The sequence below is a fragment of the Dipodomys merriami genome, unplaced genomic scaffold (genome assembly GCF_024711535.1).
Source record: "Dipodomys merriami isolate MVZ:Mamm:240054 unplaced genomic scaffold, mDipMer1.0.p SCAF_213, whole genome shotgun sequence".
NCBI lineage: Eukaryota > Metazoa > Chordata > Mammalia > Rodentia > Heteromyidae > Dipodomys > Dipodomys merriami.
In genome coordinates, this window is record NW_027203527.1 from 482,257 (window position 1) to 543,204 (window position 60,948).

The following is a 60,948-nucleotide window of genomic DNA, read 5'->3' on the forward strand; positions in this document are numbered from 1 at the left end:
AAAAATTAGAATTAACATATTTCAGTCAATTTTCTAGTAATGGTGATAGATTGATACTTCTTTTCTTCTATTTTCCTGGCTACTGAAATTAATGTCAAACTTACAGAATAATTCGGTGGGTTTGGGAAACAACTGCTTTTTCCCCCTAGAGAAATTCCCGATCTTCAAATTTTGCAAACTTTACTCTTACCCATCTTAAAACTGTCCTAAAAAACCCACAAAACTAAGGCAGTATTATTAGGAGAAAATGCAATATGTAACAATTTGTCCAAAAGTAAATTAACATGATTTCCAGATTTGCAGTAAAAGGGGCATTGGTGCCTAATTAGAAGCTCTGAAATTAAACAAGCTAGAGTTATGGTCTTATTCCATCACTGCCTAGTGTACCTGTTCTAAGAGCATTCAACAAATTCGAAGTTGTGAGTCTTTTCTTTCCTCCTCCCTCACTTTCTGCTCTAACTCTTCCCATTCTTCAAAGCCTTCAGAGTTTAGTGAATGAAATTAGCAACATGTATCAGTGCTTAGTTGGCTAGAACTCAACCAAAACCAGTTTTCTAACCACTTTTAAGTCATCTATACAATACAAGAGAATGCATTAATCTACTTTCTGACACCTGCTGGAAATGTTCATCTAGGAATTATAAACAAGTATGTATGGAATTTGACTTTTCCTGATATAGTTCTTAAAGTTCAAACTAATACCAAATTACCAGACAATTGTCCAGAAATCACAATGCATTAACCCTTTAAGATGTATAGCCGAAGTATTACTATGGTGTGGAAAGAACATATACTTTTTAATTTGATTTCAATTTGATTTAGTTTGATTCAAAATTACTGAACTTCTCAGGGTCTGTTTTCTCATTCATAAAAATCATGATGACAACAACTAATAAAAATTTATTGAGAAGGTACATTATATTACACCTGATACAGTGGCTATATACTTCACTTTAATGGTTAAATAAATGTTAGCCCTCCTCATTTTATTGTACATCATTTTTTAAAGGTCTCCCTTCAAAAGTCGTTTTATGTTTCTCTTTTCCTAAAAAATGTAGAACAGTTGGCTATGATAAGTGACTCAGTCAATTAGGCTGTATTGTCTTTTAAAGTAAATTGCAGGAAGTGGCGCTGTAGCTCAAGTGGTAGAGCGCTCGCCTTGAGCTGAAGAGCTGAGGGACAATGCCCAGGCCCAGAGTTCAAGCCCCACGACCGACAAAAAAAAAAAAAAAAACTAAAGTAAATTGCAAAGAACTCAGGTTGTGATTACTTACAGCTATTTCAATTTTTAAAAATATATTTTTTCCATTTTATTTTAATTATACATATGATCTTTTTCATAATACAAAATTATAAAGTTAGGGAATCATTTACCTGCTTTCATAGATCAAAGTTATACTACCTGAATCAAAAATACAGTCAGACAATTTTCAGTACAGCAATTCCTTTGGTAGTTTTCCCTGGCTGAAGTTTACTGCTTGACTTGTTCCTGTCATCGGTACTTCCCACTCAAGTGATCTGGAAGTAGCTAAGTAATAATTTTCTCCATGAACTATTATTATGGAGCTAGAGAAGATATTTAGCAACCTTCTCCATTTCTTTCATCAATCTTTACTTATTTTAAAGCTAATTTTGTCTCCATGGAAGTGGCAATAATATCGTGTACCTTTCACATATTTAATTAAGTTCTCCTTTCACTGTCTATTCTCTCAAGTATTCTCTACCTACTATATGCTAACAAAAACACTGGGTTCAAAGTATAAATGTTTGTGGATCATTTATACACTTTGTGAGATTAGTCTCCAAGAAAAGGTGTGGTTAAACACTTAAATTGCTCAAAATTTACCTATTTTGAAAAGAAATTGAGCCCAAAGCAAAAATAACAAAATTTACCAAAATAAGGCTCTAAAGTACATAATATCTCAAATTTCTTTCCTCAGATAACAAGGTAAATATCTCGTTTTCCTGAAAACAGAAACATTTTCTTTCTTAAGTTTAGTGTAAAAGTTGATCACCAACTTTAACCTTTGGCACAATAAAATATCTAGCAATAACTCTCCCTTCCTTCCCCCAAATATTCTAAATCTGTCATTCAGCCTTCCTAATGTAATAACACTTTTCATTCTGTCACTAACATCACAACCAGGGCAAGCTTTGGCATAAACGTCAACTATAGACCACTAGTAGCTACTAGTGGTTGCTAGGGAATGAAGAGGAAGTGGAAAGAATGGACAAGGGTAGGAATATTCATCTCCCAGATATTAAGGTAGACATGAGAAGTATCTACAACAGTTCAGGTCTTGGGAATCACAAAATTTTAAACCACCACACAGATTCTGCCATTTGTAACAAATAAATGAATTTGAAATCTACTTATTTGCCTCTGTATGCCATTCTTAAGAAAAAACAGTGATCACATTTAAGCAATAAATAAACCAGACTACAGTTACCACTGTGGTAAAAACACAGAAAGCAATTATCACCAAAATTAATTTTCTTATTGTTCTTCAACTAAACCATTTTATGTTACATTTCTTTCAGTCATGCTGTTTCACTTCAAAAAGTTTCAGCTGATCAACATGTTTACCAAAAAAATTCATCAAAAAAATGCCCATAAAAGAACATGTTGAAAATTACACTCAGTGTATTTTTTAATGTTTCAAGCATTGGTTCTGTTTCCCTTTTCCTCCCCCTGCTCTGCACACGCTCATCACCCCCCTACCACCACCACCACACACACACACACACACCCCCATTCCACTTCATCCAGACAGCGGGTAACAGTCTGAGCTGCCCTGGTTGAGTTGATCCTAAAGTTAACATTCAGCAGCCCATTTCCAGACAGCAGCGCTAAATCTATTTGGATAAAACGCGTGTGACCCAGACAGTTGGCATTTGGCCCAAAAGCGTTGCACCGGCAGCTCAAATGAAAACAAGAGTAAGAAACTCACTCTCTTGTTCCCTCTCAGCGCGCTTTCTCACCCTCTCTTGCTCTCTTTGCCTCTAGTACAAGGGAGGAAATTATCAAAGACAGATATTGTGGTACAAATGATCAGAAAGAGGTTTACCAATACTCCCTCCAGCACTCTTCTTCCCCCCTCCCCCCGCCTCCCCCCCCCCCCCCCCCGCCCAACCAATCCCTGCACTTTGGTCCTATACACTATATATACAGACAAACATACCCTGATAAACAAGGCTCCAGAGAGCTATGAGTCTAGTACGTCCCAAGTGGCCAAAAGCAAATCAAAAACACGCGCCTCCATTTCTTTGATTAGCCTATTAAGAGCTTAGCATATCCTAGGGCATCAGGCTATAGCTAGAACATTATTACTATTCTCTGAGCCCAAGCACTAAAATATGCACTTGTCTGAAGACTGAAGACACTGACATGAAACTATAAAATGCAGAAGGCTTTTCTTAAGAAAACTGGAAACTATATAAAACACGATTATTATTAAGACTTTCTCCATCACTATTTGGTGATTAGTTAAAAGACCGAAATAACCATAATAACGACCACTTCACAAAACATGGATATTCATATAATCAAAAGATTTTGCATCATAAAATACTTGCAAGTCTTAGAATTGTACACAACTTCCGAGTAGTCTAGAGTTAAAATGATTTCTATCTGTAAAATGAGTTCAGTCAAACTCACTCCTTGCCATAAAACAGAGAGAGAGAGAGAGAGAGAGAGAGAGAGAGAGAGAGAGAGAGAGAGAGAGAGAGAGAGAGGAGTGAAGAGGGTGTTAGTTTTCTAAGCATTATTAGGAAGGAAAGCAAAGTACAACTTTTGTTTTTTTTTCCTTAAAAAAAGTTTCATTGAATATTGTGAAGTCTTCCTTACCGTTTTCATCTTCAAATTCTGATTTAAAAAAAAAAGTAAGTTTCAAACAATAGAGATTGCAATGGACGACTCACGTACTCCCTCTCCTTTTTTTTTTTTTTTTTCCTTTTTGCCCCCCTTTGCAAAACCACACCAGCCAGTTATTCTGCAGCCAGAATAAAACCCTATAGTCTGGCTAGCCCGGGCTTTAGAGAACCGACTTTCCGATTTGGCAGAAAAAGAGATGCCTCCAATACATCCAGGCTATCAACCTGAGATGTGCCTTTGCAACACCCCCCCCTTTCTCTCCCTCCTCCCTCAAAAAAAAAAAAAGAAAGAAAAAGAAAAAAGAAAGGAAATAAAGAAAAGAAAGGAGAAAAGGCTAATTGGGGATGGAAGTGGTGCCCTCTCTTCCTGGACAGCTTAGTGCCTTTGCTATGCAAATAACATGTGCAGAGCATCAAAAGGTATCAGCAGAAAAGAAGACAAGAGGAGCAGGAAGGGCAGCAAAGTTTTGTTGAAGTAGCCCTAGATCTCACTACCGGCCCCCAGCCAACTTGAATTGATTGCAGCGAAGAAATTTGGCAGCTTTTCCTCGGAGGCAGAGCACACTGACGTCAGTCTGCAGATGTGCCTGGGCTGCGTCGGGTGCGCATGTGTCCTGGGTCGTCACGTGGAGGGGGAAGGGAGGTAGAGGTACAATCAGGGTAACCAACTACCAGCCATTCAGAAGGGTAGAGACAATGTCAACTTTTCCACACCGTGAATGAGAGAAATTCTGGCCCCGGTAACCTCTCTCCCCTAACCCACTCCGCCTCTCTTTTCTCCCCCAACCCTCCCCTCCTCCTCTAAACCTCTTTTTAGAAACTCTAGCTTGGTTCGTGATTTAGTGTTTCTTGGGGAAAGGAAAGAGGGAAGGAGAGATGAGTGACTGAGGATGGACTGATGTCACTGTTAAAAATCCGGAGTGGCATGCTCTGGGTATTTTCGTAAGCCAAACCAAACAATGAAGTTGCACATAGGCACTGCCTTTGAGGAATCTTAACGCCAAATTTTAAATCAGTGGAGCAGGCAGACGGAAAGACTCCGTAGCAACATGTGTGCAAAACGCCTGCATCTTCAACAAGTAAGGTGGCCACCGAAAGGAAAGTAAACCAAACGAAGACCTGCACGTTTCCCATCATTACGGACTTTAGGTTATGTGGGGCTTTAAAAGGAAAAAAGTGTGGGGGGGGGGGGGGAGGAGAAAGAAAGAAGATTCCATTATTTCCAGATGAGGGTGAGGCCGGACGGGTGTTTTAAACTGCCACCGGGAAGGCTACAAGTGTGTACTTATTTTTTTTTTTTTAATGAAAAAAAAAATCTAAAATCAGCTTTTCCCTCCCCTCCCTACCAAAAGGGGGGAAAAAACAGGAACCCTGCTGTGATCTCAAGATAAACAAACAAAACCTCTAAACTGGTTCTTCAAGCTTCCAATCCCCTTCCCCCTCTCCCCTCCCCCCTTCCCCCTTGCACACCAGCTGCCAGTCCAGCCTTGAAGGGTAAAATGCCACTACATTGTAGTACTTTCACTTTCATCTGCTGGGAGAAAGCCACTGGCATTAAGCTGTAGCGAAAATATCCAAAATGTTTTCCATGTCCTAAGCAAGCAAACAAAGTCTTGGCACACAAATGGGAAACAAGAAGAAAAAAAGTGAAAATAGTTCAGAACGCACGTTGCCTTTCAGCGGTGTAATCTGCTGCACCATTTACCTGTCTCGACCATTGGGTGTGGGGTCGGAAGCTCTTTTAAGAACTCCTGAAGTTGGGGAGGGGTGGGGGCGGGGATGGACGCTTCAAAATTCCAGTCCTTGGTTAGCACCAAATCCCTTTCCCATGGCCGGAACAGAAAGGAGAATTGAACCACTGCTCCTCTTTAAAAAAAAAAAAAAAAAAAAATACCAGAGCTTGAATTTCTAGCTTCTGCTAACATTATTGTCCATTTGATTTTTTGTTTCCTCTACCTACGCCGGAAGTTGTAGGTGTAAGTATTCTGGTGGATCCATGAATAGTTGGCAAAAAGAAGGCATAAATCAGATTAAGAACGTCCAACAATGCAGTCCTTCCAAGGGGAGAAAGCATTTGTCCATGGTTAATAGTCCTCATCTTGACCTTTAACAGTATGATGAGCTAAATGCCATTTAAACTGTAGGAATATGTTCTATGGTGGACATCTGACAGTTTTAAATAAAGACTCATCTGTGTGTGTGTATAAATTATTTGAAAAGTGGCTAAGACTCAGCAATAATTGTTAACACCAAAAAATAAAAAAGGAGAGAGCACAGAATTCTTTTTACATAAAATCACCTGTTAAGTAGACATGAAAGTTAACTAGACTTCCTTGATTTTTTTTCAAAACATAGGTGCAACTAGCTCATAAAAGTCAAGGATTGAGAACTAATCATTAATATAAGAAGCCTGAAAATGTTTTACTCTCTAGATAAACTGCCCTAAGAAGTAGCAGCATTGTAAAGCTTATTCTTTGAGAAGCGGACTTTGGCTAATTACTTATTCAAAGAGTGCCATCCTGTGTCTAAACAGAGTAATGAAAAATTTCCAACAGATTTCTCATTTCCAAACCACTGAGTTAAGAATATTACAGTGAAAAATCATTAGTGTAAAACTAGTGAGGTGTCAGTTTAAATGTATCTCTGCATATATGTGAACATTTTAAATGTTTTACAGAACACTGCAACATACATAAAAGTAGAAAAAATGTATCAAATACCCCAATATAGCCAACATCCAGTTTTAACAAGTGTCAAAGCATGACCTATCTCATTTATCTCATATATTTATCTCTATCATATTATTACATTCCACCTCACTAGAATATTTTGAAACAATAAATTTCAAATAATAGCACAATCATCATCATCATCATCATCATCATCAAGCTACTCAGGTAAAAACTAAGCATATGACATAGAGGTAGAACATTTGCCCAGAATTCATAAAGCCTTGGGTTTGATTCCCAGACTGGCAGAATTAAGGAAATAAATAGTAAATAAATCCAATAAAAAAAACCAAGATACTTAACATATTCATTATCTACACACTTAATTATTTTGGCATGGTAAGAATGCTAAAAATCTATTTACTAAACAATTATATTAACTATAAACATGTACAATGGATCTCTTAAACTTAATTCTCTCAAACAGGTTTGTGCTCTTTGACCAACATCTCCCTAAACCTATCACATGCCCTCAAATTTTAAATCTCTTTGTTCTCTCTCATTTCTTGTTTTCTCTATCAATTATTTTGTTACCTTAATACTACATATCCAGCATTTATGTTAGCATGGAATTTTTTTAATGTGACAATGTGTGATGTAATCACATTATCAAAAATTTTACTGCGGTAAAAGATAGCTGGGGATGTAGCTCAGTAGTTAAATGTTTGACTAGCTTAAAGGCCCAAGGTTTGATCACCAGCACAGGAAAATATTTGGGAAATAAAATAATAAAGTTTTAAACTCTCAATTTTAGTTTCAGCCAAAATGCCTTAAAACTTTTATGATAACGAATCTATTTTCTCTTACAAAAATTTCCCTCCCAAATTCCTTTCTTTTTCCATTTAATTACAAGATTGGTAGAAAGAAGTTGATGTGAGTGGAAAAAGATACTTTAGAAAACCAGCTTTGCAAAAAGTATTTAGAAACTTAATAGACTTAGATGAACAGAGCCTATTCAGAAAATTGTGTGCTTCCTAGTATGTGAGTATAGGAGGCCCTAGGTTAAATCCTCAGCATTGAAAGAAAAAGGAAAAGAAATTGAGGAGGGGAATAAACTTGTGTATATGTATATATACATATGTATATGAATATATATATATATAATATGTATCCATATAGTTTAGACTAAAAAAATGAAGTAAAAGCAGAAGAGTCTGACAGTCAAGAACTTCTGAAGGTAAGAGACACTCTGTGTACTGTTAATATATCAAAATGAAAATTAAATTTTAAATAAAAAAGCAATGCAATCCTAAATTAGACTGCATGTATATTCAAAAGACAAGATGCATCCAGACTTTATACTTGCTTGGATTACACTGAATTCACTATAATAAAATCCAATTCTCTGCATTTTTGATAAAATACATTCTATTCTTTCAATGAGATGGGATTTAAATTTGATATAGTGAAAGTATTTTCTATTTTTTTTAAAGACTAAGGTTTCTTAAGGGTAGTCTCAAAGCAAAGGGAAAAGTGAATGTTTTTAACTTCACTAAATAATTTTTAAGTAAACAGTAAAAACTATAAATATAATGCAGAGATTGGGAGACAATTTTGTAATACATATAATTAAAACCAAATAAATAAAGCATCTAACAAATCCTCACTAGATTATAAGAGGACAAAAATAAAATGGCATGAAATAGGCAAGTCATAAGAGAAAACAAATTGATATATAAATGATACAGTGTTCAATGTCACTAGTAATCATGAAAATGTTTCCTTTCCGTTAGAGAGGTTAAGATGTTAAAATTTCTTAATGTCCATAATGAAGATTTAAAGAACTACACATCTATACCTTTAGCCAGAAGATGAGAGGGCTAAAGATTAAACCTAGAGTCTCAAGTATTTTAAGCAGATGCTTTACCACTGAACAACATTCTGAGCCTTCACATGCTTTTCTTTTCTTTTTTAATTTCTTTTCTTCTTTTCATTTGTTTCTGTTTTGATTGGTTTGGTTTGGTTTGAGATAGGGTCTTGCTGTATAGCAGTCTGACTTAATTTGATATCCTCCTGCATCAGCCTCCCAAGTGCTGAGACTATAGATGAGTAACTCAATAACCAGCTGATTGTATACTTTTAATAGAACATGTATAAATGATGTGCAAACACCAAAAACAGGAACTTGGCAAGTTACTAAAGAGAAAGATTTGCACAATCTTTGCCACAACAAATCCACTTTCAAGTAGTATATAATCATAAGAAATTCTCACATCAGAAATTCCCATTGATAATTATGTCAATGTTATTTGTTGCAATTAATAATTTGAAAACAATTTAAATCATTATTATAGGGAAATATGTTGTAACATACTCTTCTATGGAAAATTATTTAACAGATTTATAACTACATGTGTCAACAAGAATCAACAACAAAGATTTAAATATATTTCAGTTGAGAGATCATGACAGAAATTGGAGTTAGTTACATATCACTTATAAATTTTAATAGCACACCAAATATATCTCAAACTTATGAAATAAAGATAAAAATGATATATACTATCTTGAAAATAATAGCTGTCTGGAGGATAAAAGTTCTCAAGAAGCCAGATGCCCATGGATCACACCTGTAATCCTAGCTACTCAGAAGGCTGAGATCTTAGGATCATGGTTCCAAGCCATCCAGGGAAGAAAAATTCATGAGACTCTTATCTCCAATTAACCACCCAAAGTGGAGTTGTGGCTCAAGTGGTAGAGCACTGGCTTTCAGCAAGAAAGCTCAGGCCCCCAGGACCAGAAAAAAAGGAGGGAGAGAGCCAGGCAAGGATGAAAGAAAAAGGAAGGAAGGAAAGAAGAAAGGGAGGGAGGGAGGGAGGAAGAAAGGAAGGAAGGAAGGAAGGAAGGAAGGAAGGAAGGAAGGAAGGAAGGAAGGAAGGAGAGAGAGAAAAAAGAGAGAAAGGAAGGAAGGCAAGAAAGAGAAAGAAAGAAGGAAGGGAGAGAGGAGGACAGGAAGGGTGAAAGGAAGGAAGGGAAAGAAAGAAAAGGAAGAAGGAAGGAAGGAAGGAAGGAAGGAAGGAAGGAAGGAAGGAAGGAAGGAAGGAAGAGAAAGAAAGAAAGAAAGAAAGAAAGAAAGAAAGAAAGAAAGAAAGAAAGAAAGAAAGAAAGAAAGAAAGAAAGAAAGAGGAAGAAAGAAGGAAGGAAGGAAAAGGAAGGAAGGAAGGGAGGAAGGGAGAGGAAGAAAGAAAGAAAAGAAGAAAGGAAGGAAAAGGAAGGAAGGTAGGGAGGGAGGACAGAAAGGAAGGGAAAGAAAGAGAAAGAAAGAAAGAAAGAAAGAAAGAAAGAAAGAAAGAAAGAAAGAAAGAAAGAAAGAAAGAAAGAAAGAAAGAAAGAAAGAAAGAAAGAAAGAAAGAAAGAAAGAAAGAAAGAAAGAAAGAAAGAAAGAAGGAAGAAAGAGAAAGAAAGGCAGGAAAGAGAGAGAAGGAAGGGAGGGGGACAGGAAGGAAAGGAAAGAAAAGAAAGGAAGGAAAAGAAAGAAAGAAAGAAAGAAAGGAAGGAAGGAAGGAAGGAAGGAAGGAAGGAAAAGAAAGGAAGGGAGGAGGACAGAAAGGATGAAAGGAAAGAAAGGAAGGAAGGAAGGAAGGAAGGAAGGAAGGAAGGAAAAGGAAGAAAGAAAATAAAGAAGGAAGGAAGGAAAAGGAAGGAAGGGAGGGAAGGAGGGAGGGAGGGAGGACAGAAAGTATGAAAGGAAGGAAGGAAGCAAGGAAGGAAGGGAGAGGAAGAAAGAAAAGAAAGAAGGAAGGAAAAGGAAGGAAGGTAGGAAGGGAGAGAGGACAGAAAGGAAGGGAAAGAAAGAAAAAGAAAGAAAGAAAGAAAGAAAGAAAGAAAGAAAGAAAGAAAGAAAGAAAGAAAGAGAAAGAAAGAAAGAAAGAGAGAGAGAAAGAAGGAAGGAAGGAAGGAAAGGAAGAAAGAGAAAGGAGGGAAGGAAGGAAGGAAGGAAGGAAGGAAGGAAGGAAGGAAGGAAGGAAGGAAGGAAGGAGAAAGAAAAAGAACAAAAAGGAAGAGGGAGAGAGGAAGAAAAATAGAAATGTCCTGTAAAAATAATCAACAATTACACCAATATGGTATCTTGAAGATCATAGTTATCTGGAGAATAAGAATTCTCAAGAAGCTGGGCACATGGCTCATACTGGTAATCCTACCTATTCAAGAGGCTGAGATCTGAGGATCATGGTTCAATGCCAGCCTGGGCAGGAAAGTTGTGAGAAAAAAAAAAATCTGTGAAACTCTTATTCCAATTAACCACCAAATAACGAGAAGTAGAGCTGTGGTTAAAGTGGAAGAGCACTAGTCTTGAGCAAAAAAATTCAGGAATAGCAGCCAGGTCCTGAGTTCAAGCCACAGAACACACACACACACACACACACACACACACACACACACACACACACACACACACACACACACACACACACACACACACACACACACACACACACACACACACACACACTTCACATCTCTAGATAGTGGGATTAAGCGGGATTAGTATTGGATTTCAGATACTGTGAATTGGATTTTAACAAATGGCTATTCTACATATATTGGCGCAATCATATGAATTTTCTATGTTAATCTGATTATATAGATCATCTGTTACTTTTTCTTGTCCCTCCTACTTTTGAACAGGTTTAATTACATGGACATGAAATACTTCAATTATATTCACTCACACACATAACCCTTTGCCTTTTCACTTTCTCTTGAGTCCTATTCCAAATAGTCCCTTATTTACACTTATGCCATTTTTTAAGGTCTAGATTCAACATGATGAAAAACGTGAACTTCTGTACATGTTCATTCAAATTTATTTCATTTCTTTTTATAGCTGAATAATTGTATATATATAAACACATTTTCAATATGTTCATCAGTTAATAGACACCTAAGTTTCTGTAAATAGTGCTGCTATAAAAATAGGTTCACACATACATATATTGTATGCTGGTCAACATTCAAGTAAATGATGTAATAGGATCCTGTGATAACTATTTTTGTTTTACTTTCTTGAGGAACCTCTTATACTGATTTCCATAATGGTTGGATTTACATCTTAATATTTTTTTCTTTTTCTGGCTGGGAGTCTGAACTCTGGGCCTGGGTGTTGTCCCTCAGCTCTTCAGCTCAGGGACAGCACTTTTACCACTTGAGCCACAGCACCATTTCTGGCTTTTTCTGCTTACGTAGTACTGAGGAATCAACCCAGGGCCACATGAGTACAAGGCAAGCACTCTACCACTTAACCACCTTCCCAGTCCTCAACAGGCACTTTTATAAGAATACCATCTTCCCTACACCTTTGGCTAACAGTTTTATTGATGACTGTCATTATGGTAAGTGAAATGGATACTATCATTTTATTTGCAATTCTAGTATGACTAAAGATGTTGAACAATTAAGTCTTCTTATATATTGGATTGTGAGTGCTGTCCCTCAGCTCTTCAGCTCAAGGCGAGCACTCTACCACTTGAGCTACAGCGCCACTTCCGGTTTTCTGGTGGTTTATTGGAGATAGGAGTCTCACGGTCTCCTGCCCGGGCTGGCTTTGAACCGCGATCCTCAGATCTCAGCCTCCTGAGTAGCTAGGATTACAGGCGTGAGCCACCAGCACCCGGCTCTGGATATTAATCTTTTATGAATAGCTAATTTAATTGCCCACTTATTAGTTGTCTTTTTGACTTTTTTTTTTTTTTTTTTTTGCCGGTCCTGGGGCTTGAACTCAAGGCCTGGGCCTTGTCCCTGAAGCTCTTTTGCTCAAAGCTCTCTAGCAACAGCTCCACTTCTGGCTTCTGGTTAATTGCAGATAAGTCTCATGGATTTTTCCTGCCCATAATGGCTTTGAACCATGCTCCTCAGATCTCAGCCTCCTGAGCAGCTAGGCTAACAAGCATGAGCCACCAGTGCCCAACAGTTTCCCTTGTTTTATATAAGCCAATTTGTCAATTCTTGCTCTTCTAAACAATTGTAGCCTTATTCTAATATCTAATATATCTAATATTCTAATATCCCTAAACTTCCAAGATCTTCCCCTGTTTACCTTTACTAGTTTTAAAGCAGAACCTTACATTTAAGAACTTTGTCCCATTTTGAATTTTTATACTGGGTAAGAGAGGGATCTAGGTTCAATGTTCCACATGTGGCTAGCCAGTTTTCTCCAACACGATTGTTCACAGGACTATTCATTTCCCCATTGTGTGTTTTTGATGTCTTTTGTCAAATATCAGATGGCTGTAGGTATATGAGCTTATTTCTGGATGTTCTATACTAGTCCATAGGTTTATTTGTTTTTGTGCCAGTATCATGCTGTTTTTGTTAGCAGGACTGTGTAGTATTAACTTGAAGACAGGTACTGTGATACCCCTAGCATTTTTTCAAGTGATTATTTGCTTAGGATTGCTTTGACTGTTTGGGGTCTTCTGTGCTTCCATATGGATCTTAAGATTTTTCTATGCTTGTGCAAAATATATTAGAATTTTATCACACTGAATCTGCATATTGCGTCTAGTAGTATATCATTTTAAAAGCACTAACACACAGCTGATCTATGAGGTCTTTCCATCTTGTTTTTCTTTCCTCAAGATTTCAGGTTTTTTTCAGTCTTTTTTCCTTCGTTAAATTTCAAGGCATTTACTTTTTTAACCTCAATTTCTTCCTCACTTTGTTCACTACTTGTGTAAGAAAAGCTACTGTTTTTTTGTCTTTTGTATCCTTTTATTTGCTAAAAGACATTTTGATAGAATCCCTATGGTTTTTTAAATATGAAATCATACTATTTACAAATAGGGATAATTTTACTTTTCATTTTCAGTATGCTTTTTTTTTCTCTTGCTGTACTATACTAGCTAAGATATTAAGAACAATATTAAAGAGGTCGAGAGGCCAGATACCAGTGGCTCATATCTATAAACCTAGCTACTCAGAGGGTGACATCCGAGATCACAGTTGAAAGCCAGTCCAGTATCCAAAGACTCACAATCTTTTTTTTTTTTTTTCAGTCAGTCATCGGGCTTGAACTCTGGGTCTGGAAGGCAAGCACTCTCCCACTTGAGCCACAGTGCCACTTCTGGTTTTTGGAGTGGTTTATTGAAGTCTGTTGAGTTTCCTGCCCAGGCTGGCTTTTAACTGCGATCCTCAGATCTCAGCCTCCTGAGTAACTAGGATTACAGGCGTGAGCTACCAGAGCCCAACAAGTCTCACAATCTTATGTCCAATTATCCACCAGACAACCAGATCTATGGCTCAAAGTGGTAGAGCAGAAAAGCTCAGGGACAACATCCAGGTCCTGAGTTCAAGCCTCATGGCTGACAAAACAAAAAATAATGGGTACTCATTTCGTCCTTTACAGGAATCAATTTATCTGGTTTGGGCTTTTCTTTGTTAGAAGATTCTATTACTCCTTCTAGATTTTCTAATCTATTAAAATAATTTTTCAGGGGCTGGGAAGGTGGCTCAGTGGTAAAGTACTTCTCACATGCATGAGGCCCTGGGTTCGATCACTTACACCACATAAACAGAAAAGGCCACAAGTGGCTCTGTGGCTCAAGTGGTAGAGCACTAGCCTTGAGCTAAAGAGCTGAGGGACAGTGCCCAATCCTAGAGCTCAAGCCCCATGACCAACAAAATAATTTTTCAAAATTTTCCCTAAGATTCCTCTGAATTTCACAGATATTGATATTCTTTTTCACCTCTAATTGTATTGGAGGGTCCTCACTTTCTTTAGGTTTGGCTAAGGTTTGTCAATTTTATTATATCCTTACATAGTTATATTTTTAGGTCTCACAGACTTTTTTTTTGGGGGGGGGGGGGTCCGGCTGTGGGGCCTGAACTCTGGGTCTGGGCGCTGTCCCTCAGCTCTTCAGCTCAAGGCTAGCACTCTACCACTTGAGCCATAGCATCCACTTCCAGCTTTTTCTGTGTATGTGGTGCTGAGGAATCGAACCCAGGGCCTCAGGCATGCAAGGCAAGCGCTCTACCACTGAGCCACCTTCCCAGCCCCCTCACAGATTTTTTAATATTTGGCTTCCTCTCAGACCCAAAGTGGTGAAGCCAAGCAAAAATAGATTGAAACTTTTGAAACTGTGTCAAAATAAAATTTCCTGCTTTTTAGCTGTACTAGAAATATTCATATAGTGATAAAATCAAATACAGTAAATACGTAATAGCATCTTACTCCACAGGAAGTGTATTTTCAACCAAATAGAGAATTTCTCCCATCCCCAACCTATGCCAACATATTAACCATTAACAAAGTTAAAGGTATTTTTTTGTGGCTGATTAAAGACAGTTGTTTTTAAGTTACACTAACATAACCAAAGAATGTGGGACTACTTTCATCTATTTTACATTATAGGATAAGCATCCCTAATCAAAACCCCAGAATGGAAAAGGTCTAGCACTCAAAAAGTTAGAGATTGGCTGGGCATGGTGGCTCAAGTCTGTAATCCTAGCTACTCAGGAGACTGGAGATCTGAGGATCGCGGTTAAAGGCCAGCCCGGGCAGGAAACTCCATGAGACTCTTATCTCCAATAAATCACTCTAAAAACTGGAAGTGGCACTGTGACTCAACTGGTAGAGCACTGCTAGCCTTGAGCTGAAGAACTGAGGTACAGCGCCCAGGCTCAGAGTTCAAGCTCTACAACCAACCAAAAAAATGTTTGAGATAGTAAAGCATTTTGCTTTGCTGATTAATGGAAGTAGAGACAGAAGTGGAGGTGTGGCTGTGAACAAAAAAGCCAAATGAGAATGTGAGGCCTTGAATGTAAGCTTAAGCACCAGCAAAAATGAAAGACTTTTTCAAAAAAGATATTCAACCAGAAAAGTTTATGCAAATGTTTCAAAATCAAAACTATTGCAAAATCCCACCACTACAAAAAAAAAAGCTTCAAAATCTGAAACCCATCTGATTCAAACATTTTCATCTGTGTCATATGTCTATGAAATAACAAATATTGTTTTCAATGATTTTTCTTAAATCATTGAATATTAAAAATATGCAAGTGTCAGCCTTTGTAGTATTTTCTACAACACTCTAAGCTACAAAAAGCTCAAAAGGCTACAATTTTAGATGAATTTTAGATTGAATCTAGTTTAATATAATTAAATATTTAAAATTTTACTTTATGACTGAGACCAAATGTAGACAATAATCTTGCTACATAAGCTCTGGGTTAAAATTAAATAAGGATGTGATATAAAGATGTCCCAAATCAATGACCAAGCTGTTCACTGATGATATCTCTTCTGTTAATTTGCAACACAAGAACATTCACAGACAATAGTACTACTTCCTCTAAAGAATTATGAGTAGGCCTAAACCACAAGAACCATTGAACCATCATCTCTTCTCCATAGTAATTATAAGGAACAAAGTATACAAAGTGCCAGGCATGGTGATACATTTCTGGAATCCCAGCATTTGGTGAAGTAAAGAAGATTGGGAATTTAAGGCCAGTCTGGGCTACGCACTTGCTTACTTTTAAAAAAATAATGTAATTAATGGAAAAGAAGAGATGGTTAAAACACAGTAGAAAGCATTTTCAAGTACAAAAACCCACACAAGTTTTCTCTTAGAAAACAAACAATACTATTTAGAATTCTCTAATTCCACTCTTATGTAATACTAAATGAATGCAATACTTACTTTACCTACCTGTAAAATGGTCTTCTCTATAAAAATATGAGAGAGCATCAACACTCAAAGATTTTTAGAAACAAATTTATTTATAGAAACTTGCAAAATGTTTTGATCACAATTTTCTTGGTAATAATTAGCAGAAACAAGAGGGGTATTAACATATACTGTCAGTGGTACTTAATACAGAATATAAGATTGTTTATCCACTAAGTTTTCCATATTCTAATTTTTAACAAACATAGAAAAGAAACAATATATATGAAACATTTGCTCAATATTTTTAAATTATCTTTCTAATTGGATGGATATTTCAATTTTAAGACTATCTCCTGATATGGTTGAGTGCTTGCCTACCTTTAACAAGGTCCTAGGTTTGCTCCCTAGCACCATAAGAAAAAAAAATCTCCAAATTAAATGACCTTTCATTTTTTGGGGGGAGGGAGGGCAATAATATTCTGGAGCTTGACTCAGGGCCTTAAGCTTTTTCAATTAAGTTGGTGCGCCACTACTTGAGCCATGCCTTTAGTTCTGACTTTTTGCTAATTAATTGGAGATAAAGATTTCAATAATTTGTCTACTCAAGCTGGCTTCAATCTGGAATCCTCAGATCTCAGCCTGTAGGAATGAGCCAATAGTCTCCAATACAACAATTCTGGAAAAATATTAGCAACTTCACAAATTTACAATTTTTCAAAGAACATTAAGTACATACTTGATAAACAATCTACAGTATTTTTCACTTGCAGTTGAAAACATAAAAGTACTGAATGAGTAAAAAAAATATCACTTTATAAATGAATAGTTGGCAGTTTGTGTTATTTAAGTTTTAAAGTAGATCAACCACCTTGCTCGGTGGTAGCACACACCACAACCAGCACTGGAGAAATGGATGCTGAAGGATATGGAGATGGACACTAGCCTGGGCTACACAGTAAGAACTTGTTTATAAAACAGCAAGAGGAATATGAACTACTAAGTATAAGCTATTATTGACTTATTCAAACAGTACTATGTTTCCTTTATCTTTGGATAACAAGATTCCTTACAGTATGAAAAGAGACCATCCTTTTACTGATGAAAGGCTTCTAATCTTATTCGGTTTGGATCTTCAGGATGTCTCAAGGCAATTCCATTGCGCAGCAGCAGCTCAATATAAGGTGGCCAAAAGGAAGCATTAATTTGAACATAGGGATCATGTGGAACATCAAACATTCTATTTATAAGGATCTAGGAAAAAAAATATTCAAAATATACTTCAATTGGGAATGAAGTTTTCCACCAAAGAATACTGACTTCTTACTTTGAATAATTGTTTAATTTTAAATATTACAGTGGTTTGATTTTTTTAAGACTACAAATACGATTGGATATGAAAAGTTTTTAAACAAATGTCTGCATCTTAACTTTTGAAAACATTTCCTAAGCCCTGGTTATAAAGCATTTACAATTCTTCTATTTCTTTTAGGATTAACAATTTTTAGGATGAAAATAAGAATATTAAATATAAAATTAATAACATAGTTGGAAATGACATGCCTATGAAGCACATAGGGGGGAGGGTTGATTCCCAGCAAAACATACATACACTCACACACACACAGAGTTAAAAATTAAAATTGGGCACTGGTGGCTCATGCCTGAAATTTTAGCTACTCAGGAGGATAAGATCTGAGGCTAGCAGTTCAAAGCCAGGCAGGAAAAATCTGTGAGAAACTATAATTAAGGTGTGGTTCTTGTTAGATTACCAGCCTTAACTGAAAAAGCCAAGTGAAAGCTTGAGGCCCTGAGTTTAAGCCCTCATGCCAAACACACACACACACACACACACACACACACACACACACACACACACACACACACACACACACACACACACACACACACACACACACACACACACACACACACACACACACACACACTCAAATAAATTAAACAAAAAAATTGACAAAATAACTTGAAGAAGTTCAAAGTTGGCAAGTGTGTCTTAATATTTCAGAAAAATGAAATCCTGAAGTAAAATTAGAAAGGCTGTAAAAAGAAACAGACACAAAGAGAAAAATAAAATCCCAGTTCCAGTCCTCAAAACCCCTAATCTATAGATAAATCTTCAAAGTAGTCAAGTGTATCCTTATCTTGTCCTGCAGTTCCTCTCCTAATTATCTTTTTTATTTATTTTGTGTGGGTACGCCAGTCTTAGGGATTGAACTCAGGGCCTGGGTGCTATCCCTGAGCTTTTGTGCCCAAGGCTAGTGCTCTACCACTGACCCACAGCACCATTTTTGGCTTTCTGGTGATTAATTGGCAATAAAGAGTTCCATGGATTACCTTGCTTGAGCTGTCTTTGAAACATGATCTTCAGATCTCAGCCTCTAGCTAGAAATACAGGCTTGAGCCACCAGTGCCCCAGATTAAGCTTCATAATTTTTTTAAAAATTGTATCCAATAGCCATATGCTACTGAAAAATTATCCACATGTACATGAGTTAATATTTTTCAGTATTTGTCATGTGAAGTGACAATTTTCATTTAATATGGTTATGACATCCTTCTTGGCACAAGTGGCTCATACCTATAATCCTAGCTACTTGAGAGGCTGAGAATTAGAGTATTATGATTAGAGGCCGGCCCTGGCGTAAAAATTCACAGAACCCTTTTTCTCAACTCAAAGGTGGCACAGTGGAATATGCCTATTATAGTATACTACCTGGGTGACTGAGGTTGGCTAGATTGCTTTTCCATGCTTGTCTGAGCAGAAAAGTATGCAAGACTCCATCTCAATGCAGGGAACTTACATGAGTGTAATATGCCAGTTATTCCAGCCACTTCAGGAGCCTATTGTATGAACTGTAGTCCAGAAAGAGGCTGGGGAAGAATCAAGACCCTATATCTGAGGATCACAGTTCAGGGCAGGAAAGTCCATCAGATCTTATCAACAACAAACCACCAAAAAACCAGAACTAGAGTTGTTATTCAAATGGTAGAGGACTAGCTTTAAGAAGAAGGGGGGGGGGGGCTGAGTGGCCTGGGAAGGTGGCTCAGTGGTAGAGTGCTTGCCTAGCATGCATGAGGCCCTGGGTTCGATTCTCAGCTCCACATAAACACAGACAGGAAGAGGAAGAGGAGGAGGAAGAGGAAGAAGAGGAAGAGGAGGAGGAGGAAGAAGAGGAGGAAGAAGAAGACAAGGAGGAAAAAGAGGAAGAAGGGGGGGAGGGGCAGGCGCTGGTGGCTCATGCCTGTAATCCTAGCTGCTCAGGAGGCTGAGATCTGAGGATCACTGTTCAAAGCTAGCCTAGGAAGGAAAGTTCATGAGACTCTTATCTCCAATTAACCATCAGAAAACCAGCAGTGGTGCTGTGGCTCAAGTGGTACAGCACCTTGAGCTGAAGAGCTCAGGGACAACACCCAGGCCCAGAGTTCAAGCCCCACAACCAACCAAAAAAAAAAAAAAAAAAAAACAGAAGGAGGTATAAAAAAAAAAACCTAGCTCATGCACAGGGCCTAGGCCCTGAGTTCAAGACCCAGGACTGGCATCAAAAGAAAAATAAGATTTGAGGTACAGCTATTGCAATGGTTGAGTACCTGCCAAGCAAGTCTGAGGCCCAGAGTTTAAATCCCAGGACAGACAAAAAGGAAGAAAAGAAAAGCAAAAACATTCCAAAGTAAACACAGAATTTCAGTATAAACAGAAAAGGCTAGTATTACGCTAACAGATTCTAATTATATATCCAATAAATGTTTATATATTTCCTTTCAAAGCAATATAACTCATTAAGAAAGATACACTGAGTTGTGGAGATGGGAGGGAAGGGATGGTAGGGGAAAAACAAAGGAGGCGGCAACATTGCTTGATAAGGAATGTACATACCTTGCTCATGTAATGGTAACCCCTCCGTACAGTATTTTCACAATAAAAAACTTATTTAAAAAAGATACACTGAGGCACTACTTACTGGGATAAAAGCAAAGAATTTTTTTTCACCTAATATAATGAAAGAAAGTTATTTTTTCAGGTACTGGATTTTGAACACACTTGCTAGGCAAAACCTCTACTAAAGACACATGTTTCAGCCCTTGAAAGTCTTCTAAACTTACCAATCCCTGTTCTTCCTAAATTCCTCTATGATCAATTTACCATGGATTTATGATACCAATAATTGTTCTATCACTTGATCCATGCCTTAAACTCAACTTTTTTTGCTGGTTAGTTAAAGATGGAATCTCACAGACTATTTTCGGACTAGGCTAGCTCCAAACCTCACTCCTTCAGGTCTGAACTTCCTGGGAAGTAAGATCACAGTTGTCTCATTTAAATATTTTTAAATATATTAAGTACTTAATATGAGTTTAATAATGACAAGTTCAAATACATTTTTAACAGAAAAAAACTTATAAGACAAAATTTATAACACAAAATGAACTTCAAACAGAAAAAGTTGGAATTAATCTTTCTGTGCATAATGATAAAAGAGTGTATTTAAAGAAAAATTTGATTACTTTCTACAACTGTGGAACATTCACTCAAATATTTTAGAGTATAAAGTTGTTGATAAGGTCTGTCATTATAACAACACAGGATTTTAATATGCAAGTATTAAATAATATCACATGTTGGGAATATAGGTAAGAGCTGGACTTCAATGACAATTTCTTTTAAAAATAAGAATATCCTTCCTAATATAGGAAAACACTAATACCAATTGTATAGTAGAATTAATTATAAATATATTTAATAATGTCAAAGAATTAAAGCAAGATTTTTGTTTTTAAGCTTCAGTGCAACTATTCAGAAAGGACTAATTCTAAAACTATACAAAACACTTACCTCAATTATCTCATTCAATGTTATCAGCTGTGCAGTTGGTTCAACATTTGTCTTTAAGAAAAATGAAACATCTGACATTGGCATAATATTGAATTATATTGCAAGACTTTTTAAATTAACATTTCTTAGGTATAGTAGTATAAGGTAACTTTTACAAAGCTCATAATTAGGTGATTTTTAAAAGGATCTTGAACATAACCTGTTGTACTTAAGTAGGATTCATAAAAAGAAATCTAAAGTTTCTATGACATATAAAACATAACTCAAGCTATCCATAAACTTGTATTACACATATTATATATAAGTACATAAAAATGTAATTTTTAAATCCCCTAACAAACAACATTGTGAAAATGCACAATCACAAGCTGGCTGGCCTTAAGACTTCTGCACAGCATATTCTGTCTTAAGAGCAATGTCTTGCTAATCTTGAGATTAAAAACAAATTCTAAACATTTTTAAAAATTCAAAGAAAATAAAAACTTGACTGGGCATAGTATTGTACTCAGAAAACCATAGGAAGCTATAGTAGGAGCATCAAGAGTTCAAAGCCATCAGCACTACATACTCAATAATTTCAGATCAACCTAGCCTACATGACACAACAAAACAGGATGGTACAAGCAGATAACAATTTACCATTTTAATTGTTAAGCCAGGGTTTACTGTGTTTCCAGGGCTAGTGTCAAAGTCCTGAATTCAAGTAATAATACTATTCTCTTTAGCACCTCAAACCCTTTTCTGGTTTTTTGGGTTTTTGTTTGTTTATAGTGGTGGAAAACAAAAACAGGCATAGAGGATGCTAGAAAAGTGCTTACCACTGATTTAACTTAAGCAAGTATCTTACCATTTTATAAAACGTGACAAGAGTTATTCTACATCATTCTAAAGAGAGTGAAGAGCTAGGTGCCAGTTACTCACACCCATAATCCTACTTAGGAGGCTGAGATCTGACTGAGCACCACAGTTCAAAGCCAGTCTGGAAAGAAAGACTTTTATCTCCAATAAATTACCAAAATAGCAGAAGTGGAGCTGTGTCAAGTAACAGAGCACTAGCCTTGAGCAAAAGAAGCTCTTCAAGCCCCAGGATCAGCAAAATAAAAATATAAAGAGTGAAGATATCAAATATGACTTAATAACCCCATGATGATTTCTGGTAATCAATGCATCTTTTTGGTGCTTGAAACCTCTGGCTATATGAGTAAAGAAGTTTCATAGGTTAAAAAATATATAATTGAAATAAAAATGGGGAAAGTAGAATTAGAAAATTTATGAGTTAACTGATGCAAAAAAGGATAGAGGCAAGAAATCATGACACTCAACTGGTCACTAGAAGAGTGTCATATATTTTCAGAAAGAAATGGATAAAATAGATGACAAAAGTCCCTAACAAATATGATTCCAAATATAATTTCAATGATAGGGGAAACAACACCTATTAAGAAAATTAGAACTTCTTTTTTCCTTTCCTTAGTATTCTCACATTTATTTACTGTCTCTGAACACACCCTGGAAGAATAACTCAGTGGTAGAGCATAGGCTTAGCTCAATTTTCAACAATAATTTTTAAAATCTGGTGTGAAATGCACATCTGAAATCACAGCACTGGACAGGCAGGAAGAGGCAGGAAGAGCCTGACTTTAAGACCAGTCTAGGTTAAGTAATAAAACCCTGTCTGAAAAAGAACTCAACTGTTATATTAAAAAAATGCGAACAGAAAAAAACAAAGGGTTTTCTAGATAGAAAACAAAGTATAAGTCACAAAAATGTGAGAAATCACTACATAGTTGCTGAATCTGCAGCAGAATGGTTGGATTCGCTAAAGATATAGACAAAGAATGACGAGGTAAAGCTAAACAAAGCCTAATGTATAAATCCATTAGCCTAAGACTCATATAGACATCCTATCAGAGACCAAATATTTTTAGCTAAAAAAGACTAATACACTTATATTTTAGAGAGATCGTTCTGGTGACATTTTCAGCAATTTTTAAACTTTTTCAATTTCAATTTTGAAAGTTTTTATTCATATATCGCTTTAAAGACTAGAGTTGAAGTATTCATAATCCATCACTGGATAAAACATTTGCACTTGTGGAAAAGACATTTTATCATAATTATGATTTAATCTAGATTAAGCTAACTGCTTAAACAAACATATTTTTGCCAACATTTAACTTACTTTTAAATATACATATAATCATTATGAAAAATTTGGGCAACATCTTGCCCATGTAATTGTAACCCCTCTGTACGGTATTTTCACAAAACAGAAAAAAGAAAAATTTGGGCAACAGTAAAAAGCAACAATCAAAACCATATACACAAAAAAGGCTATTTAAGACATAAGTATTACTACATTTTGGGGTACAAATTAGATTCAATTTATAAAATTTTAAATAAAAATCTGTTTTCCATTTAGCAATATACTATAAGGACTTTATCAATTCCTTTGATAATATTCAATATATTATTTTTAATCCTAAATTTCTCCCTTCATGCATTTAATCAATACCATCTTATTTAATAGCCAAGCAGATTCTCATTTTTTAGTAAATATAATGGGATGATGGCAAATTTCTACCTTGTATCCATATATTTATATTCAAAACATGTAGGCTTTCCCTTTGAGCCTAACAAAAACAGAATCAAATACAATAATCTACATGAATGTCCTACCTTTTTCCTTTTAGTTTTTCCACCAGGCAGAGGAAAATAGTATTCAAGAAATTCACCCAGGGCAATCAAGAGTTTCTCCTTAAATTCTTTTATAGTGAGTATTTTTGCTTTCATCTCATTAGTCATTTCAAGTCTAAAAATATTAAAAGAAAAATATTTAGCTGAAAAACACCATATACATATTCCCAGTGGTTTGTAAAGTTAACAAAAATCTTTGTTGAAACTTCATTTCCTCCAACTAAATAGCTTTATGAAAGTAATAATCTGTACATAATGTAAGAAAACTAATAGTACTTCTCAGTTAAATCATTCATAAAAGATTATGTAATAGTGTTTAAAAATTAGTGCAAGCCAGACCCCAGTAGCTCATGCCTGTAATCCAAGCTACCCAAGAGGAGATATGAGGATAATGGCTCAAATTCAGCCCAAGAAGTCAACTTATGAGACTTAACCATCAAAAAGCAAGTGGAGCTGGGCACTGGTAGCTCAGGCCTGTAATCCTAACTACTCAAGAGGCTGAGGTCTGAGGATCACGGTTCAAAGCCAGCCCAGGCAGGAAGATTCATGAGACTCTTAAGTGGTAGAGTGCTTACCTTGAGCTGAAGAGCTCAGGGACAGCACCCAAGGCCCAAAGTTCAAGGCGCACAACAGACACACACACACACACACACAAAGCCTAACTGTAACTGGGCTCAAACGGCAGAGCACTAACCTTGGAAAAAAAGCTTTGGAACAGCACCACCCAGACCCTGAGTTCAAACCCCAGTACATACACATACACACAAAGTTAGACAAGGCTCATGTCTTCTTTTCCTGTAATTCATGTAACACAAATTACCTTGATTTAGAATGCGCCTCAATCTGACTTTCCAGTTCACTTTGGATTGTAGTAAGTGTGTCCATTATTTGTTGCTGTTCATCCAACCACTGCTGCTCTCTTTAAACAAAGTAAAACAAAGCAAATAGCCAAATGAAACTATAAATAACAATTAAACATATGAATTAATGGTTAGTCATAATATTAACACAAATATACCTTGCAAAGTCTTCCTTTAACTTTTTATTCTTTGACTGAATAGTGGGTAGTATAATTTCAAGATCATGTTTCAATTTTTGTAACTGGAACAAAATAATTGATGTTAATCTCTCAGTTTTTAATCCTATAAAAAGTTTTGTTTCTGAATTTATAGATTAGTTTAGGATACCTCAATTCAGAAGTCATTAGTAAAAATGCTCAGCAGAAACCCTTTGAAAGGTTTAATAGTAAGTGCTACATTTTTGTGACATTATAAATCTATAAAGAAGCCAAGTGTTAAGTGTAAGTTTGAAATTCTATGCCTCTTTATACGTGCCTTCCTATGTATCACTTCCATTTAGCTATTCATCTATACCCTTTTGTAATTTTTTTTTTTTTTGGTTGGTTGTGGGGCTTTTAAGTTGTTGTTGTTGGTCGTGGGGCTTGAACTCTGGGCCTACGTGTTGTCCCTGAGCTCTTCAGCTCAAGGCTAGCACTCTACCTCTAGAGCCACAGCGCCACTTCTGGTTTTCGGAGTGGTTTATCGGAGATAAATCTCACAAACTTCCTGCCTGGGCTGGCTTTGAACCATGATCCTTAGATCTCAGCCTCCTAAGTAGCTAGGATTACAGGCATGAGCCACCGGCACCTGGAGGTTGTGGGGCTTATTGAACTCAAGACCTGGACTGTATCCCTGAGCTGTTTTGCTCAAGGTTAGGGATCTATCACTTTGAATCATAGCACCACTTCTGGTTTTCTGGTGGTTAACTAGAGGTAAGCGTCTCACACACTTTCCTGCTCAGGATGGCTTCAAACTGCAATCCTCAGATCTCAGCCTCCTGAGATGCTAAGATTACAGGCATGAGGCACCAGCACCCAGCACCCAGCCCATAAATAAAATGTGTCTCAAGTTCAGTGAGTCTCTCTACCAATTACTAAATTCCACTGCCACATTTTTTTCTGTATTTATCATGGGATCACTTCTACAGGTCAGTACCAACTTTGTGCCGGGTAGTACTGGACTACTATCACAAAGAACCATAGATTAGGCAGCTTAGAAAAAGTAGAAATTTCTCAAAGTTCATTATGCTGGAAAATTTAAGATTCAGGTGCCAGCATATTTCCTAACTGGCAAAATTACTTCCTTATACACAGTGTCTTCCTGCTGTGTCCTCATATGATGTTAAGAAAAACCTTTTGATGTTCATAGACACTTGGAAGGCATTTGTCCCATTTAGGAGGAGGACAGAATCACTGAGAAATCTAAACTCCTGAAATGCTTATATTAGGGATATTTCAACACAGAAATTATTGTTCTAGGAGGAGGCAGAGCAACACAAATATTTACTCCACAGCAGAAGATGTGTTCAGTCATTTAGCTGTGTTTAGTCCTTTTGTTTTTAGGAATAATGTTTAATCAGCTAAAAAATAGAAAAGCAATTAATGTTACATATTAACTAGAAATATCAACAATAGTTCTGATATGAAACTTAAGTCTCTAAAATATTCAATTTCATATTTAAAATTATTTTAATATTTATACTTTAAATCTTCACATGTAAGGGTAGTTTCATCCTAACACATTATAAACTGATTCTAAAACAGTTCTAGTTATAAGTAATTTGAAGTTACTACAAATTTTTGCATTATTTACCTCTTCCTTCCCTAATGTAGTTAGAACATCATCAGTCAGAGGAATTACTACAAAAACAAAACACAAAATTATAGATATAGTTAATTCGCTATCATTTGATTTTGTGGTTTTCTAAGCTTACTCACACTTCATTTAAATACAGACATTTTATGGTATGTGTGTGTATGTATATATATATATGTATATATATATGTATGTATATATAGTTTTAAGGAATTATTTGTAACATCTTTGCATACCTAACAAAGTAAATGTAACGGGGTAAACTTAATCATAGTTATGAATTTTGTTTTCAGTATCAGTTTTTCTAAGTTCTCAAAAGCAATCAATGATCTTGTGCTCCTCAAATTTTTCTCTATAGTCATATGATTGAAACTCTGTATACATATCCATACATACTGTATACATATCCATACATATAAACAAATATAAACATAAAAGCTTTATATCATTATTGGCTTTATAAGACTAGAATCTTATCATATTTACTATCCTTATCTTATTTTCACTCAAGCAGCATTTGCATAGAAATACTTCTTAGACATCTGGTAACATCTAATTTATCATTTTAATAACTGTTTAATATTCCATATTGAAAATGTGCTGAGTGATTCACCTAAAACTGAGCACTAACTTGGTACTTAGCTTTTAGTTATAACAAATAGAATATATTAAGTATCCTTTATGTCTTTATGTACAGGCATTTTTATTTCCATGGAACATATTTCGAAAAGTGGAATTTTGCAGAATTATGTATTTTGAATTGTAGAACATGCTACTACATATACCTCTAATAGGTACATTCTACAGATAGAGTCTATTACCTAAATATATTCCAAAAATAGATAGGGCAATAACTTAAACACATAACAAAAAATTATATATAATTTTCTACAATTTTTACCAGAGAAAAAAAACCTAGCATTTAATTTATCTAGCATTTAATTTATAATGAGAAAATTGTTCAGTCCTCACAAGAAAGCTTACCTTTCCTAATCAATGTCTATTTAAAATAACTTCAAATGATAGACTACTGAAAACTTTTAAGGAGAACTAGGCACTAATGGCTCATGCCTGTAATCCTAGCTACTCAGGAGACTGAGATTTGAGGATCACAACTCAAAGCTGGCCAGGGTATATAAACCCAAGACAGTCTTACCTCCAACTAACCAACAAAAAGCCAAAGAGGAACAGTAGCTCAAGTGGTAGAGTGCTATCCTTTAATACAAAAGTTCAGGGACAGGGCTGGGAATGTGGCTTAGTGGTAGATTGTATGTCTAGCATACATGAAGCCCTGGGTTCAATTCCTCAGTACCACATAAATAGAAAAGGTGAGACGTGGCATGTGGCTCAAGTGGGAGAGCACTAGTCTTGAGCAAAAAAAGCTCAGAGACAGTGCATAAGCCCTAAGTTCAAGCCCAGGACTAGCAAAAAAAAAAAAGGTATCAGCCATCAGCCAGGCACTGGTGGCTCACGCTTGCAATCCTAGCTACTCAAGAGGCTGAGATCTGTGGATCTTGGTTCAAAGCCAGCCAGGGAAGGAGTGTCCGTGAGACTTTTTTTTTTTTAATATTATTTTATTTTATTTGAGAACATACTGTACAGAGGGGCTACAATTACATGGGCAGCATAATGCATACATTTCTTACCAAGCATTGCAGCCTCCTCCTTTGTTTACCCTTCACCTCCCTTCCCAGCCTCCCCCCTCCCCCCACCCAATTATACCCCCCTCCCCCCCCCCACCGACTTTGTAAAGCTGGTTTTGACATGACATTTTGTACTTCTCATTGTTGCAACAGAAAGTAGAGGACCATCCTTTTTTTTTTTTTTTTTTTTTTCTGTCGGTCGTGGGGCTTGAACTCTGGGCCTGGGCGCTGTCCCTCAGCTCTTCAGCTCAAGGCGAGTGCTCTACCACTTGAGCTACAGCGCCACTTCCGTCCGTGAGACTATTATCTCCAATTAATCACCAGACAACTGAAGGGGCGCTGTGGCTCAAGTGGTAAAGTGTTCCCCTTGAGCTGAAGTTCTCAGGGACAGCACTCAGGCCCAGAGTTCAATCCCTATGACCAACCCCTCACCCACCATCCCCCTCCTCAAAAAACAAAAAAACAAAAACAAAAAAAATGCTCAAGGACAGAATACAGGTTTCAAGTCACAGAACTGGCATCCAAAAATAAAAAAAAGAAAAAATAGAATTTTTTAAAAAAATATGTGTCATAGGCCTGAATAAAACTGCTTGTAAGCAATGCCAGGTATGGTTACTGTTAATATATGTATAACTGTACCTTAAAGGACTATGTATTAAGAAATGAACACCAGCCTATAACACTACAGGGAGATCATGGAACCTTCAGGACGTTATATCCCCATAGGAAAAAGGGTGTCGTTGGAACACTGCATCTGAACTGGGAAAAGGATAAAAATAAAGAATAAAAATAAATATAAACTAAGTCTGGGCGCATATGGCTCACACCTATAGTCCTAACTATAAATTTAAGAGTATAGGCATCTCTGGCTCACACCTATAATCCTAATTACCCAGGAAACTGAGATCCAAGATTTGAGATTCAGAGCCCGCCTGAGCAGGAAAGCCTGTGACTCTTAACTCCAATTAACCACCAGGTGTGGCTTAAATAGTAAAATGCCAGCCTTAAGTGAGAAAGCTAAGACACAGAATCTGGCCCCTGAGTTCAAGTCCCAATGTTGACAATAAAGCAAACAAGGTTAGGAGAGTAGTTCACATGATAGTGTTATATCCATTCACAGATGTTAGGATCAATCTCCACAACTACAAAAGCAAAAACAAATAGAAATGCTAATGAAAGACTAATAGATATTAATGAAGATATGAAATGATATTAGAATTCACAGAAAAATAGCAGTTAAAACAAAAATTTAGTTAAACTGGGAAAATGAGATTTCCTAGGACTGCTCTTTAGGGAATGTCAAAAACTGAAGTAGTGAATGATAAGCCTACAAAGACGATTAAGAATGAAATGGGGGGCTGGGCAGGTGGCTCAGTGGTAGAGTGCTTGCCTTACATGCATGAGGCCCTGGGTTCAATTCCTCAGTACCACATAAGAAAAAAGCTGAGAGTGGCGCTGTGGTTCAAGTGGTAGAGCGCTAGCCTTGAGCTGAAGAGCTGAGGGACAACACCCAGGCCCAGAGTTCAGGCCCCACGACCGGACCCAAAAAAAAAAAAGAATGAAATGGAAGAAGTGGCGCTGTAGCTCAAGTGGTAGAGCGCTTGCCTTGAGCTGAAGAGCTGAGGGACAGTGCTGAGGCCCAGAGCTCAAGCCCCATGACTGACAAAAAAAAAAAAATGAAGAGGCACTTTTCTTTTTTCTTTAAAACAAAAAGTGACAGAGGGATCAAAATTATTATTATTGAAGTCAGACTGATACGCTTTTGTAGAATAATCACAAAACAATGTGCAATTATTTTTAATGAAGTGTATTCCTAGTACATCTGGAACATAGCTCAAGCAAACCAAATGGATCATGTAAACTCTTGAAATCACTAAATTCATTTGCCATTAATATGTGTGCCAAAATACAAACTTAAAAAAAAAACTTACGTTCAGGTGTTTCATTCTGCCATTGCTTGAATTCAGCAGTCAAGCATTTCACTTGCATCATCAGTAATGATAGCTACAAAAAAAAAGAATGAAAATTAGATATTTTTTGTAGAAATGTGTTCTTCTAATTACATTTGGTAATTCATCAGGAATTTATACTGTATATAATGAAAAGTAGAGGTGTAATTATATTTTCTTCCACATGGATATAGTTGTGTAATTACTGCTATCTAATTATTTTAATTATTTCTCAAAGATCTGAACTAACAGACTTCTCATGTTTTACATTTTTTTTACTCTTTTTTTGTAGTACCAGGGCATGAACTCAGAGCCGCCTACTATCTAGGTCATCAGCTCTCCTTTTCTTAATTATACAGTCTTGCATATTTGCCTCATTGGGACTTTGACCATATTCATCCTCCCAAGTATTTTAAACTCTTTTTAACTCTTAATTATATTCACTTATCTATCCATAAGCCAATCTCATAGTTCTCTTACTATAATGGATATCTTACCTAGAATAAAAATCAATTAAAGTTCTATACAGATTGTAAAAATATCTTATTAGATCTAACACAAATTAAGATTATACCTGCTCATATAGAGGTTCCTCAAAAGATTCCACATAGAGCTCCCCTGACCCAGCAATCCCACTTTTGGGCATTTACCCAAATGGATCACAACAAGACCACACTAAAGCTACCAGCACAACTATATTTATTGCAGCATTATTTACCATAGCTAAGATATGGAACCAACCCAGATGCCCCTCAGTAGATGAATGGATCAAGAAAATGTGGTATATATACACAATGGAATTCTATGTCTCCATCAGAAAGAATGACATTGCCCCATTTGTTAGGAAATGGAAAGACTTGGAAAAACTTATATTAAGTGAAGTAAGCCAGGCCCAAAGAAACATAGGTTCCATGGTTTCCCTTACTTGCAATAACCGGTGTATGTCTGAGTCAACCAGAAAAGGTCACATAAGTTGAAGTTAGGGAAATGAACCCCAAGATAAGTATTCAAATGTTTTTTTTCTTTCATGCAATTGTTTCTAACATATTTATAAGATGATTTTTTTGTTGCTTTGTATGTCCCTCCCCCACGGTATAATCCCTGCTTTCACTGTATTTGATGTTGGTATAATTTGTGGAGGGGAAGGGAAAAAACAAATGGGTTAAATAGGGATACAGGTGGACCCATTGCAACAATGAGATATACAAGTCATTATGTTGAAAAACGAACTTTACAACTTTGGGGGGGGGGGGATTGTATAGGGGGAGGGGGGTATGGAAAGGGATGGGAAGGGGAAACAAAGGAGGAGGCAACAACGCTTGATAAGAAATGTACTCGTTATCTTGCCCATGTAATTGTAACCCCTCTGAATGGTATTTTCACAATTAAAATAAAAAAGATTATACCTGCTCTAATTTACTTTTAATGCTCTAATTTTTTACAGCTTATCCTAGTAAGAAACCACAAAAAAATCACTCAATTGTTAAATATATATATGACTAGTAAAGGTAATTTTAAATCTGCCTTTTTTTAAAATTATAACTTGTTCCAAAATACTTTAGAAGTAGTGCTATAGCTCAAGTGGTACAAGTGCTAGTTTGAGCAAAAGGAGCTTAGGGACAGTGCCCAGGCCCAGTCCAAAATACTTTAGGTTTCCAACTCTTTTATTAAAAAGAGTAGGATTTTTTTAAACTGATAGCACAAGTATTAACTATTATACTTGGAACATATGTAAATAGATATCCTTTTCCAAAAAGAATGAATTACACGTACCTATTTTTCAGCAAGAGAAAAAAAGGTTCATACCTGTGCATTTGAATTAGTGAGTGTCTCAGTTCCAATCAGCGACCATTTATTCTGACACTTAATTTAAAAGAAAAAAAAATAGTTAAACACTATAACCTACACTATTCCACTTTAATTTAATATTCCTCCACAACATACAAATACCTGATTTAAGAATCTGTTGAGCCAGGTCCAACGGCTCATGCTGAAATCCTATTTACTCAGGAGGCTGAGATCTGAGGATCACAGTTCAAAGCCAGCCCAGGCTGGAAAGTCCGTGAGACTCTTATCTCCACTAGAAAACTGGAAGTGCCACTGTGACTCAAGCAGTAGAGCACTCGCCTTGAGCTGAAGAACAGCACCCAGGCCCAGAGTTCAAGCCCCATGACCACCACCACCAACAACAACAAAAAAGAGTCTGCCGAAGTGAATACAAACAAAAAGAAAAAAGGAGCAATACTGTAATAAAAGAAGAAGAGCTAATTTGATTCATAAGCTACATAACAGAAAAAATAGGGAGGAAATAAGAGGGAAAGTATTGTAGAAAAATAACGAAGTATGTGAGAAACTAAAATCATAAGGAAAAAAAGCCTTGAAGAGATTTTGTTTCTGTGCTATTAAAAACAACCAAAACCCTTAATATCTTAGAGGTAAAAAATGAGTAATCTTAATCTTGTTTCTAGTTGTAATATTTGTAAAAACTTTTTTGTTTTGGTAGTTGTAGTTCTACGGATTGTTGCACTTGCTAAGCAGGTGCTTTACTGCTTGAATCACCCCCCCCAGTCTTTTTGGTTTTGGTTATTTTTAGGGCACAGCCTTACCTGGGTTGCCCAAGACCACAATTCTTCTATTAATCCTGCTAATTACTCTTGATATAATAGAGATGAAAGGTATTTGCTAGCCTAGCTTTCGATTGTTGAGAGGAACCTCATGAATGATTTTGCCTGGCTAGTCTGGAACCATGATCATCTGATTTCTATACCTCCCAAGTAGCTACGCTTATAGGAGAGTGAGCTACAGTGTCCTGCTTTTCTTTAAAATGTTACTTTTAAATCCAAATTTCTATATTGGAAAAAAATACCAAAAAAGGATTAGACAAATTATCTAGTTAATATAATAATGATACAGAGTACCAAGATTTCAGCTAAAATTTTTCTTTAAAAAAGACTGCTTAATAATGCTCTGCTCTAAATCTTTACTGGAGGATGTAAAAACTACCTGTGGTCTGTATTATACACTGCTATTTTAAGTTTAACAAAGTTTTACAGAAATATTGTACACAAAAACTGGTTCTATCTCATTATAACAGAATTACATCTACATTTCAAACTTATAAATTCATGTTTCTACTCATAAGGATATGTTGCTTCCACACTTCTGTATTTTCTATTTTAGAAACTAATTCCCAACCACACATTGGTCCAATCTATGGACCTAAAATAATATCCTTGGCAATTTAATTCTTCTACATTCTCATTCACTAACTTCTATGTACTTCTGGTTCTAACACTTTCCTATCTTTTTTCTTTTTTTGGGGGGGGGGTGGGGGAGCGCTGGTACTAGACTGATTTCAGGGCTTCTAACCTCATGCTTGGCCTTTTCCACTCATAACTGATGCTCTGCCATGCCTCTACTTCCAGCTTTTTGATAGCTAATTGGAGTTAAGAGTCTTAGGGCATTCCTGCCAGAGTTGAGTTGACTTAGAACCTTTATTCTCAGACCTCAGTCTCCTGTGCAGGTTGACAGTGATTTACGCCTTCATTATTTCTGTTATTTTTTGAAGGGGAGAGTGGTACTCACATTTGCTAGGCAGGCACTCTACTACATGTACTAAGTCTCCAGCCCCTTTCTGCACTCATTTTTTTAGGTAGAGTCACACTTTATGCCAATATCACCTGAGTTGTGATCCTAGTACTTGTGCTTCCTTGCTATTGGAGATGACCAATTGTGTGACACTGCACCCAGGCTAATTGAGACGGAGAATTTGTTTTGCTTGGGTTGGCCTGGAATCACAATTCCCAGTTCTATGCTTCTTAAGTACATAGGATTATAAACTTAAGCTTATAGCCACTGCACTGGGCACCTAAATTACTTAACAGGACTACTATTCAAGCTTCCTAAACTTCTACCTGTGACCTCACTCTTCTGCATTATTTTCTTCAAAGCTTTCAGAATAATTTTTTGATTGTCATGCCAATTCTGTGTTCATAGTCTTTCAGTGGCTTCTCATAGTATACATTCAACAAAATCCTTTGTGTTCCTCCTCCTTTTTCAGTTTCATTTAACAAGACTTTCTCCTAATTACATTTCCATTAAAACTCTACTTAAGAGTTTTAAATTCTTCAAATTGCATTTCTATTCCAACACTTTTTTTTGACTTGCCCAAAGTCCTGAGGCTTGAATTCTGGGCCTGGTCATTGTCCCTGAGCTCTTTTGCTCAAGGCTATCACTCTACCACTTAAGCCACAGAACCAGCTTCTGGCTTGTTCTGTGATTTAACTGGAGATAAGTTTCACAAACTTTCTTGCCCAGGCCAGCTTTGAGCCATAATCCTCAGACCTTAACCTCTTTTGAGTAGCGAGGGTTAAAGGCATGAGCCACTGACGCCCAGAATAACACTTCTAATATTTTATTATATACAATATAATTATCTTACCTATACAAGGTAATAATCTCAAGAGCAGAAACTACCACAATTTTTCCTTTTTCAATAGCTGATTTTGTATATGCTTTTTCAGTACGTTTTTATAGGTCCAAAAAGGTATACAATTATCACATATGATAACAGCTTTGGAGAACCAGCAAAATTATTTCCTTCCTAACCATAATTGCTATTGAAATTCATGTAAATATTGTAATACCTGACAAATCAATTTTATCTTTTGATACTTACATTTTCCATATCTTTCCAGAGTTCTTCACATTCTTTAATAAGTTCTTCTTCAGAATCTATAACAAATTCTGTACCTGTAGTACTATCTGGATCTAGATCTTGCTCAACCACAGACATATCCTTGGTGATTTTTCTTAGCCTTAAAGGAAAAACTAAAATAAAAAGTATTCATTTAAGATTTATTTATTGATATGATACATATGGATGAGGATGTTTCTGATACAGTATACAAGGTATTTGTTTGCTGAGTATCATGTGCATTAATAGCAGGATTGTAGTCACTATGCAAAGAAATGAATTATAAATACAAATTAACAATAGTAAAGGTCGTGGAGATTCCTAAGCATTTCACTGCTTATAACTTATAGTGTCACCTCCAAGCTCCAAATTCTACACTGTTAAAAAAATTTTTTTTAAAACTAAGGAGAAAGATCTTTCAAGAATAAAAAAAGGTGGTCACAAAAAAAGAGAATTATTTATTGAACACATTACCTGTCAGATTCTCATCTAGGTAAAATACAGCAAAGATCAACATAGACAAAAATCCTTCATTCTAAAGGAAAATATTAATATAGTATTCCTGGATTTTAATAAGTTGAGTATAGACATTATGTACATTTATCCAGACAACAGAAAAGAACTAATGTCTGATCTTACAACTCCAATATGAGGTATATATCCAAAGGACAGAACATTGGTATGTTGAGGAGATAACTGTACTCTCTCATGTTTACTGCAGCTCTAAATACAGTAGTCTAGATATGGATAATGCTTATAAACAGATGAATAAACGAAATGTTTCAACATAAGAATGAAATGCTGTTATTTGCAGCAATATGTAAAAACAAATAACACATTATCACCTATATGTGAAAGCTAAAAAAAAAAAACTCATAGAAATAAATACAGCAACCAAGACCAATTTCCTTAATGTATAATGAATGCCTGTAAGACCAACCAACCACCATTTAAAATTAAAAAAAAAAACAAAAAAACCTAAGAAAGTGATTCCCATCAAAGGAACCATCAATTACTTTAGGGGGAAAGGCTATAATAATCCTTCAACCAGGCTTTTATAATACAAGCAATTTTTTGTGTCTGAATTTTACTTTACAATAATCAACAAAAACAACCCAACAAAAGCGGGTTCGGGCTGGGAAGGTGGCTCGGTGGTAGAGCACTTGCCTTGCATGCATGAGGCCCTGGGTTTGATTCCTCAGCACCACATAAGCAAAAAGAAAAAAGCCGGAAGTGGCACTGTGGCTCAAGTGGTAGAGTGCTAGCCTTGAGCTGAAGAGCTGAGGGACAGCGCCCAGACCCAGAGTTCAGGCCCCAAGACCAGACCCCTCCCCCCAAAAAAAGTGGGTAATGGCCATAAATGGAGAATTCAAAGAAAAATTAACTTTTAAATACACAAAAAATAACTAAGCACCTGTATTTTACAAAAATGCAAATTAACAAGTTTTAGTATTTATTCAGACTACAACAATATAAAATTTGATAAGAACAATATAGTCAAGCATATGGAAGGAGACCCAACTACTCACAGAATAAGCAACAGTATTGGAGATTGAACTCAAGTCTTAACCATATTCTACCACATAAGCCATGCTTCTAGTTCCTTTTTGTGTTAATAACTTTTAAGGTAAGGGCTAACTTTTTATCAGGCTGTCTTGGGCTCCAGTCTTTCTACTTGTGCTTCCCCATGTGGATGGGGATGGCAGGCACTCACCAAGGCACCCAGCAGCCATTGTGCTTCCCCTATGGCTAGAGTAACAAGCATGTATCACCTCACCCAGCCACTTGTTATAATGGAATGATTTAAACTTTTTATCCCCGAGTTTGCCTCAAATTTCAATCCTCCATCTTTGCATCCTAAGTAGCTATAGAGTCTGGAGCTACCCTGTCTAGCTTGGTCTTTCTCTCCTCTGACCACTCCTCCCTCCCCATTTTGGCCAGTGTGCCAGCCCTTGCCCTGTTTTTCTGACACAGAAATTCTTCTTCTAGGAATAATCCTACAGACATGCTTATAACTATATACAAGTATGCCAATTTATGACATTACCTGAAAAAAAAACTTTACAGATATGAACTCTACACCAAACTGTCTAGGTTATCCCAACTTTGATACTGAACAACTATGGTACCTTAGACAAGCATTAGCATACAAATAAACAAAAATATTTACTTCTGAGTCAATTTCTTATCTGTGAAATAAAAATCCCATAGGGTTATGAGAATTGAATGAGCTAGTATATATGAAGTCTGATCTGTATCTAGCAAATAATTATATCACTGTTAGCGATGAACATCATCAATAATCTGAATGTAGCTAGACCATATAAGTAACTGATGTCATATCTGAAAATCTTTACATAAAATATGTTCTTTACCTAACTATAATAAAGCCAAGAACTTGTAATTTACAATTATAAAATATTTTATTCTATAATAAATTATATAAATATTTGCTTTAAATACACCTTAACTCATAAGTGTGAACTGATCTTTTTCCGTACGGTAGGAAATTGATGAGTAAAATTATTTTATCATTATGCAAAAATATAAAACTGTATGCCTATGACGCAGCATTCATATACAAATAAGAACATTAACATTTATTCTTTCCACACTGGAGCACACAAGTCAATTGTCTGCCACCTGCAAAATTACTGTCAGAAGAATCAGAAAATGATGATGTGCTGATCTCAGACTTCCAGTATCCAGACCTTTCAGAAGTAAATTTGTTTACTTCAAAACACATACACCAGGGCTGGGAAGGTGGCTCAGTGGTAGAGTGCTTGACTTGCATGCATAAGGCCCTGGGTTCGATTCCTTAGGACTATATAAACAGAAAAAGCTGAAGTGGTGCTGTGGCTCAAGTGGTAGAGTGCTAGCCTTGAGCTCAAGAGCTGAGGGTCAGCACCCAGGCCCAGAGGTCAGGCCCCATGACCGCCCCCCCCCAAAAAACAAACCCCATACACCTAAACACATTTAGGAGTTTACCTTTATCCTTTTCTCACATTTTATATCTTTAAATCTATCTTCCTAAGAAAAAATAATACAGGTCAACTTTAGAAATTCTCAAGTTAAGATTAGAATACATAATCACTTGAAGAACATCACTATGTTTAGGAATATTATGACATACCAACTTACATGCACTCTTTTCACCAGGAAACTATTAATATTCATTAGTGTTAATAACATTAACATTAAACATTAAAGTTTTTATGTAACCTAAGCTATATTCACTTATTAAAAATGGTTCCTCATATGAACCATTAATCACAGCATAACTAACAATGTGTAGTTGAAAAAGTGTCTGCCCTTGTGAAGCTAAAATTCTTATAAAGAGACAGAAACTGAACCGTGAAATTATTTCAGCCAGCTAGAGGTGCTTTGTGGTAAGTTATACAACATAGACAAGTATCTTGAGAATTCAGAATAGTGAAGGTTAGAGAAACTTACTTGGAAGAATAAGGCCAGTAGGTAATAAATATTAGTAAATGTTTATTAGATCCCTACACTACGACCCTTAGCACTGTCTCTTTACTATTACCAGGTTTGTCACAAAGACCAGACACTGGAAGTATAAGCTATACTGATGTAGAGATGTTTTCAAGGCATAAAAACAAAAAACAGGATATAAGAATGGGTAAGGCAAGCCGGGCGCTGGTGACTCACGCCTGTAATCCTAGCTACTCAGGAGGCTGAGATCTGAGGATCGCGGTTCAAAGCCAGCCTGGGCAGGAGAGACTGTAAGACTCCTATCTCCAATAAACCACCAGAAAACCGGAAGTGGCGCTGTAGCTCAAGTCGTAAGAGCGCTCGCCTTGAGCTGAAGAGCTGAGGGACAGCGCCTAGGCCCAGAGTTCAAGCCCCACGACCAACAAAAAAAAAAAAAAGAATGGGTAAGGCAAACATGATATACAAAAGTTATTTGACTAAAGCAGTCAGACAAGACATGAGGACAGGTCAGGAGCTTCTTAAAAAAGAAAATTGACTACCAAAGCCTAAGTAAACAAGACAGTTTTTCCTGGTTTGAAAGAGGCAATCACAGGCTCTTGAATACAAAGTTTCAACTGCTTTTTCTCTTTTTCTGAAAGAAAAGAAGATGTCAATTTGGGAGAAGCTAGGTTTTGAACTCTACCTCGCAGGCACTAGAGGCACGCTCACACCCCCTTCCCGGGCAGCCCTTACCAGTTTTGGCTATTTTTTCAGGTACTATCTGGCCTCGTTTGTCCAGCTAGCCTCAACCCCCATCTTCCTACCTGCACCTCTGGCATAGCAAGAATCACAGCCATAACCACCACCAGTTTGGATGGCTAACTTTGTGCCTGAACTGGCCTCAGGGCAGGGCTCGGGATCTGCACCTTCCAAGGAAGGAAGGTCGTTTGGGCAGATGGCATTCTAGAAGCCCCGGCTCACTCCCCAGCACCAGGGAGAGGGGCGGGCCTCCAGTCCTCCGGCCAGCTGGGGGGGAAAGGCCGCTTGCTATCACAGCGGGGAACTTGGGGGGGGGGGGCGCCTGGCCTCGGGCTCAAGCTGGTTTTCTCTCCCAGAAACCCCTAAGGGGCGATAGTTGGCCTCCTCCTTCGGAAAGAAGAATAAAGGAGGTCGGAAGAGAAGAGTTCCTCAGAGCCCGAAGGGAACCCGCCGGCCACTGGGCTCCCACCAGCCCCGCCCCCTGCACCCGCGGCGTTCCAGGGCCCAAGAGGCCGTTCGGCATCCCCAGCTAGGGTCCCACAGCCCCGGCAGAAGCTCCGGACCCTCCAGACTGCCTGCCCCCCGCGGAAAAGCTTCCAACGGTTCTGGCGTTCTCCCCAACACCGTATCTCACCCGCACACCGCCGCGAGCGGAACGTTCTGGGCGACTCGGCCGCTTGCTGCTCGGTTTTAACGGCTTTTCGGCGGTGGGTCACGGGACTCCGGCGCGCGCTGTTCGCTGATTGGCTCTTCCCCACGACCAATCCAGAGGCTCACTTCGGAGATGACGCCAAAGGCCTGAGCCGATCATCTGGAACCCGTCGCCCGAACCGTGGGTCGCGCCTTTCCTGACGAGTCAGACATGGCGGCGGAAAGCGGCAGCGATCCCCCAACCAGGCGGAGAAGGCGCCGGGACCCAGAAGATCCAGAAAAATCCGAACCGAGCGAGAGAGAGTTGGCGGTGGTCGTAGCGGGAGCCCAAGAGAATGACGAGGAGAACGAAGAGCGCTGGGTCGGGCCTCTACCTGTGGAGGCCACACTGGCCAAGAAGAGGAAAGGTAGCGCCGACGGACGCGGGGAGCGGCTCGGACGCGGCGCCTGCTGGCGGGAGGGTGGATTTCAAGCCCGCGCGCCACCGGGGCGGGGTCGGAGGGCGGGGGGGGGGGGAGGATGGGAAGGGGTTCCTGTCCTCCGGACAGAAAATCGTCATCTAACTGGCCACTCGATGCTAGACCGTCCTCCCCGGTTGTGATTTGCGCTTAGTACCCGCTTCCTTTTGAGAGTGTGTGGCACTGTTAACCACTGGGTTACTATAACACACTGAAACCACCACTTACCCGTACGTAACGTACGGGGCGGGGCGCCTCCCTCTCCTTTGGTCCTTGTAGCGGCTGAGATTGAAATTTCTAAGGTAGCCAGTGTCAGAGAGTAGTACTTTGGTTCTCTTGAAAGGCTTTCAGAACGAGTTGGTGTTACTGTGTTTGGCTCACGGAAGGAAAGCGATGCAAATTTAAAATCAGTTAGGAAAGGATTTAAAACTCTTTACTCCATGAGTTTTCAAGATGTTGGGAAAGTGACTTAAGCCTTTTGGGTCACAAATGTTTTCATCCAAACCTGAGGTCTGTGGTTTCCAGATCAAAATTCCTGAGACATGAGCTGAAGTATTTTGCCACTTAATGTGGAGTAAAATATTTTTAAGGGGGAAAAAAGGTAAGTTTTCTTGTTTCTCTTGTTTTTCTGTAAAATGTTCTTTAGTGAAACATTTAAGACCGTTAAAATATGATCTTTCTAAAGCTCAAATATGACCTTATCATCCTTCCCCTAATTAATACTCTTCAGTGATTTTTATTTTCAAAGCAAAGCTCAAACTCCCTAGCTGATGATCTGATGTCTACCTCCCCAGTACATCTCTCATTAGCCTTATCTCCCAATCCTTTGTTTTGTGTTCCAGCCATACTAAGCAACTTGAGAATGGGCCATGTGCTCTTTCTTCTAAAATATTACTTATCTTTACCTAGAATAATTTATTTTTCCACTGGATTGAATTCCACTTAACCCTTAGCCTTTATGTCACCTCATCTGAGAAGCATGTGACTTCCCCAGTCTTGGCTGAGTTTCAGAAACACATTTATCCTAACTCTGAGGTAAGGTTTATGACACTGAGTATATGTGAAGGCAGGTAGCCTTTATATTTTTGTGGATTCAAATTGACAAAGCCGATTTTTTTTTTTTAGAAATTTCACCCATATATTATCTTTTTTTTTTAAACTTTCTGATCCTCCTGTTGGATGTTTCCATATCAACCTTTTCCTTTGTGGCACTTGCTACTGTTTATAATTGTATATTCATTGGCTTTCTCATTGAAAGTTTAAAGACTAAACATGTAAGGACAGGAATCATTCATTCCTGTTTTGCTCCAGTGCGTAAATATCTCTATGAGAACTATAGTGCTTATGCTGTTGCTTAATTATCTTACTGCATTGAAGTATTTTGACATGCATTTTTGTACTAAAAGAAATGAAAATGGGAAAATCCAAAAATAAATGCTATTAGGAAGTAAGTATAAACAATATTTTTTGGGGGGTGGGGGGGTCCAGTAGCGGGGCCTGAACTCTGGGCCTGGGTGCTGTCCCTCAGCTCTTCAGCTCCAGGCTAGCACTCTACCACTTGAGCCACAGCGCCACTTCTAGCTTTTTTTGTTTTTGCTTATGTGGTGCTGAGGAATTGAACCCAGGGCCTCATGCATGCAAAGCAAGCGCTCTACCACTGAGCCACCTTCCCAGCCCCTAAACAATATTCTTAATAAGGTGCTTTCGGGTTTTTAAGTCAGTCAACAGTATATTCTGCTTGAAGAAGAAAAACTAGAAACAAGAATTTTTCTTTTTTAGTAGTGGTGATAGTTGTACTAGGATTTGAATTCAGGATCTCAGGCTTGCTAAGTTGGTTCAGTACCACTGAGCCATGCCTCTGGTCCTTTTTCATTGGTTATTTTTAGAATAGGATCTCAACTTTCTGCATGTTCATATCTGAGCTGTAATCACCTACTTTAGGCTTCTTGCCTTTGCTAGGATCACAATATCCAGTTTCCAACAGTAAGTCTGGAGGACTTTTCTTCCCAACTGGCCTAGAACCCCTATCCTCCAAGCCTCACTGTCACACATCTTGTAATGACAGGCACTAGCCATTGTACCCAGCTATGGTTTGAGAAAGGTTCTTTTATGCCTGGGCTAGTCTTCAACTATAATACTCCTGTTTTCACCTAACATAAAATTCATGGAAGAATTCTTTTTAAATAGTGTCAAAATTTGTATCTAGGGCTAGGATTTTGGCTTATTGGTAGAGCACTTGCCTAGCACGTGTAAGGCACTGGGGTCAATCCTAGTACCACAAAAGAAAAGGATAAGGGGAGGGACAAAATTTGGTGTAAAAGAGTAGGTATTTAATAGGCTTTCTAGAAATAGGGCTATTCATTCAAACATGGCCTTTGAGTATTAGACTTGTATATACACTTTCACAAGACATGATAGGTAAATGTATGACTCTACATCCACATCCACAGATAGTCATTGACCTCTTAAATCAGCACTAGTTCCTAGGATCTACATTGTTTAGGAACATGGTCATGCTATTTTCATGAACTTTCTAATGTTTTGAAAACTATATTAAGCCAAAACCACTCAGTTCTTAAATCTTTGAAACAGCTAAGCATGTATATTATAGTACCTAGGGAACCTGTCATAACTGACTGGTTAGTTTTCTGACAACAGATACTGACAACAGATACTGAATAAATCCTTATATGTGTATATTGAGAGAAAGTAAAACCTACAGTAAAATGTAAACTAGAATTTAGAATATTCTAAATACAAAATGTACAATTATTTGTTTATTGAAATAAGTGTTTTTTTTTATTCTCCTCAGTTCTTGAGTTTGAAAGAGTCTACCTTGATAATCTCCCCAGTGCATCCATGTATGAGCGCAGTTACATGCATAGAGATGTTATCACCCATGTGGTGTGCACCAAGTAAGTCTATGATATTTTTTCTCAATTTTTTAGAAAAACTTATGTTCTATATGTTCTTTCTTATATAATAAATTCTCTAGAAGAAATCCTCTGATATGTGTGTACATACATATACATGTATATATATATGTGTGTGTGTGTGTGTGTGTGTATGTGTGTGTTATGATAAAATGCCAAGAGAGAGATGAGGCAGCTCATAACTGAGCTATCCAAAAAAGAGGGACTATTACTTAAGATAGTAAAAGAAGGGGGACTATTACTTAAGATGGTAATAATTGTTGATGTCTTTGACACCAATAAATAGTGGGAACTAAGACATTTTGGAACTATCCAAGATTTTCAGAATGGCTGTGAAGGTCATTTGGAGAAAGGAAATAATAGCAGTAATACTTAGTGCTTCTTGATCTCAACTATGTGTATAAGTACTGTGCTAAGGTTTTTTTCATAAATTGCTCAATTTCACAAATTTCCAATTTGGAACAATTGTGTTAAACAGTATATCATCTTCATATTATAGATGATGAAACTGAAGTTTAGGAGAAAAAGGTTAAGGGCTAAATCCCAGAGGATTTCTGTTCTTTATATGGATTTTGAACTTGTGAGAAGAGAATAACTTTTTTTTTTTAAGGAACACCCTGGCTATGGTGAGATGAATGAATTTAAATGGAGCAAGTATAGGTAGAGAACAGAAATCTGTATGAGATGTGGTAGATTAGAGGATGTTGAATATGGAAAATAGGTGGATTACTATGTTTGGATGGATTACTATGTTTTTCTCTTGAACACAAATTGCATTTCAGATATTAGTGTTTCTCTTTTCATATTTTATATATAAGATGCTTATCAAATAAGAGCATCTTGCCTAATCCAAACTTGCCAATGTAGAAAGCAGCTTATAGTTGCTAGCATTGATAGTACTCTCATAAATTTTATTCTTTTTTAAAACTAGAGATGTAGTTATGTAATCTGAAAGCCACTCACTATCTTTGGACCTGGGGCATTTTAAAACTATTTTCTGACTTATAAAACAGTGATTAAAAAAAAATACCCATGTAATAGTTGTTGTAAAGGTCAATTAAGTTAATATGTGTATTTTACATAAAGTAAATTTCAATAAATGGTTTCTCTTTTTATATACCTTATAGAAGAAACTGTTCTACCCAAAATCTTTTTGGCCCTTAAATAACCAAAATACCTTGGCTAAGGTACAAATGTTTTTTTAATATGAGCATTCTGTATCAACTTCTGAAGAGTAGTAGACCTTTCCGTAAAAGACTTCATGTAGAAAATATTTAGCCGTAAAAATGTTGCAGCCTTGCAGGTCCTTGTAGCCCTTGCCTGTAATCCCAACTACAAAGGCAGCAAAGATGAGTTGATGGTGGTTCCAGGTAAGCCCAGACAAAAATAGTTAACCAGATCTCTATCTCAAAAAACCTGACTGGCCACATATGCTTATAATCTCAGCTATGCAGGAAGCAGAGGTAGGAAGATAGAGGTCCAAGAACAGCCTGACAGAACAAGACCCTATCTGAGAAACAACTAAAGCAAAAAGGACTGGAGGTATGACTCAACTGGTAGAGTGCTTGTCCCAAGGCCTAAGTACAAACCCTAGTACTACCAAAAAAGGGAAAAAGAAACCCTAAAGTCTTGGTCTTACCTGCTCAGGAGAGCAGAAATAAGAGACTAGAAGTTTGAAGCTAGTCTGGTAAAAATTAGTAAGATCATATTCCCTGCCCCGCCCCCCCCCCCCCCCCGCAAAAAAAAAAAAAATGTGTGTGTGGAACACAACCATAATTCCCAGCTAGCCAGGAAACAGGGCTGAGAGTGTGACTTATGGTAGAGGATTTGAAAGCTTGATGTCCTGAGTTCACATCTCAGCACTGCCTTAAAAAAGTTACACTTATTTCAGTGTTGAATTCTGAGCCAAATCCAGGATTAAAGTGGATTGCAGTGTTTTATATGTATTCCAACAAGGGTCTGCACAAGGGAATATTTTTTAAAAAGCCAACAACCAAAAAAGAAAACCAGGTGTAGTTGTACTAGCCTGTAATCATATCATTATAGAGGGTCTGAAAATGGAGGATTTTGAATTTGAGGCCAGAATTAGCTATATAGAGAGGGCCTAGCTCAAAAAAACAAAAGGAGAAAAGGGAATAATAACAACAAAAATAAGGCTGTTTTTAAGTCAGGATTGTTAGTGGACATTTGCTTTTGAATCTACAGAGTGATTCAAGCATCTATCATAGAAATTAACTTCAAATTTTTTCATCTGTGCAGGACAGATTTTATTATTACTGCCAGTCATGATGGTCATGTGAAGTTCTGGAAAAAAATAGAAGAGGGAATCGAATTTGTTAAGCATTTTCGTAGCCACCTTGGTAAGAACATTACATTTTCTCCCCTTTGGTATCTCTCTTTGAAATACTGCTGATTAAAGTTTCCTTCAAAATCATACTTTATGGGGCTGGGAGGGTGGCTCAGTGGTAGAGTGCTTGCCTTGCTTGTATGAGGCCCTGGGTTCAATTCCTCAGCACCACATAAGCAGAAAAAGCAGAAGTGGCACTGTGGCTCAAGTGGTATAGCGCTAGCCTTGAGCTGAAGAGCTGAGGGACAGCACCCAGGCCCAGAGTTCAGGCCCAGTCCCCATGACAGACCGAAAAAAAAAATCCTTTTGTTTTATTTTCTTTGAATCATGCATGGTTATTTCATTGGTATTTACTAGAGTATTTTATTTAAATAGGAGTTATTGAGAGTATAGCAGTTAGCTCTGAGGGAGCATTGTTCTGTTCTGTGGGTGACGATAAAGCAATGAAGGTCTTTGATGTAGTGAACTTTGACATGATCAACATGCTGAAGCTTGGGTGAGTCTTTAAAGTATTCTTTTAACCTAAATAAATAATTTTTTAAGTTAAATTTCACCATTTCGTAATATATTAACACTCTTAAAAAAATGGGCTTTGGGGTTCTGCTTAGGAAAATTAAGTTAATCCTTGTGATGTTGTTTGGAGGCTGATACTCAGGTTTTTAATCATTAATCACAGAAATTTCTAAGCAGCATCATAACAGATTGTATTCAACTAATACCTCATAGTACATTATTGAAGATCCATTGTCTTAAGTAGTGCTAATTCGGAACTAACTTCGTTGCTATACTGTACTTGACAATGCAGAATTGAATTCTTATAAGGGTTTTCAGAATTTGTTGATTTTTAAGCTTTTAGGATATACTCAGTATGTGATTAGACATTACAGTAGTAAAAGTGATATATTCATATATATTTCAGTGAATGTCATCCTGAGAATCATAACATTGTCAGAAAGCTTTGGAACTTGGCTTACTCTGCTTCTGAATGGGGTTGGAGGTGTGACTCGGTTGATAGGCACTAACCAGTGAGTGAAAGCCTCAGGTACCAAGTTTGAGTCCTGCTCTGAGTTCAGTCCTTAGACTGAACATTGTCTTAAACAGAAATTTTTTCAGTATTCTGGAGGCTAGGAAAATCTAAGGTCCAGGTTCCTGCAAAAAAATCCTGCCAGCCTTTTCATTGTATTTTCTTTTTTTTCTTTTTTTCTTTTTTTTTTTTGTCGGTCGTGGGGCTTGAACTCTGGGCCTGGGCGCTGTCCCTCAGCTCTCCAGCTCAAGGCGAGCGCTCTACCACTTGAGCTACAGCGCCACTTCCTGTTTTCTGGTGGTTTATTGGAGATAGGAGTCTCACGGTCTTTCCTGCCCGGGCTGGCTTTGAACCGCGATCCTCAGATCTCAGCCTCCTGAGTAGCTAGGATTACAGGCGTGAGCCACCAGCGCCCGGCTTCATTGTATTTTCTTGACTTAGTTTGAATAAACAGGAAAGCTCCCTCTCTTTTAATAAGGTCATAGGCTTTTTAGATTAAGGATTTACCCTTATGACATCATTTTAACCTAATTACCTATGAAGGAGTACTATATCCAAGAAACCTATTATATTGTGGACTGCATTGAATACATATTTCAAATCTAACTTTGAATCAGATTTTATGAACCACTAAAACCAACAAAGTCTCTCATTTACGATAACTTTTTTTAATCACAGAGTTGATTAACTTGATATCCTGTATTTCTACAAGATTGTTTCCTCTATACATTTGCTATTGTGAAAAAGCCAGGAATGTGGCTTCGTGGTAGAGTGCTTGGTTTTTTTTTTTTTTTTTTTTTTTGTTTTTTTTTTTTGGTCCGGTCGTGGGGGCCTGAACTCTGGACCTGGGCACTATCCCTCAGCTCAAGGCTAGCACTCTACCATTTGAGCCACAGCGCCACTTCCGGCTTTTTTCTTTTTGCTTATGTGGTGCTGAGGAATCGAACCCAGGGCCTCATGCATGCAAGGCAAGCACTCTACCACTGAGCCACCTTCCCAGCCCCAGTAGAGTGCTTGTTTAGCATGCATGAAGCCCTGGGTTCACATCCACATACAGAGAAAAAGCCAGAAGTGGTGCTGTGGCTCAAGTGGTAGGCTTTGAGCAAAAGAAGCTCAGGAACAGTACCTAAGCCCTGAGTTCAAGCCCATGACTGACAAAAAATAAAGCAAATTCAAGCCAGACACCAGTGGCTCACTTTTGTAATCCTAGCTACTCAGGAGGCCAATATCTGAGTATCATGGTTCAAAGCCAGCCCAGGCAGGAAAGTCCATGAGACTCTTATCTCCAATAAACAATCAGAAAACCGGAAGTGGCACTGTGGCTCAAGTGGTAGAGTGCTAGCCTTGAGCTGAAGAGCTGAGGGACAGCGTCCAGGCCCAGAGTTCAAGCCCCATGACCAACAACAACAACAAAAAAAGCCAATCAGTCATCAGTATTAGACATTAGACCTTTGAGTATATTCAAAGGAAGATATGTTTCAGGAATTGACAGAAATTCAAAAAGTTGGGGCTGGGAAGGTGGCTCAGTGATAGAGTGCTTGCCTTGCTTGCATGATGCCCTGGGTTCTATTCCTCTGTACCACATAAACAGAGAAAGGTAGAAGTGGCGCTGTGGCTCAAGTGGTAGAGCGCTAGCCATGAGCTGAAGAGCTGAGGGACAGCACACAGGCCGAGTTCAAGTTCAATGACCAACAACAACAACAAAAAAAAAAAATTCAAAAAAGCTCCAAAAAAGTTTTGAGCACCAGCACCATTTTTGTATAATAGTGTCATTTCTCCAAGTGACTCCTTTGCAGAGGACAGCACATTTGAATATGCTTGGTATATGGATTAAATCTGTCCACGTTCTTCTATACTTTTCTTCATTGGGCAGCATGCCCAAAGCTTACACTTTTTTTGTTACTGGGTTTTTGTGTTTTTGTTTTATGCCTGTCTTGAGGCTTGAACTAAGAGCCTGGGTCCTGTCCCTGATCTCTTTTGCTCTACAACTTGAGCCACATCTCTATTTTTGGTTCTCTGGTAGTTAATTAGAAATAAGAGTGTGCCTAGGCTTGCTTTGCACCTTGATCCTCAGATCTCAACCTACTGAGTAGCTAGAATTAGAGGCATGTGAGCCACTGGCACCCAGCTTTCAACGCTTATGTATAGTTTTAATACTAATATTGATTAGGACAATGGTTTTCTTGAATACTATCATAATTTAAGTATTTTTATTAGTCTTAAATAATAGTTACTAATCTATATGAAAGTAGGTTGTAATGTACATCCAAAAGACAATGGCCTAAAATACCTTGAAGCCCAGGTCTGTTTAGATTTTTTCCTTGTGTACCAAAGAGAAATAAATATAGGGTGTTTTATGCATATCTGTTCTTATGGTATGGTAGATCCTTAGCGTTACCATTACAATGATGATATCAGAGAAAATTTAGTAACTATTCTTAGTGGTTCCTCTTCATTCTTTGTCTCTTAATTTTCAGTAAAACATCCAAAATTGTCTAAACCATTGGCTAGGACTTTTCTTGTATTATTGTCATTTTATGTTTTGGTTTTGTTAATATGCTAGGGAGGAGTACTTGTAGTAACACTTTCCCCTAATTGTTTACTGCTTTAGTTATTTTCCAGGACAATGTGAATGGATCTATTGCCCAGGAGATGCAATATCTTCAGTTGCTGCTTCTGAGAAGAGTACAGGAAAAATTTTCATTTATGATGGTCGTGGAGATAACCAGCCACTTCATATATTTGACAAACTCCATACATCTCCTCTTACTCAGATAAGGCTAAACCCAGTTTACAAAGCAGTGGTGTCTTCTGACAAATCCGGAATGATCGAGTACTGGACTGGGCCTCCTCATGAATATAAATTCCCAAAAAACGTGAACTGGGAATATAAAACTGACACAGACTTATATGAATTTGCCAAATGTAAGGCTTTTCCAACCAGCATATGTTTTTCACCTGATGGGAAGAAAATAGCTACCATTGGATCTGATAGAAAAGTTAGAATTTTCAGGTTTTTAACTGGAAAACTTATGAGAGTCTTTGATGAATCATTAAGTGTAAGTATAATTGGGATTTAATCATTTTGTCTAAAAATGTTTTTATTTGTGCTGTTCCTCAAAGTTTTTTTTTCTTCCTTTTTTTTTTTTTTTTGCTGGGGGTGGGCAGTGGGTAAATCAACATCAGAGCTTGAATTTAGGGCCTTGCAGTGCTGTACCACTTGAGCCACACCTCCAGTCTAGCATTATGCTGGTTAATTGTAGAGAGAGTCAAACCCTGGCTTTCAACTGGGATCCTCCAGGTCTTAAACCCCTAAGGAGCTAGGATTATAGGCATAAATCACTAACACTGGGCTTTTTTCCCCCTCGTCTAGACTTCTAGCTTAATGATTATTTTCTCTTAGCACATTAAAGTTTTTACTCAGTTTTTTTTTTATCTTGAGTTGATGTTCTTTGCAGCACTGTTAGATTTATTATGTGGTATTTAACATATTCATGTAGCTCAATGTTTGTTTTCAGCTTATAGTTTTCTTAAGATCCTCAACCCTTATTGTATGTCCTCATTCCTTCTTAAACTATTCATTCTGTACACATGACCAGAGTGCAGCTTTTTGAAGCTCTTCCAGGAAGGAAATATCAGAAAAAAAACTTTTAGATACACTATTATTGTTTTCAACATTTGTTGAAATGATAGAACTGAGTTGAGGAAATCAGGAGTAAAGCTATAAGATTCTGAATAAGACTGTTTTCATTTATATTAATAGGAATATAGCATTCATTAATTACGTTAATTGTACTACAAATAAAAAATAATGACTAGTAAGTGGAATCTCTTCTTTGATGAGGTGGAAATACTTTTTAACAGTTTAACAAATTGGTGTGAAGTTTTACTTTTTAGTATTTATTAAGTTAGTGAAATATGCACAGTCAGTGCATATAACTATGAAGTTGTATATTATACAGGCCTTGCTATGAAGACTAGAATAGGATACTGTTGGTAAAAACACATGGTCAAATGCTTATTAGATTGAATAAACATACACAAAATAATATTACTGATGGCTGCCTAAAGACTTATGTCCTCAAAACTGAGTTTTCTAACAGAAACCATCAAAATGTACTTAAATTCCTAGCATACCAATAATTGAATGTATGTCAGCTTGTCTGTGTTAGATACTACAGACAAGAAAGCCTAACAAGGTCTGTAAGCTGTTAGATGTTGAACTCCTCCTACCTGAATCCTGACATACATACTCCCTTTATTTATTTTTTTTAAATTTTTTGTGCTTCACATATCCAGAAAAACTGGAAGCCTTTCAGTTAAGATAAGCATGAAGTCAGGCACTTGTGGCTCACATCTGTAATTCTAGCTGAAATAAGAATTTGTTATAAATTAGTAAGATAATAGTTCATTCAACAAAAATTTGAGTATTTGTTACATCAAACACATAATCCTTGAACAAGGATTTCAAAGTCTATAGCTCTGTTGTTCATTAGTGACAGGTGACTACTGAGTGCCAGATGCATCTAGACCCAAAGAGAGAGTTACTCAAATGAAATATATGCAAAATTTCAAAAACAAGTTTCAGTTGTTAAAATTGTTACTTTAGAAATTGTGGGTTCGATTCCTCAGCACCACATAAGAAGAAAAAGCTGGAAGTGGTGCTGTGGCTCAAGTGGTAGAGTGCTAGCCTTGAGCTGAAGAACTCAGGGACAGCGCCCAGGCCCAGAGTTCAGGCTCCACGACCGACAAAAAAAAAAAGAAATTGTGATATTTTGGATGCATTAAGTTGAATAAAAATTCAGACGAATTTTGTTTTTATTGTGCTTAATTCAGTCACTGTAAAATTTAAAATTATTTATGTGCCTTTTATGTCATTGTAAACTGCCAGTCTGAGGCTTTTTAAAAGGCAGTACACCAAGAAAATAATAATAAAGGCAGTACAACAGCCTGGGCTCTTGTGGCTCACACCCATATTCCTAGCTACTCTAGTGATAGAGATTAGGAAGATTATAGTTTGAGACCAATCCAAGCAAAAGCATTCACAAGACCCATTCACAGAAAAAGTTAGGTGTGGCAACATGATTCAAGCTGGCTCAGGGAAGAGGTAAGATACTGTCAGATAAGATTCTCAAAAATAACTAGAGCCAAAAATAAAATCCTCAAAAACAACTAGACCCTAAAAAAGCAGAGGGCATGGCTCAGCAGTAGAGCCTCTACCTAAGCAAGCACCAGGTCCTGAGTCCAGTTTCTAGTACTGCAAAAATAAAACGGAAGAAGCCAATTTATCATTTCTGTACAGAAAATATTTAATTAGAAAAATCACTTATCCTTAATGCAAAATACTTTGATTTTATAAGTGGTTACACTGAGGATTAAACATAGGGCCTCATGCAGGCTAAGAACAAATTCCAGATCTGCCACTGAGCATACTTGAAGACCTGAAGTATCTTTTCTGTCCTGCTTTTAGGGCTTAAGTTTCTGAAGATATAGAAGTTTAAACTCTTAAGGGTACTTAATGTGTACAGCGCTTCTATTCTCCTTCGTTTTGTTTGGGTGGTGGTGGGGTAGAAGGAATAGCATTTTTCACATTATTTCCTAGATGTTTACTGAACTACAACAAATGAGGCAACAGCTACCAGACATGGAATTTGGTCGACGAATGGCAGTAGAGCGTGAGTTGGAGAAAGTGGATGCTGTAAGATTAATTAATATAGTTTTTGATGAAACTGGACACTTCGTGCTATATGGAACAATGCTCGGCATTAAAGTTATAAATGTAGAAACAAACCGGTAAGCTTCAATATAAGTATGGTTTTTAAAAATACATTTATGCAGGACCATTTTCTCCATTAGGAGAACAATGAGAGTTCTGTTTGTTACAAGAAAAGTGGAATGGTCCCAAATGTCTAAACTTAACCAAATGTTTTGACTGGATTTTTCTGTGGTCTCTCAGTTGTTTATAATCTTATGTAAAAAGTTTCTACTCAATGTTTGTAAAAGAAATGGAAGAAGATATGAATAGTTTTCAAGGTTTTTTTTAACAAGTTTCAGTCTGTTTTACTTAGTGATTTAAATTAGTGTCATTCATGTTAATCATGCCAAATAGTTTAGCCACAGAATTCAGCATTACATCCTGCTTAGACATAAAATCAGAAGTTAAAATGCATGAAACCACAATAAGTCTTTTGTGCAGAAACTCCATTTGTCTTAGTACAAAATATCTATGCTCATATCCTGAATATAAATGAAAAGAACTTAAATGATATTTTAAGAAACCCTATGCTATGCATTCCCACATATAAACATTGATGTTATCGTTCTTGGCAATATCAAATCTTGGAATGTTGGTAAAAAGATTAAATAATAGGAATGGGTTAAAATGGTACACGTATCGGTGCTATGGGGAATTGGTTTAAAGACACATCAGAGAAATCTGTGCTATGATGCTCAAATTATGTCATATAAGATGGCTTATTTGCATATAATCTATTCCTATCCTTCTTTATACTTTTAAGTCATTTCTCACTTATAATACCTGATATAATGTAAATGTTATATAAACAGTTACAATATATTGTTTAGGGACCAGTAATAATGGGGGAAAAGTGTATATTCAGCACAGACCTTTGGTATTGGCATGTACTAAAGTTTGAACTCGGGGCCTCACTCCTCTTAAGCATAACAGTTCTCTAGAAACTCCTCTTCCAAGTGTTTTCTCTCAGTCAGTAGGTTTGTATTTTCTTCACAATTATGTGATTTGAAAATTATACTTGTCTACCAACTAAAAAGTATACTCATTTGGGGATGGTGAAACACTATAGGATATCTTCTGCTATTTTATATAAATCAGTGATTGACCTTGTCTATTATCTGTAAAGTTGTCATGATTGGAATCAATTCTGGAAATTAATTATTAAAAAAAAAAGACAAAATACATAGCTAGCCAGGTGCTGGTGGCTCACACCTGTAATCCTAGCTATTCAGGAGGCTGAGATCTGAGAATCACGCTCCAAAGTCAGCCTAGGCAGCAAATCTGTGAGACTCTATCTCCAATTAATGACCAGAAAATTAGAAATGGCACTGTGGCTCAACTGGTAGAGCACTTGCCTTGAGCTGAAGAACTGAGGGACAGCACCCAGGCCTAAAAGTTCAAGCCCCATGACCAACCAAAAAAAAAAAAATTGCTGTATTTTCCAGGTGTGTGCGGATCTTAGGCAAACAAGAAAATATTAGAGTGATGCAACTGGCTTTGTTTCAAGGAATAGCCAAAAAGCATCGTGCTGCAACTACTATAGAGATGAAAGCTTCTGAAAACCCTGTTCTTCAGAATATTCAAGCTGACCCTACAATAGTCTGTACGTCTTTCAAAAAGAATAGATTTTATATGGTATGTGTGGCATGTTGGGAATTACATTTGTACCTTCAATGTAAGAGAATGTTGGACATGTTAGTAGACTGTCTAACCAACTGAAATACTTCCACTTCAAATATTACTATTATTTAATTCAACCTGGCTTCTATAACTATTTGTGCTAAGATGATAGGAAATTAGTAGATACGATCATGATAGTATCCATAAGTTTTAATTTTTTAATGTTTTGCCAGGCACTGGTGGCTCATGCCTATAATCCTAGCCCCACTACAGATGAAAAAAGTTTTATTTTACTATTTTTCAGCTTTTTTTCTTTCTTTCCTCAAGACATTATTGGGAAGTGATCTCAGTGCATCCATTCTACCACTTGAGCCATATGTGTCTGCATCTTTTTATCTTTTTTTTTTTTTCCCCGAGTCATGGGACTTGAACTCAGGGCCTGGGTGCTGTCCCTGAGCTTTTGTGCTCAAGGCTAGTGCCCATTTGAGCAATAGCTTCACTTCCAGTTTTTTTGGTGGTTAATTAGAGATAAGAATCTCACAGACTTTTCTGCCCAGGCTGGCTTCAAACCACAATCCTCAGATCTCAGCTCCTGAGTAGCTAGGATTACAGGCATTGAGCCACCACCACCTGATTTAATTCTTGGTATATTCTAAAAATACAAATCTTAATTTCCAACCAGTCTATTAAAACACTTTGTTAACACTTTATTAAAACTCCCCAGAGTTTACATATACATGGTTAAAGTACACATACTCATTTTAAGGTTTAAGCAAATAGAAATTTTTTTTAAAAATCATTGTTTCTTTGTCCAGCTAACATTAAGAATTTTCTTTGTTTTAATAGATAAACATAACCGTAAGCTAAACTTAAGATACATTACACATATATGGCTCTTCTTTTAGTCCCTGTTTAAATCCATCATATGAGATAAAATAGTACTATTTTAAGCAAGATGTAGAGCTGTGGCTCAAATGGTATAGTGCTATCCTTGAGCAAAAGAAGCTCAAGGTCAGTGCCCTGGCCCTGAGTTCAAGCCCCAGAACCAACAATAAAACTATGATTTTAAAAATCCATACACAAACTAATTCAAGATAACTTTTTAAAAATTATCATACAGCCGGGCGCTAGTGGCTCACGCCTGTAATCCTAGCTACTCAGGAGGCTGAGATCTGAGGATCGCGGTTCAAAGCCAGCCCGGGCAGGAAAGACCGTGAGACTCCTATCTCCAATAAACCACCAGAAAACCGGAAGTGGCGCTGTAGCTCAAGTGGTAGAGCGCTCGCCTTGAGCTGAAGGGCTGAGGGACAGCGCCCAGGCCCAGAGTTCAAGCCCCACGACCGACAAAAGAAAAAATTATCATACAATAGATAATTTGTTCCATTGAAGAATACATTGTAAAATGTTAAGATGAAAACATTCTAGGTTGGTTTTTTTTATTGAGAATCCTACTTGAGTGGATCAAGGAATGATGTTAGGGAAGATGGGAAGTCATGCATTACCTTTTTGACTTCTTAGAGCTCAGCATCAGGTAGACCTGGCCTGGGAGAGAATTTCTACTTACTGAGTTAAGTAAAAGAAATGGCCTTGAGAAGTCCAGACTTTTTATATCCCAAAGATTTTTCTCTCTTTTCCTTGTCCCCTGAAGATCGTAAGATTTCTATACCTTTACTCAGAGTCTGCTTTTTCCCTCCTAAGCTTCAGAGTTCAAATAGATCGAGTAAGACTCTGGGGGAAAAAGAAAAAACTCAAGATATATTACTTGTCCTCTTTGTGAATCCTCATCTTAACACTATGTTCTGTTCATAGTAGTAAGATGTTCATGTAGTGCCCTGTGTTAGGCAATGATTTGTCAGTATTTTATATCCATTCCTATGGGTTTCATAACTTCCTTTATTAGGAAATAGGCACTGTTATCCCCACTTATGTATAAGAAATGGAAAAAATCAATTCACTTCCCCCATGTCACTTAATTAGTAAATGGAAGAGACAAACTTCATACGTAGGCAGCCTAATAGTGAAAAGTAAGCAACAAGTGGCAGTAAAACATAGAAGAGCTGCTACTAATAAAGGTTATATTTTTAACTACATACCAAGAAAATTTCTACCAAAAGAAGTTAAATCTCATTCGGAATCACGAATGTGCATTATACTACATGGATTATTTAAACATTAAAATAATACAAGCCATTTAATTGCTTTACAGGTCTTAAAGGACATGTTAGTGAGATAAAAATTAAATCTGATAAGAGTATTTATTTTCCTCAAGTACTTCATTTGAAATGAAATTTACTTTCTGGTGAAAAGTTTAATTCATTTTCTCACTTTTCATTTTCCCCTCCCCCACTTTATTAATATTCTTAAGTTTACCAAACGAGAACCAGAAGATACAAAAAGTGCAGACTCTGACCGAGATGTTTTTAATGAGAAACCTTCTAAAGAAGAAGTCATGGCAGCTACTCAAGCTGAAGGACCAAAACGAGTTTCAGATAGTGCCATTATCCATACAAGCATGGGAGACATTCACATCAAACTTTTTCCTGTTGAGTAAGTATTATTTTTGTTATCTTAATAATATAAGTATTAATGACAATGTGTATTTGAAACTGTGTAACTTAAAATTATTTTTTAGGAACTTTGAAGTATGTAAGTTCTATCTTGAGGGTGTTTGTTGTTGTGGGGCAGGGGTTGGTGTTGGGTTTTTTTGTTTTGTTTTGGTCAGTCATGGAGCTTAAACTCAGGTCCTGGACACTGTTTTGCTCAAGGCTATTGCTCCATCACTTTGAGGCACAGCTTCACTTCCAGTTTGAGGGTGGTTAATTGGAGATAAGAGTCTCACAGACTTTTTTTTCCAGGCTGGCATGGGACCTCAATCCTCAGATCTCAGCCTCCTGAGAGTAGCTAGGATTGTAGGCATGAGCCACCAGCATAATGTTGTTGTTACAAGAAAATTAACCTTTCCCAGTAACTTAATCTACTATAAATAGTGAAGTAACTTAAGATATGAATACATATGTATATATCTTAAGGTGCTACATTTTACTATTAACTATATACTGACCTTGAAATACTGTCAAACTCAAATATTATTAATCAGTCATAATATAAAGATACTCTGTTACAGTGAAAATATATACCACTACTGATATGACCTTTGAACTCTTGTTTGTCCTGAGATTAAAGGTTTTGAAAAAGTACTCCTGAATCGTTCAGACATTCAAAACATCATTAGGAAATATAATTGCTTCCAAAGAAAATCATCTTAAGATGCTTTGATTGGTTTATATCTTACCAGGTGCCCTAAGACCGTGGAAAACTTCTGTGTTCACAGCCGAAATGGTTATTATAATGGACACACATTTCACCGTATAATTAAAGTAAGTTCTGCAAATTTTGTATGACTTAACAAAGGGTATGTTATTGTGCAGTAAGAGACTGAAGCCTAAAGAATCCTTTCACACTCATCAGAATATTTGAAAGGAACAGGGAAATAGACTAGAAACTAATCAAGGAAAAAATATAGCATGACCATGACCACCTTTTAATCAACACTGGTACAGCCAGGTATAGTGGCTCAGCCTGTAGTCCTTGTTACTCACTCAGGAGACTCAGAGTTGAAGATTGAGATTTGAAGCCAGCAGAGGCAGAAAAGTCTAAGAGACTAAAATGAACCGTAAAAATGTCCATAGTACAAGTGTGGCTCAAGTAGTAGAGTGCCAGCCAGGAGCAGAAAGGAAAATCAAAAGCTCCAGGCCTTGAGTTCCAGTCTTACTACTAGCACACACAAGAAAACACTGGGCCAATATTTGTCAACAAATAAAAGGGTAAGCTAATGAGGAAAGGGTCATGAAGAAATAAAATTAATAACCATAGTCAGCTGCTGGTGGCTTATTCCTATACTCTGAACTATGTGGACTCTGAGGCTCAAAATTCAAAAAATTTGGACTGAGCAGACAAATTTTTAAGACTCTTAATTGCCAAATTAGCAAAAAGCCAAAAGTGGAAGCGTGAAGTATGGATCTAGCTGAGCTAGATGCCCTGAGTTCAAGCCCCAATAGCAACATACAAACACATAAAAAACAGACACACACACACACACACACACACACACACACACACAGAAGTTACTATCCAGTAGCTTGATAAACCAATAAGATTGCAGACCACAGAAGGGCCACAGGGTATCTGACTTGTGACAATCACTGTTATTATACCTGAGGAGCAGAGTGAGCTTGGTCCCAGAATTTTGAGCAGCATGCTGTAGAGTGGATGGGACAGTGATGCAATCATAGGTTACTGGCAGATACTTGAGTCTTGAGAAATGGCAGGAAGAAAAGTCAGATGTCATGTTTCTAAAGGAATTATTAGTGAAATGACTCTCCAAGAAATCCAGGGCATTTGATGAAGTGGGGAGATGATAAGGACAATTGTGTAAGACACGAGACACTATATAGATCCTAAACTTAAAAATAGTATTAGCTGGTTTTTCTGTAGTAGGAAAGATAGTGCATGCTTATAAGTGACAGTACCTTTGTATTTTTGTTTCAGTCATTGAATATAAGGTAGTAATTGAGCAATGGAAATATATTATCCAAATTTAAAGATACCTATAGGTTTAACTATATTTCAAAGAAGCTGGAAGTTGTAATGTGATATGGATGGACAGTGTTAATGTGTTTTTGTGTGTTTTCTGTAAGGGCTTCATGATTCAGACAGGAGATCCAACAGGTACTGGTATGGGAGGAGAAAGCATATGGGGAGGAGAGTTTGAAGATGAATTTCATTCAACATTACGACATGACAGACCATACACTCTGAGCATGGCAAATGCTGGATCGAATACTAATGGATCCCAGTTTTTCATAACAGTCGTACCAACAGTGAGTATATCATTTCTATAAAATATGTAATGTATATAATATAGATTCATGGGTTATGATTAAATGGAAGAGAGAGCTGTGTTATTCTGTAACCTCTGCAGTATTTATATCTGCTAAAATTTTAAAGTGAACACTTTTTCTTTTCTTTATTTTTTCCCCTAGCTGAGTTTGAACTTGGGGCCTTGCACTTGCCAGGCAAGTGTTCTTCCACTGAGCTAAATTCCCAACTCCAAAAGTGAACACTTTTTTTTTTTTTTAATGAAAATACCGTACAGAGGAGTTACAATTACATGGGCAAGATAATGAGTACATTTCTTATCAAGCATTGTTGCCTCCTCCTTTGTTTCCCCTTTCTATCCCTTCCCCTCTCTCCCCCTCCCCCATCCCCCAAAAGTGAACACTTTTAAGAGAAGAATTTTTTTTTTTTTTTGCCGGTTGTGGGGCCTGAACTCTGGGCCTTGGCACTGTCCCTCAGCTCTTTAGCTCAAGGCAAGCGCTCTACCACTTGAGTCACAGGGCCACTTCCGGCTTTTTCTGCTTATGTGGTGCTGAGGAATCGAACCCAGGGCCTAATGCATTGCAAGGCAAATGCTCTACCACTGAGCCACCTTCCCAGCCCAAGAGAAGAAATTTTAAGAATAACGTTTGTTAGTAAAACAGAACAATGAACTGTTTTCTAGATATTTGAGTCTACAACTCAGCCACTACTAATTTTGTATCCTAAAACAAATTATGTCACCTCTCTGGACCTGTTTCCTCATCTCTTAAATACAGGAATTCAGATATGAGTTTCCAGATACAAATTTTCAGACAAATTTTCCACAGTAGTATATGCGATATAATTTATTAATGGCATTTAAGATTTGATAAAATGTAATATGAAGCCATAAGGCTATTACTGTGAAATTTTACAAAATTACAAAAAGCATACACTTTTTTAGATAAGCATCAAACAATGAAAGAAAAGTATTTGTAACTATTATCTTCCAGGCACATAGTCCCATGGTACTATTCACAATACTTAGAGTGCTGATCCTCAGTTTTCAGTAATAGGTGAGGAAACAAATGGTTACACATAATTAACTTGGCCAAGATCAAGTAGCTAACAGAGCCACCTCCTGAACTCTCAGTATATGCTAGTAAACTATTCTAAACTGCCTCTTAATTATGCATGCAAAATTCCTACAGAGAATTTCTGTGACCTTAGTTATCATTTTCATCCAAGCAAAGTAACTTTTCTTTAGCAAACTCTTCCAGCTCCCTTTGGTCTAAAGGGTTTAAATAGTCTACTATCTGTGGGTTCTTCAGCTGGCCATTTGATCAATCACAGATTCAAAAGATTTGGAAAGTAAATCTGGGTGTACTTTTTTTTTTCTTATATTTGTTTTCTTGTTAAAGCATAACCCCAATATAGCATTACATTGTAGTAGATATTTTAGTGGAGAGAGATTTTAAAGTATACAGGATGATAGGCACATAGCTAGCATATGTGTACTTAATATGGTAGGGGGCCAGTCCCCCACATAACCTTAAATTCTTCTCACTTTGTTCACCCAGAATATGTGATTTAAGAAATTGCTGTTTGCCAATGTTTTCCATTTGTTCTCCAATACAGCCTTGGCTTGATAATAAACACACAGTATTTGGACGAGTAACTAAAGGAATGGAAGTTGTACAGAGGATCTCCAACGTCAAAGTCAATCCAAAAACAGATAAGACTTATGAGGATGTCAGCATCATAAATATCACTGTCAAATAAAATTTGTTTTTGAAAACTAATACATATATTAAATATAAGGCTGTTTTACATTAGGAAGTTTGAAACTTGCTGAATATACAAACCATATTTGAAAAGATACAAAACTTTTTATATTTCTAATTAAAAGTTTTTAAAAACAAAAGAGCTGTCTTTGATTTTTCTTTCAGTATTTCTAATCCTGAGGTGATAAATTAAATGGACTAAAGTCATACAAATAGCACTTTCTATGGGTCATCAAATAATGAGTTGTTAAATGAGAGCTATATGTATTTCTTAACTTTTGAAGCCATGCCTCTTTTTTGGGGGGTTGGGGGGTCCGGACGTGGGGCCTGAACTCTGGACCTGGGCGCTGTCCCTCAGCTCTTCAGCTCAAGGCTAGTGCTCTACCACTTGAGCCACAGCGCCACTTCTCTTTTTTTTCTTTTTGCTTATGTGGTGCTGAGGAATCGAACCCAGGGCCTCATGCATGCAAGGCAAGCACTCTACCACTGAGCCACCTTCCCAGCCCCCCATGTCTCTTTTTATGTGTAGGTGCACAGCTATTCTGGGGCTTGAATGCAGGGCCTTGCACACTTGCTTGGCTTTTTCACTCAAAGCTAGCACACACCACTTGAGCCCAGATATTTTTG

General features: G+C 37.2%; 3 protein-coding genes across 6 annotated transcripts in view; 1 reads left to right on the forward strand and 2 right to left on the reverse strand.

Annotated features, from left to right (window-relative positions):
* LOC138834374 (A disintegrin and metalloproteinase with thrombospondin motifs 6) overlaps window positions 1–4,102 on the reverse strand; it is a 209,452-nt gene extending 205,350 nt beyond the window's left edge. The window contains exon 1 of one of the 2 annotated variants that reach the window (XM_070032999.1): window positions 3,848–4,102. The gene's annotated coding sequence lies outside the window, so the exon portion shown is untranslated. Of the gene's footprint in view, window positions 1–2,951; window positions 3,005–3,847 lie in introns of those variants that run through there. The other variant, XM_070033000.1, reaches the window with a different exon arrangement.
* Window positions 4,103–16,334: 12,232 nt separating this feature from the next.
* Window positions 16,335–39,768, reverse strand: LOC138834376 (centromere protein K-like). The gene is made up of 10 exons (XM_070033004.1): window positions 39,527–39,768; window positions 34,684–34,835; window positions 31,812–31,868; window positions 29,988–30,060; window positions 26,411–26,457; window positions 24,778–24,860; window positions 24,580–24,678; window positions 23,742–23,874; window positions 21,063–21,113; window positions 16,335–17,464 (listed from the first exon to the last, which is right to left on the reverse strand). Exons 2-10 carry the CDS (start codon window positions 34,798–34,800, stop codon window positions 17,306–17,308), a joined length of 819 nt encoding a protein of 272 aa, XP_069889105.1. The 5' UTR covers window positions 34,801–34,835; window positions 39,527–39,768; the 3' UTR covers window positions 16,335–17,305.
* On the forward strand, window positions 39,723–60,444 carry LOC138834375 (peptidylprolyl isomerase domain and WD repeat-containing protein 1-like). Of its 3 annotated transcripts, XM_070033003.1 has the most exons (12): window positions 39,794–39,983; window positions 40,325–40,331; window positions 42,814–42,916; window positions 45,194–45,294; window positions 45,657–45,777; window positions 48,917–49,364; window positions 51,908–52,098; window positions 53,506–53,695; window positions 56,046–56,227; window positions 56,976–57,057; window positions 58,378–58,560; window positions 60,176–60,409. In XM_070033003.1, the coding sequence occupies exons 1-12, from the start codon at window positions 39,879–39,881 to the stop codon at window positions 60,317–60,319; spliced, it is 1,857 nt and encodes a 618-aa protein (XP_069889104.1). In that variant the 5' UTR covers window positions 39,794–39,878; the 3' UTR covers window positions 60,320–60,409. The 3 variants fall into 3 exon arrangements, with proteins under 3 accessions (XP_069889102.1, XP_069889104.1, XP_069889103.1); XM_070033001.1 differs by lacking the exon at window positions 40,325–40,331 and having other exon boundaries at window positions 39,723–39,950; window positions 60,176–60,444; XM_070033002.1 differs by lacking the exon at window positions 39,794–39,983 and having other exon boundaries at window positions 40,114–40,602.
* The last annotated feature ends 504 nt before the right edge of the window (window positions 60,445–60,948 follow it).

What these genes read in the sequence shown, in the direction of transcription:
- LOC138834376 (XM_070033004.1), bottom strand. Translation starts at nt 34,800, where the DNA reads ATGTCTGTGGTTGAGCAAGATCTAGATCCAGATAGTACTACAGGTACA. An exon ending in CTACATTAGGGAAGGAAGAG is followed by an intron (nt 24,861 to 26,410) that starts GTAAATAATGCA and finishes ATTTTGTTCCAG; the next exon opens with TTACAAAAATTGAAACATGA. An exon ending in GAGGCGCATTCTAAATCAAG is followed by an intron (nt 23,875 to 24,579) that starts GTAATTTGTGTT and finishes TAATATTTTTAG; the next exon opens with ACTTGAAATGACTAATGAGA.
- LOC138834375 (XM_070033001.1), top strand. Translation starts at nt 39,755, where the DNA reads ATGGCGGCGGAAAGCGGCAGCGATCCCCCAACCAGGCGGAGAAGGCGC. An exon ending in TCTTTGATGAATCATTAAGT is followed by an intron (nt 49,365 to 51,907) that starts GTAAGTATAATT and finishes ATTATTTCCTAG; the next exon opens with ATGTTTACTGAACTACAACA. An exon ending in ATCAAACTTTTTCCTGTTGA is followed by an intron (nt 56,228 to 56,975) that starts GTAAGTATTATT and finishes ATATCTTACCAG; the next exon opens with GTGCCCTAAGACCGTGGAAA.